Below are 72,089 nucleotides of genomic sequence, written 5' to 3'. Positions count from 1 at the left end.
GAGGCGAGGGGAAGCGTGAGGCTGCGACTGCGACTGACGGCAGCGACGGCCTCGCTGGAATCCATGGGGGAGGGAGAAGCACAGAGATAGGGGAGAGACTGGAGAGGGGGATGAGCTCGAGGGTCTAGGTGGTGGCTGCAGACGGATATGGATGCATGGGTGGCCGCCAGCGCGAAGCAGGAGCTGGCTCGCCCGACGCCGTGCCTCGTCTCGCCTCTGCCTTCTGGCAGTGGTAGACGATGACTGGCAAAGGCCAGTGGGCTGGGCCATCTCCTTCCTGGGCCACGTAAGTTCTTTCTTCTTCTTCTTTTTTTTTGATTTGTTTCTATTTGAAATTTCTAACAGTTATATTATTTTGTTTTGACTTCAAACTTAAGTCAAAAATATTGAAATTGTTTTGAGGGTTTCGTTTGGATTGTTTCCTGGCTCCACAAAAAGATCCATCATATTTGAAAATACTAAAAATATTTATAGCCATTTAGTTATCAATTTCAAAGGCATTATGATTAATTTAAGATGACAAATGAGTTTTTAAAAAGTTTATCACCTCTGGTATGTTGTTTCCAAGATTTACCAAAAAGGGTGAACATTTTTGAAGACCAAATGACTTCATTAAAAAATAATCCTTGTTGAACCTATTTGGATTTTATTTGGTGCCAGGTTTTGGTCATCCCCATTTGTGGATCATCCCCATTGAATTAAATTGATTTGAATGCATGCATGAATGCTCACTGATGCAACTATCTACAAGCTATAATCTAGTGCTGTGACAGTAGGAGAGAATGATTTGGTGGAAAGCAGTTTGGGGAGGCTAGAGATCAAGTTTCAAATGGTTGGATTGGAATATCTTGATCTCAATACATGAGTAGGTGGCTCTCTCTTAGAAAATGGATCTGGCAATGAAGTGTGTGTTCTGAGTGCTTCTCTCACGAATGAGAGATGGGTGGATGGGTATATTTAGGCAGCAACCAAAATCCAACCATTACACCTAAAGTGGCCAACTCGCTGACACCGAAGTCATGAACTTGGTGGTACCGGTTTGCAATAAAGGCATCAACTTTTGAATCTCGGTGGAACCAATATGCACAACTCAGTGGCGCCGAAAAGGTGGCTAACGGTTAGATGACACAACTCGGTAACACCGATACCCAAACTCGAAAATTCTGATTTTGTGTACCGAGGCAACAAAATTTTGGTCACCTAAACTCGGTAGCACCAATATTGTTTCGGTTGCACCGATTTGGTGGCTATGGCTAGGGTTCTGTGTAATTTGGTGGCACCAATTTTGTGTATGAGGCTTTGGACAGAGAGATTGTGTGGGAATATGATTGAGTATTTTTGGTGGCTAACTTTGAGCACTTGAGCAACTAGTTCATTTTAATACCTCACCCCTTTCAATAGTATTGGCTTTCCTATGGACTCAAAAGTTATTTCTCAGAAATATAAAATGGAGAGTCTTCTAGCTTGAAGCTTGAGCCAATCTTATTCCTTCCTTGCATCAAGGGGAAGCTCCACATAAGCCTTTAGACAATGCATATTTTGAGCTTTTCTGAAATATACTTGGATAAACATATTAGTCCAATGATGCATATGTTGTGATCAATTATCAAAAACACCCTAGGGAGCAATTGTGCTTTCAACATTCACATGGCTCACGGAGATGACCTCCACGCCATCAAATACTTATCACTAAAGCTCAAAGGGCCAGCTAGGCACCGGTTGAACAGCCTCCTCACAAACTCCATCGAGAGTTGGGAGGATCTCGAAGATGCCTTTCGGGACAACTTTCAGGGCACTTATGTCTGGCCACTTGGGTATGATGACTTGAGACATATCATCCAGCAACTCGACGAGTCATCCCGACAATTCTGGAACAGATTCCTCACCAAAAAAAATCAGATTGTTGATTGTTCGAACGCCAATGCACTAGCTTCCTTCCGAAACAACATACGAGATGAATGGCTAGCCCATACACTTGGACAGGAAAGGCCGGGGATAATGGCCGCCCTTACCTCTCTCATGACCCGCCATTGCACGGGTGAGTGATACGTCTCCAAGGTATCTATAATTTTTGATTGTTCCATGCTATTATATTATCTGTTTTGGATATTTTATATGCATTAATATGTTGTTTTATATTATTTTTGGGAGTAACCTATTAATCTAGAGCCTAGTGTCAATTTCTGTTTTTTCCAAGTGTTTGACTATTGCAGATAAGGAATATTAAACGGAGTCCAAACGGAATAAAATCTCCGCAATGATTTTTCTTGGACCAGAAGAAACCCACAAGGCTTGGAGTAGGGGGCAGGGCACCTGTCGGGAGGCCACAAGCCTGCAGGGCGCACCCTAGGGGGTGGGCCGCACCCCCTGTCTTGTGGGTCCCTTGCAGGTCTCCTAACCCTATTCTTTGGCATATAAATTCCCAAATATTCACGTATCGCAAAAAAGAGCCAGGAAAATACTTTTCCGCCACCGGGAGCCTCTGTTCCCATGAGATCCAATCTAGGAGCCTTTTCCGGTAATCTGCCGGAGAGGGAATTGATCATGAAGGGCATATACATCAACTACATTGACCCTCCGATGATGCGTGAGTAGTTCACCACAGACCTACGGGTCAATAGCTAGTAGCTAGATGGCTTGTTCTTTGTCTCTGATCTTCAATACCATGTTCTTCATGCATTTCATGGAGATCTATCCTTTGTAATACTCTTTTGCGGTGTGTTTGTCGAGATCCGATGAATTATGAGTTTATGTTCAGATTATCTATGAATATTATTTGAGTCTCTTTTGAATTCTTATATGCATGATTTCATATCTTAGCAAGTCTCTTCGAGTTATTGGTTAGGTTTGGCCAACTAGATTGGTAATTCATGCAATGGGAGAAGTGCTTAGTTTTGGGTTCAATCTTGCGGTGTCCTCACCCAGTGACATAGTAGGGGTAGCGAAGCACGTATTGTATTGTTGCCATAGAGGATAAAAAGATGGGGGTTTCATCATAATGCTTGAGTTTATCCCTCTACATCATGTCATTTTACTTAATGCGTTACTCTATTCTTCATGAACTTAATACTCTAGATGCAGGCAGGAGTAGATTGAAGTGTGGAGTAATAGTAGTAGATACAGAATCGTTTTGGTCTACTTGAAATAGACGTTGTGCCTATAAGCATAATCATTGCCTTGGATATCTTCATAATTATTCGCTTTTCTATGAATTGCTTGACTGTAATTTGTTCACCCACCGTATTATTTTCCTACATGAGAGAAGCCTCTAGTGAACCTATGGCCCCCGGTCTATTTTCCATATTATACTTTTAGATCTATAAACCAAAAATACCAAAAATATCTTGCTCCAATTTATTTACTTTTGTTTCCACAATCTTTTATATCTATCTTTATCATATCTCATCCTTGCAAATTACTCTGAAGGGATTGACAACCCCTTTTTAGCGTTGGGTGCAAGTGTTTGATTGTTTGTGTAGGTACTACTATTGGGGCCTTACTTGTTCCTCCTACTGGATTGATACCTTGGTTCTCAAAAACCCAAGGGAAATACTTATCTACTTTGCTGCATCACCCTTTCCTCTTCAAGGGAAAACCAACGCAAGCTCAAGAGGTAGCAAGAAGGATTTCTGGCGCCATTGTCGGGGAGGATACATAGCAAGATCAAGCCTACCAAGTACCCATCACAAACTCATCTCTTGCATTTACATTATTTGCCTATCATTTTCCTCTCCCCCACTTCACCAATTTGCCGTTTTATTCGCCTTTTTCTCGCCGGATCTCTTTTTGTCTACTTGTGTTACCATGTGCCTTCTATTTGCTTGCATATTTTCTTGCTAAAAATCTATTGATATGGATCCTCGTCCACTTGCTAATCTTTTCAAGAGATCCAATTATGATGATCCAATTGCTTGTGAGTTGAGTGTACTTGATTATCTCCATGAAGTTTTGCTTGAGATTCGTGAATCTGAAAATAGTTATGAAGTGATTCACGATGTTTCCTTGAATGCAAAGCATGATTGCAATGATATTTTTATAAATTCTATTAATATCAGTTGTGGTAACGATATGCAAACCCATAAGCTTGGGTATGCTATATTTGATGAGTTTGCCATGACCACTACTTATTGCAATGATCATGATTGGGTGATAATGCTTCTTGTGATCTTGAAAATTTATTTAATACGCTTGATGAATATGATACCGAAAGTGCGTTTGGAAGAGTGTCAACTTTAGGTAACAAGAATCCCACATATTTGGAGAGTGTTCAATCTTATGATTTTTTTGATAAAAGTGGGTTTGGAGGGGTCATGACTTTAGTTAATGTTAATCCCACTACCTTGGAAGATTGTAAGACTTTTATGTATGTGGATCATGAAAATAATGCTTTATGTGATAGCTATATTGTTGAATTTATTCATGATGCTACTAAAAATTACTATGAGAGAGGAACATATGCTTTTTTGCATATTGCAATAAAATCAAGTTTCTTCTCTATGTGTTGGAAATTTTGAAGTTATACTTGTTTTTCCTTCCTATGCTAATTGATTCTTGTTCTCATAATTTGTTTGCTCACAAAAGACCAATGCATAGGAAGTGGGTCAGATTTAAATATGCTTTCCATGTGATTCATGATGCTTTGTTTATGTTTCAGTTCTTTACCTTTATGCGAGGATCATTGAAATCGTTATGCCTAGCTAGGGGCATTAAACAATACCGCTTGTTGGGAGGCAACCCAATTTTATTTTTATGCTTTTATTTTTTCTTCTGTTTTTGAGTTCTGCACACATTATTACCTGTGTAATAATTGTGTTTTCTTCTTTTAATTAGTGTTTGAGTCAAGTAAGACCTTTGGGATCGTCTACGGTGTTTGCAAGTTGATTTTGCTGAAAAACAGAAATTTCCGCTCTCAGTCCAGAAATTTTTATAAATTAACTGGAGCATGACTTCGATCTGTCTTTTTTTCACAAAATTGACTTACAAATTTCCGAGATTTTACTATTTTTTCAGAAGTTTTGGAGTTACATAAGTATTCGAAGTATACAGATTGGTACAAACTGTTTTGTTTTTGACAAATTTTATTTTCTTTGTGTTGTTTTCTTATTTTGATGAATCTATGGGTTGTATCGGGGGGTATGAACCATGAATATGTTGTAACATAGTAAATTTTACACCAATATAAATAAAGAATGAGTTCACAACAGTACCTAGAGTGGTGATTTATTTTTCTTATACTAACGAATCTCATGAGTTTTCTGTTGAGTTTTGTGTTGTGAAGTGTTCAAGTTTTGGGTAAAGATTTGATGGACTTTGCAACAAGGTGTGGAAAGAGCCTAAGATTGGGGATGCCCAAGGCACCACAAGCCATATTCCAGGATATGAAAGAGCCTTAGCTTGGGGATGCCCCGAAGGCATCCCCTCTTTCGTCTTCAGTCCATCGGTAAATTTACTTGAGGCTATATTTTTATTCACCACATGATATGTGTTTTGCTTGGAGCGTCTTGTATGATATGAGTATTTACTTTTTATTTTGCCACAACCATCCTTTTTGCACACATCTTTTGAGAGAAAGACGCTGAATCGTGAATTTATTCGAATACTCTTTGTGCTTCACTTATATCTTTTGTGCTAGGCAATGTTGCTCTAGTATTTCACTTATATCTTTTAGAGCACGACGGTGTTGTGTTTTATATTAATTATTAAACTCTGGTACCTGACTTATATTATTTTGAGAGTTCTTTAAACAACATGGTAATTGGTTTATGTTATGAATTTTGTCCTAATATAATGGGCATCCAAGAGGGATATAATAAAAACTTTCATTTTAAGTGCATTGAGTATGATGAGAAGTTTGATTCCTTGCATATAGTTTTGAGATATGAAGATAGTAATATGAGAGTCATGCTAGTAAGTAATTGTGAATTAGAAGAAATACTTGTGTTAAATCTTGTGATTCCCGTAGAATGACATATGGTGAACCGTTATGTGATGAAGTCGGAGCATGATTTGTTTAATGATTGTCAATCTTTGTGTGGAGGTCGGGATCGCGTGATGGTTAACTCCTACCAACCCTTCCCCTAGGAGCATGCATCTAATACTTTGCTTTGATAACTAGTAGGCTTTTGCAATAAGTATGTGAGTTCTTTATGACTAATGTTGAGTTCATGGATTATACGCACTCTCACCCTTCCACCTTTGCTAGCCTCTCTAGTACCACACGACTCTCGCCGGTACATTAAACCCACCTTCCTCAAAACAGCCACCATATATTTTCCTCAAAACAGCCACCATACCTACCTATTATGACATTTTCATAGCCATTCCGAGATATATTGCCATGCAACACCACCGTCCCGTTTTTATGACACGCACCATCACTTCCATATTGCTTATAGAGTCATACTTTGTTCTAGATATCGAGTTGTAATGTTTGAGTTGTAAGTAAATAAAAGTGTGACGATTTGCATTATTAGATCATTGTACCGTGTAAGAAAAGGATGATGGAGGCTATGATTCCCTCACAAGTTGGAATGAGTCTCCGGACTTTACAAAAAATAAAAGAGGCCAACATATCCCATAAAAAAATAAAAGAGGCCAAAGAAGCAGACCAAAAATAAGAAAAAAGGAGAAAAAAAAAGAAAAAAAAATGAGAGAAAGAGGGAAGGGACAATGCTACTATCCTTTTCCACCCTCGTGCTTCAAAGTAGCACAGTGTTCTTCATAGAGAGTCTCCTATTTTTTCACTTCCATATAACTAGTGGAATTACATCTCTTGCACAACCACATAGTTTTATTCTTGAGCTTCCATACACTTATAGCTCTAATGTATTCGTTGCATGGCAATCCCTACTCACTCACATTGATATCTATTGATGGGCACCTCCATAGCCCGTTGATATATGCCTAGTTAATGTGAGACTATCTCCTTCTTTTTTGCAACCTCCACCATACTCTATTCTACCAATAGTGCTATATCCATGGCTCACGCCCACGTATTGGGTGAGAGTTGAAAAGGTTTGAGAACATAAAAACTATGAAACAATTTCTTGATTTTCATCAGGGTTGTGCATGATTTAGCATAATATGTGAAGATTGAGCATAGCCATACCATATGATTTTGTGGGAATAACTTTCTAAGACCACGTTATTTCGAAAGGAAGTAATTGCCTTATTAGTATGCTTGACGTAATATTGTTTTTATGTCAATATTAGACTTTTGTTTTGAATCTTATGGATCTAAATATTCATGCCACAATAGAGAATATTAGATGGATGAATATGTTAGGTAGCATTCCACATAAAAAATTCTGTCTTTATCATTTACCTACTCGAGGACGAGCAAGAATTAAGCTTGGGGATGCTTGATACGTCTCCAACGTATCTATAATTTTTGATTGTTCGATGCTATTATATTGCATGTTTTGGATGTTTTATATTATTTTTGGACTAACCTATTAATCTAGAGCCTAGTGCCGGTTTCTGTTTTACCACGTTTTTGGGTATTGCAGACAAGGAATATTAAACGGAGTCCACATGGAATAAAATCTCCGGAATGATTTTTCTTGGACCAGAAGAAACTGAGAAGACTTGGAGTAGGGGGCAGGGCACCTGCCGGGAGGCCACTACCTGCAGGGCGCGCCCTAGGGGGTGGGCCGCTCCCCCTGGCTTGTGGGTCCCTGCAGGTCTCCTAACCCTATTCTTTGGCCTATAAATTCCCAAATATTCCCATATCGCAAAAAAGAGCCATGAAAATACTTTTCCACTGCCGAGAGCCTTTGTTCCTGTGAGATCCAACCTAGGAGCCTTTTCCGGTAATCTGCTGTAGAGGGAATTGATCATGGAGGGCATCTACATCAACTCCATTGCCCCTCCGATGATGCGTGAGTAGTTCACCACAGACCTATGGGTCCATAGCTAGTAGCTAGATGGCTTCTTCTCTCTCTTTGATCTTCAATACCATGTTCTTCATGATCTTCTTGGAGATCTATCAGATGTAGTACTCTTTTGTGGTATGTTTGTCGAGATCCGGTGAATTGTGAGTTTATGTTCAGATTATCAATGAATATTATTCGAGTCTCTTCTGAATTCTTATATGCATGATTTCATATCTTAGCAAGTCTCTTCGATTTATTTGTTTGGTTTGGCCAACTAGATTAGTAATTCTTGCAATGGGAGAAGTGCTTAGTTTTGGGTTCAATCTTTCGGTGTACTCACCCGGTGACATAGTAGGGGTAGCGAGGCACGTATTATATTGTTGCCATCGAGGATAAAAAGATGGGATTTTCGTCATATTGCTTGAGTTTATCCCTCTACATCATGTCATCTGACTTAATGTGTTACTTTGTTCTTCATGACCTTAATATTCTAGATGCAGGCAGGAGTCGGTCGATGTGTGGAGTAATAGTAGTAGATGTAGAATCATTTCGGTCTACTTGACACGGACGTGATGCCTATATGCATAATCATTGCCTTGGATATCTTCATAATTATTCTCTTGTCTATCAATTTCTCGACAGTAATTTGTTCATCCATTGTATTACTTTCCTACATGAGAGAAGCCTCTAGTTAAACCTGTGTCTCCCGGGTCTATTGTCCATATTATACTTTCAGATCTATAAACCAAAAATACCAAAAATATCTTGCTGCAATTTATTTACTTTTGTTTCTGCAATCTTTTATATCTATCTCTATCAGATCTCATCCTTGCAAATAACTCTGAAGGGATTGACAACCCCTTTTAAGCGTTGGGTGCAAGTGTTTCATTGTTTGTGTACGTATTACTATTGGGGCCTTGCTTGTTGCTCCTACTTGATCGATACCTTGGTTCTCAACAAACTGAGGGAAATACTTATCTACTTCGCTGCATCACCCTTCCACTTTAAGGGAAAACCAACACAAGCTCAAGAGGTAGCAGTGAGCAGACTTGGCTAGCCGGTCGGAATGACCCTCCATCTAACCCCAACACCTCCACAGTCTAGGACAACAATGGAAACTCACGACACAACAAGAATAAGCATAGACACATTGATAGTGAAGCTCATGACATGGCAGTCAATGTCTGATTCAACAACTCCAGGCACGAACCCAAAAAGAAGCCTTTCAAAGGAAATCGGGACTGCCCGAACATGTTGGAAAAAATACTCGAGAGGCCTTGTCAGATACATGTCACTTAGAACAAACCTACTACTCACACGAACCGTAACTATTGGGTGATCAAGGGGCGAGCAAGAGCATGGCCGAAGACCAGGCCAAGACCCCACGTAGCAAGGACGACGAAGAACCCGGTCACCCGAACAACGGAGGTCCAAAAGCAGCTTCCCCTGAAATAAAAAATGTGAACATGATCTATGTCACCCACTTACCAAAAAAGGAGAGGAAGCGGGCACTTCGGGATGTATATGCCATAGAGCCAGTAGCCCCGAAGTACAACCCATGGTCGACATGTCCCATCATTTACGATCGTACGGATCACCTTACCAGTATTCGGCACGGGGGATCAGCGGCCTTGGTACTCGAACCCATCATTGATGGGTACCATCTCACACGAGTCCTCATGGATGGAGGTAGCACAATGAATCTAATTTATGAGGATAGAGTGTAAAGAATTGGCATTGATCCATCATGAATCAAACCCAACAAAACCACCTTCAAAGGAGTAGTTCGTGGCATCAAGGCTCATTGTTCAGGCACGATAACCCTAGAGGTAGTGTTCGGTTCACCCGCTAACTTTCGTAGTGAATATCTGATCTTCGAGATTGTCCCCTTCCATAGCTGGTACCATGCCCTTCTCTATCATACGGCGTTCGCTCGTTTCAATGCCGTCTTCCATTATGCATACATCAAGTTGAAGATGTCAGGACCTAAGGGTGTCATTATAGTCAATGTTAACACCGAGCGATCCCTCTGGACTAAGGAACACAAGGCAGCTTTGGCAGTCGAAGTATAGGCCGAAGACATGACTCTCAAGTCAAAGCTAACCGTCAAGGAGCAGAAACGAACTCGCGCCCTGCTCATACGTCTCCAACGTATCTATAATTTTTGATGGTTTCATGCTATTATCTTGTCAAACTTTGGATGTTTTGCATGCCTCTTATTTATTTTTTGGGACTAACTTATTAACTCAGTGCCAAGTGCCAGTTCCTGTTTTTCCATGTTTTTGACCCCTTTCAGAAGAGATTTTGAAACGGAGTCCAAACGGAAGAAAATCCCCGAAAATATTTTTTTTGGAACGGAAGAAGATCGGAGAACTTGGGAGCCAAGGCACGGGAGCCCCAGGGGCCCCACAAGCCGCCACCCCGCGGCCAGGGGGGCGCAACATCCAGGCTTTTGGGCCCCCTGGAGGTCCCCTGACCTAGGTATTTCGCCTATATAATCCCATAAATTCTAAAAAAATCAGGAGATCATCGCAATCACTTTTCCGCCGCCGGAAGCTTCTGTCTCCGCAAGATCAGATCTGGGGCACGTCCTGGTGCCCTGCCGGAGGTGGGATTCGTACATGGAGGGCTTCTCCATCAACACCATGACCTCTCCGATGATGCGTGAGTAGTTCACCATAGACCTACGGGTCCATAGCTAGTAACTAGATGGCTTCTTCTCTCTCTTGGATCTTCAATACAAAGTTCTCCATGATCTTCGAGTTGTGGGTTTTGTCTGGCCAACTAGATCTATGATTCTTGCAATGGGAGAAGTGCTTGGTTTTGGGTTCATACCGTGCGGTGACCTCACCCAATGACAGAAGGGGTAGCGTGGCACGTATCGTGTTGTTGCCATCAAGGGTAAAAAGCTGGGGTTTTCATCATTGGTTTGAGATTATCCCTCTACATCATGTCATCTTGCTTAAAGCGTTACTCTGTTCGTCACGAACTCAATACACTAGATGCATGCTGGATAGCGGTCGATGTGTGGAGTAATAGTAGTAGATGCAGAAAGTATCGGTCTACTTGTCTCGGACGTGATGCCTATATGCATGATCATTGCCTTAGATATCATCATGACTTTGCGCAGTTCTATCAATTGCTCGACAGTAATTTGTTCACCCACCGTAATACTTGCTATTTTGAGAGAAACCTCTAGTGAACACTATGTCCCCCAGGGTCTACTCCACACCATATTTTCAGCCTTACACTTTTTACTTTGTTGCACTTTCCTCCTTCAGATCTCACTTTGCAAACAATCTTGAAGGGATTGACAACCCCTTTGAAGCGTTGGGTGCAAGCTTGTTTGTGTTTGTGCAGGTACTCTGGACTTGACGAGACCCTCCTTCTGGATCGATACCTTGGTTCTCAAACTGAGTGAAATACTTACTGCTCCTGTGCTGCATCACCCTTTCCTCTTCAAGGGAAGAACCAACGCAAGCCCAACCTCTATCAACGTGTCAACTTCTGGCGCTGTTGTCTATGGGATAGCAGAAGAATTTCTGGCGCCGTTGCCGGGGAGGAAGATCATGTCAAGAACTCATCCAAGTAGGTGTCGCAAACTCATCTCTTGCATTTAGTTTGTTTGCCAGTTGCCTCTTGTTTTCCTCTCCCCCACTTCACCAATTTGCCTTTTTCGTTTGCCTTTTTCGTTCGCCCTTTTTCTTGCTTGCTCTTTGCCCTCTTGCTTACCTTCTAAAACTCGAATGGCTCCACTAAGAGATTTTGATGCTCACTATGCGAAGTTAGAAGAAATTGAAACTAGTGTTAAAGGCTTCATGTCTACACAGTTTGAATATAATGGTTACTTTCGTAGAGAGCTGAAGGAGCAAAATTCTTTTCTGGCTTTTATGAGTAGAGAAGTTGATGATATGGCCAAAGAATTCCTTGCGCAGAATTCTCAGTTTGCTCGTCTTGAAAAGCTAGTGGGCCAGATTTCTAATAAGCAAGCTACTTTAGTCAATAAAATGGCTGCTAAACCTGAAACTCGTGATGAGAATCACAAAGATCTTAAAGTGCTTGGTGTGACTCCCATTGAATCTTTGTTTTCTTGTGTCAAACATAATGATTATGGGGCTGGATATGAATCCACTTTGGTTGAAAAGTGCCCCAATGATTCGGAGTCCATCTATCTTGATGCTAAAAGCATTAAAAGTGGAGTAGAAGACGTTAAAACTTTGAGTAGTAATGAAATTACTACCGTGGATTTCAAGGAATTCAATTATGATAGTTGCTCCTTGATTGAATGCATTTCTTTTATGTAATCCATGTTAAACTCTCCACACGCTTATAGCCAAAACAAAGCCTTTACCGATCATATCGTCGAAGCTATGATAAAAGCTCTTGAAGAGAAACTTGAATTGGAAGTCTCTATCCCTAGAAAGCTTCATGTTGAATGGGAACCTACCATCAAAATGAAAATCAAAAACTATGAGTGCAATGCTTTGTGTGATTTGGGTGCTAGTGTTTCTGCGATTCCAAAGTCTTTATGTGATGTTCTGGGTTTTAATGAGATTGAAGAGTGTTCTCTTAATTGGCATCTTGCTGATTCTACTGTCAAGAAACCCATGGGAAGGATCAATGATGTTATTATTGTTGCAAATAGGAACTATGTACCCGTGGATTTCATTGTGCTTGACATTGATTGCAATCCTACATGCCCTATTATTTTTGGTAGACCTTTCCTAAGGACTATCGGTGCTATCATCGATATGAAGGAAGGGAATATTAGATTTCAATTTCCTTTCAGGAAGGGCATGAAACACTTTCCTAGAAATAAAATAAGAGTGCCTTATGAATCCATGATGAGGGCCACTTATGGTTTGAGCACCAAAGACGACGATACGTGATTCTGTCGCTTCTATGCCTAGCTAAGGGCGTTAAACAATAGTGCTTGTTGGGTGGCAACCCAATGAATTTATCTTTTTATTTCTGTTTTGTTGCGTCCACACCATCACAATTCTGTTGTGATTGTGTTTTTTGTGTTTGAGCCAAGCAAAGCCTTTATGACTAGTCTTGGTAATGGTTGTTGGATCTTGCTAGAAAAAGACAGAAACTTTTCGCTCACAAAATGATTTTTAATTTTTATTCAGAAAGAGCTTATGAGTTGATTTGTTTTTCTGCTGATTGTTATGCTTTTTTCCTAGGCCGTCGTAATGTTTCAGATTTTTTGAGGTATCAGAAGTATACGAAGTATACAGATTGCTACAGACTGGTCTGTTTTTGACAGATTCTGTTTTTTGTTGAGTTGGTTGCTTGTTTTGATGAAACTATGGTTAGTATCGGGGGGTACTAGCCATGGGAAAGTGAGAATACAGTAGCCCATAATCAATATAGATGGAATTCAAGTTTTCTACAGTACCAAAAGAAGTGGTAGTTTCTTTTCTTGTACTAATGTTATCACAAGTTTCTATTTAAGGTTTGTGTTGTGATGTTTTCAAGTCTTGGGTAATGTTCTCATGGACAAAGAGAGAAGGAGTGGAAAGAGCTCAAGCTTGGGGATGCCCAAGGCATCCCAAGCCAAATTCAAGGACACCAAAAAGCCTAAGCTTGGGGATGCCCCGGGAAGGCATCCCCTCTTTCGTCTTCAATCCATCGGTAACATTACTTGGAGCTATATTTTTATTCACCACATGATATGTGTTTTTCTTGGAGCGTTTTGTATCTTAGGATTCTTTTCTTTTTATTGTGTCACAATCATCCTTGTTGCACACCTTTTCGAGAGAGACAGACATGCACTCATTGTGATTTTGCTAGAATGCTGATAGTGCTTCACTTATATCTTTTGAGCTAGATACTTTTGCTCTAGTGCTTCACTTATATCTTTTGAGCTAGATACTTTTGCTCTTGTGCTTCACTTATATCTTTTGAGCACGGCGGTGTATGATTTGGTAGTTGGCTTATGCTATGAAAGTAGTCCCAAATGTGCTAGGTACCCAAAGAGGATACAAAAACCTCCATCTTCATGTACATTGAGTAGAAAGAGAAGTTTCGATTCCTCTCAATTAGTTTTGAGACGTGGATACGGTAATATTGAGAGTTATGTTAGTAGGGTGTTGTCAATCTAGAAATACTTGTGTTGAAGTTAGTGATTCCCGTAGCATGCACGTACGGTGAACCGCTATGTTAGGAAGTCGGAGCATAATTGATCTATTGATTGTCATCCTTTATGTTGAGGTCGGGATCGCGCGATGGTTTACACCTACCAACCCTTCCCCTCGGAGTATGCGTTTAGCACTTTGTTTTGATTACTAATAAAAACTTTCGCAATAAGTATGTGAGTTCTTCATGACTAATGTGAGCCCATGGTATAGATGCACTTTCACCTTCCACCATTGCTAGCCTCTCAAGTGCCGTGCAATTCTCGCCGGTGCACAAACCCACCAAATTTCTGACTCAAAACAGTCACCATACCTACCTACTATGACATTTTCATAGCCATTCTGAGATATATTCCATGCAACTCCCACCGTTCCGTCTCATGACTTGTGCCGTCGCTCTCATACTGCTATTGCATGATCATAAGATAGCTAGTGAGGTGTTTCAACGTCATACGCCATGCTAGATCGTTACACATCCCGGTACACTGCCGGAGGCATTTCCTATGTAGTCATCATCATTGTCATCTTTGAGCTGTGAGTAAATAAAAGTGTGATGATCATCATTATTAGAGCATTGTCCCATGTGAGAAAAAAAAGGAGGCCAAAGAGCCCAAAAACAAAAAAAAGAGAAAAGAAAAAAGAGAGGCCTAAGAGCCCAAATAAAAAAAAGAGAGAAAAAGAGAGAAGGGACAATGCTACTATCTTTTTCCACACTTGTGCTTCATGTTAGCACCATGTTCTTCATGATTGAGAGCTTCTTGCTTTGTCACTACCATATGCTAGTGGGAATCTTCATTATATAACTTGGCTTGTATATTCCAATGATGGGCTTCCTCAAAATTGCCCTAGGTCTTCGTGAGCAAGCAAGTTGGATGCACACCCACTAGTTTTCCTCTTGAGCTTTCACATACTTATAGCTCTAGTGCATCTCTTGTATGGCAATCCCTACTCATTCACATTGATATCTATTAACGGGCATCTACATAGCCTATTGATACGCCGAGTCAATGTGACCATCTCCTCCTTTTTGTCTCACAACCACCACCACACTCTATTCCACCTATAGTGCTATATCCATGGCTTGCGCTCCTGTATTGCGTGATAGTTATAAAAGGTTTAAGAAAGTAAGAGTGCGGAAACAATTACTTGGCCAATTCCGGGGTTGTGCATGATTTACATTCATTGTGTGAGGATGATGGAGCATAGCCAGACTATATGATTTTGTAGGGATAACTTTCTTTGGCCTATTTTTTTGAAAGTTCATGATTACTTTGCTAGTTTGCTTGAAGTATTACTATTTTCATGCCAATAGCAAACTATTGTTTTGAATCTTACGGATCTGAACATTCATGTCACGTGAAAGAAGTTGCAAAGGACAACTATGCTAGGTAGCATTCCACATCAAAAATTCATTCTTTATCACTTCCTTACTCGAGGACGAGCAGGAGTTAAGCTTGGAGATGTTTGATACGTCTCCAACTTATCTATAATTTTTGATGGTTTCATGCTATTATCTTGTGAAACTTTGGATGTTTTGCATGCCTTTTATTTATTTTTTGGGACTAACTTATTAACTCAGTGCCAAGTGCCAGTTCCAGTTTTTTTCCATGTTTTTGACCCCTTTCATAGGAGATTTTGAAACTCAGTCAAAATGGAAGAAAATCCCCGAAAAGATTTTTTTTGGAACGGAAGAAGATCGGAGAACTTGGGAGCCAAGGCAGGGGAGCCCCAGGGGCCCCACAAGCCCCAGGGGCCCCACAAGCCCCCACCCCGCGGCCAGGGGGGCCACGCTATCCAGGCTTGTGGGCCCCTGGAGGTCCCCTGACCTAGGTCTTTCCCCTATATAATCCCACAAATTCCAGAAGAAATCACGAGATCATCGCAATCACTTTTTCGCGGCCGCAAGCTTCTGTCTCCGCAAGATCCCATCTGGGGCACGTCCTGGTGCCCTGCTGGAGGGGGGATTCGGACACAGAGGGCTTCTCCATCAACACCATGACCTCTCCGATGATGCGTGAGTAGTTCACCATAGACCTACGGGTCCATAGCTAGTAACTAGATGGCTTCTTCTCTCTCTTGGATCTTCAATACAAAGTTCTCCATGATCTTCATGGAGATCTATCCGATGTAATCTTCTTTTGCGGTGTGTTTGTCGAGATCCGATGATTTGTGGATTTATGATCAGATTATCTGTGAATCTTATTTGAGTTTCTTCTGATCTCTCGTATGCATGATTTCATATCCTTGTAATTCTCTTAGAGTTGTGGGTTTTGTATGGCCAACTAGATCTATGATTCTAGCAATGGGAGAAGTGCTTGGTTTTTGGTTCATACCGTGCGGTGACCTCACCCAGTGACAAAAGGGGTAGCGGGGCAGGTATCGTGTTGTTGCCATCAAGGGTAAAAAGATGGGGTTTTCATCATTGGTTTGAGATTATCCCTCTACATCATGTCATCTTGCTTAAAGCGTTACTCTGTTCGTCATGAACTCAGTACACTAGATGCATGCTGGATAGCGATCGATGTGTGGAGTAATAGTAGTAGATGCAGAAAGTATTGGTCTACTTGTCTCGAACGTGATGCCTATATGCATGATCATTGCCTTAGATATCGTCATGACTTTGTGCGGTTCTATCAATTGGTCGACAGTAATTAGTTCACCCACCGTGATACTTGCTATTTTGAGAGAAGCCTCTAGTGAACACTATGGCCCCCAGGGTCTACTCCATACCATATTTTCAGCCTTACACTTTTTACTTCCTTGCACTTTCCGCCTTCAGATCTCACTTTGCAAACAATCTTGAAGGGATTGACAACCCCTTTGAAGCATTGGGTGCAAGCTTGTTTGTGTTTGCGTAGGTACTCTGGACTTGACGAGACCCTCCTTCTGGATCGATACCTTGGTTCTCAAACTGAGGGAAATACTTACTGCTCCTATGCTGCATCACCCTTTCCTCTTCAAGGGAAGAACCAACGCAAGCCCAACCTCTGTCAACGTGTCAACTTCTGGCGTTGTTGTCTGTGGGATAGCACCCGCCATAGTTACATATCACTCTAGCTAAATAGGGATACACTCCCCATAGCAGGACCTCGCCTCTAGCAAAGTATTTGCCTCGAAGGCACAATTTTGCACTTAAGATGCCATGGGAATCTATGGGGATTAATAATATACATCATAGTGTTTTGGTAAATCGAACCATGGCCAGTATAGTCTTCGGACACATATAGGTACCGTTAAGGATAGATCTCCGCGTTCAGCAAACCCATACATTGGCATCTTCTCAAGACCGCCATTGTTTAAAGAAATGTTCATTAAAGTTCTCACTACTAGAAAAAGGCTATTAGTGGCGCACCTATTTTGTCTATCAATGGCGCACTATAGGTGCACCACTATTATAACGCCACTACTAATAAATAGTAATGGCGCACTGCTGGTGGGCCACTGTTAATCTACATAACAGTGGCGCACCACCTGGTGAGCCATTACTAGGCCCAGAAGTGCGCCACTGCTGTGGGTTACTAATGGCGCACTTTTAGGTGGTGCGCCACTACTATGAATATTAGGAATTTTTTCCCCGCTTTTCTGATATTTGCACAGGTTACAAAATACATTACAACATAGAATATAAGTGATGTAGAAGTAAGTGATACATATTCTATACAATAGTTTCATAAAATATCATCACATCATCTCGAAAATAGCGATACATAGTGATGTAAAAGTAATCATCATAGTCAATGAGACATCATATAACAAAAGTTGATCACTAGTCATAATCACAACTGCTCCTCATCATCATCGTCAACTCTAACAGATTGTAGCACATCATCGCATCATCTCGGAAATAGCTAATAATCATCATAGTCATTACCCCAATACTATTTAATACATTGTAGCACATCATCACATTAACACATTGTAGCACATCATCACATTGTAGCACATAATAACACATTGTACCTAGGACCTACTCCTATGCTTCGGTAGAATATTGATACGTCTCCGTCGTATCTACTTTTCCGAACTCTTTTGCCCTTGTTTTGGACTCTAATTTGCATGATTTGAATGGAACAAACCCGGACTGACGCTGTTTTCAGCAGAATCGCCATGGTGTTGTTTTTGTGCAGAAATGAAAGTTCTCGGAACGTCCTGAAAATTTACGGATATTTTTTCCAGAATAAAAGAAAAATACGTGCGCAAAGATCCACCGGAGCGGGTGTGCCAGTGGGCCACAAGCCCACACGGCGCGGCAACCCCCTAGGACACGCCATGCAGGCTTGTGGGGCCCACGTGGCACCACCGCCCCCAATCTCAGTCCTATATCTTCCTTTTCGCCTGGAAAAAAAATCAGAGAGAAGGTTTCATCACGTTTTGCGATACGGAGGCGCCGCCACATCCTGTTATCATTTGGAGGGCAGCTCTGGAGTCCGTTTCGGGCTTCGGAGAGGGGAAATCGTCGCCATCGTCATCATCAACCTTTCTCCATCGACAATTCCATGATGCTCTTCATCGTTCTTGAGTAATATCATCATAGGCTTGCTGGACGGTGATGAGTTGGATGAGATCTATCATGTAATTTAGTTCTTGACGGGGATTGATCCCTAGTATCCATTATGTTCTAGATTGATGTTGCTACTACTTGGCTATGCTTAATGCTTGTCACTAGGGCCCGAGTGCCATGATTTCAGATCTGAACCTATTATGTTGTCGCCAATATATGTGTGTTTCAGATCCTATCTTGCAAGTTGTAGTCACCTACTATGTGTTATGACCTGGCAACCCTGGAGTGACAATAGCCGGAACCACTCCCGGAGATGACCATAGTATGAGGAGTTCATGTATTCACCGCGTGTTAATGCATTGGCCCGGTTCTTTATTAAAAGGAGAACCTTAATATCTCGTAGTTTCCATTAGGACTCCACTGCCACGGGAGGGATGGACAATAGATGTCATGCAAGTTCTTTTCCCTAAGCACGTATGACGACATACGAAATACATGCCTACATTAGATTGACGAACGGGAGCTAGTTACATATCTCTCCGTGTTATAGCTGTTATATGATGAATCACATCCGTCACACTCATCCATCACCGATCCACTGCCTACGAGTCTTTTACTACTGGTCCTCGCTATGTTACTTTGCCTAGGCTTGTCCCTTGGTACAAGAGGGATTGGGCCACTTTGCTGCTACTGTTGCTACTGCTATTACTTTCCTGCTGCTCCTACTATTGTTCCTTGCTACTCCATTGTTACTTGTTGCAAGACTTCGTTGGCTCTAACATCCCGTCAACAAGGCCTTTTCTAGCGCCATTGCTGGGAATTGCCAAAGCTTTTTCTGGTGTCGTTGCTATCGTACTACCTTGCTACTGATACTTTGCTTGCAGATACTAATCTTTCAGGTGTGGTTGAATTGACAACTCAGCTCCTAATACTTGAGAATATCCTTTAGCTTCCCCTTGTGAGCGAATCAATAAATTCGGGTTGAATACTCTACCCTCGAAAACTGCTGCAATCCCATACGCTTGTGGGACATCAAGGCTTTTTCTGGCGCTGTTGCCGGGGAAGCACAACTATATTCTGTGAGTCACTTGGGATTGACGTCTGCTGATCACTATGAGGAATCCGAAAGATCCAAGAACCAAAATCTTGCCTTCCACTACGAGGAGAGGTAAGGAATTGCCATCTAGCTCTGCACTTGATTCACCTTCAGTTCTGAGTAAGTTTGCGACTTCACCTCCTGCTAGAAATCTTGTTATGTCGCCTGTGCTTGATGATGCTACTTCTGCTGCCCATGATTCTTATGATGCTATGCTAGATACTATGCCTGATGATGGTATGCTTGATACTATGCCTGATGATGCTATGCTAGATACTTGCCTGATGATGCTATGCTTGATACTATGCCTGCTATGCCTGATACTGCTTTGCCACTAGGTGCTCTTGATGCACAAATTGCTAGAGCTGCTGCTAGATGTGATGATACTTCTGAAACTGTTGATACTATTGAAGTAGAACCTGCTACTATGCCTGAATTGCCTGTTATGCCTGATACGCGCTATGTTATGGAGGGAGAGATAGCTGAGTATTTTCTTGCATGTAAGGATAGCTATGATGTTGAGAAACTTCTGCGCAAGTGGAAAGAAAAATCTCTGAACGCTAGGATGAAATACGACCCGAAGTTTGCCACCTCACCTATCTTCATGACCGATAAGGATTATGAATTCTCTGTCAACCCCGAGTGAATCACTCTGGTCGAATCTGATCCTTTTCACGGTTATGAGTCCGAAACGGTTGTAGCCCATCTTACCAAACTGCACGATATAGCCACCCTATTCACTAGTGAGGAAAAGATCCGCCACTACTATATGCTCAAGCTATTTCCTTTCTCGCTAAAGGATGATGCTAAGACTTGGTTCACTTCTCTTACTCCTGGTTGTGTGCGTAGTCCCCAGGATATGGTCTACTACTTCTTTGAAAAATATTTCCCTGCCCATAAGAAGCAAGCTGCCTTGCAGGAAATATACAACTTTGCTCAAGCTGAAGAAGAGAGTCTCCCACAAGATTGGGGGAGGCTTATCCAGCTACTGAATGCTTTGCCTGATCACCCTCTTGAGAAGAATGAGATACTTGATATCTTCTATAATGGACTTACCGATGCTTCCAAAGACCACCTAGATAGTTGTACCGGTGGTTTTTTTAGGGAACGAACCGTAGAACAAGCTGAGATTCTGTTGAACAACATCTTGTGCAATGAGAATGCTTGGACTATTCCCGAACCACCTCCTAAGCCAACTCCAAAGAAAATAGGTATTCTATTCCTCAGTCCTGAAGATATGCAAGAAGCCAAGAAATCTATGCGAGAGAAAGGCATCAAATCTGAAGATGTCAAAAATCTACCACCTATCGAAGAGATCCATGGTCTCGATAACCCGATACAGGTAGTAGAAGTAAATTCTCTGCGTAGGTTTGATGAGAGTGATATTCCTTTTGCTAAACCTGCTAGCTTATGCATGGATGAATTTGATAACTTCGTTGCCAAACAACAAAGTTTGAATGATTATGTTAGCAGACAATTGTAAAAGAATGCTCGTATGCTCAGTCATTTAAGTGCTTGTGTGGACAGAAATGTCAATGATCTTAAGCTTCTGAGTAAGCATGCCTCTATGGTTACTACTCAGGTAGAACAAGTACTTAGAACTCAAAATGACTTGCTCAACGAGTTGAATGACAATTCTATCAGAGTCGTTACTAGAGGCGGTAGAATGACCCAGGAACCTCTGCATCCTGAGGGTCATCCGAAGAGAGTTGAACAAGAGTCTCAAGGAGTTAGCACTGATGCACCTAGTCATCCTAGAAAGAAGAAGAAAGATGATAGGAACATGCACGCTAGCAACCCTGTTGCTGCTACCCCTGAGAGTCCAAACAATACCTCTATCTCTGATGCTGAGACACAATCTGGTGATGAACATGAGCCTAATGATAATATCAATAGTGATGTTTATGATGATGCTCAACCTAGCAATGAAAAGGATGTGGAGATTGAACCTGATCTTGAGAACCCACAGCCTAAGAATACAAGATACGATCAGAATGACTTCACTGCTAGGAAGCATGGTAAAGAAAGGGAACCATGGGTTCAGAAACCTATGCCCTTTCCTCCCAAACCATCCAAGAAAAAGGATGATGAAGATTTTGAGCGCTTCATTGAAATGATCAGACCTGTCTTTCTGCAGATGCGTCTGATGGATATGCTCAAGATGTCTCCATATGCTAAGTACATGAAAGATATTGTGACCAATAAGAGGAGGATACCTGATCTTGAGATCTCCTCCATGCTTGCTAATTACACTTTCAAGGGTGGAACTCCGAAGAAACTAGGTGATCCCGGTGTGCCCACTATACCTTGCTCCATTAAAGGCAACTATGTTAGAACTGCGTTATGTGACCTTGGAGCCGGTGTTAGTGTTATGCCTCTCTCTCTTTATCGTAGATTTGAACTGGATAAGTTGACACCCACTGAAATCTCTCTGCGAATGGACGACAAATCAATTGCTTTCCCTATTGGCATTTGCGAGGACGTGCCTGTTGTGGTTGCTAACACCACTATCTTAATAGACTTTGTTATCTTGGATATTCCCGAGGACGATGCCATGGCTATCATCCTCGGAAGACCCTTTTTGAACACTGCAGGGGCTGTTATAGAGTGCAACAAAGGCAATGTCACTTTCCATGTCAACGGTAATGAGCATACGGTGCACTTTCTGAAGAAACAATATCGAGTACATTGCATCAATGCTATCGAAAAGACTTCATCGATTCTTATTGGGAGCTTTGAATGCCCTATTCCTCATTTCAAGATAAAGTATGATTTTCTTGTTGGGGAGATACACATCCCCATTGAGGTGACTTCGTGACTATTCAAAAATTCTCCGTCTTCTTTTGTGATTCGAAAAAGTTTTGTCGAGGGGATTTGATCAACCCCATTGACGGATTTCTTGCGATGACCATGAGATGGATGAATCGAGGAGTCACAAACCTCTGTTCCAAGCTTTCACCTTCGGTTGCTTAGAAGAAAAATGATATATTTAGTTTAGTTTTCCCTGTTTCGTGTCTTGGCGTCCGGTGGAAAAATACCCCGAAAGTAAAAGTTCTCCGAACGCTGTGAAAATATAGTATGATTTTTTCTGGATTTTTTGAAAAATACTGGGACAAAGAGTCTGTCTGAGGGCCACACCAGTGGGCCACAAGCCCTAGGGGCGCGGGCACCCCCTGGCCGCGCCACCTAGGCATGTGGGGCCCACAGGCACCCCCTCCACTCATTCTTGCTCTTATCTCCTTCTCCTACCTCAAGAAAAAATTGTTTCGCAGCTCAAACCCGTCTTCTTGCTCCTCTTGCTGGGATTTTCGATGTCTTTACTCAAATCACCGTTCCCCGAACTGTTTTGGGGAAATTACTCCTTGGTAAGTGACTCCTCCATTGGTCCAATTAGTTTTTGCTCTAGTGCCTTATACTCCGCGTATTTTTGCTGCCTTGGTGACCATGTTCTTGAGCTTTGCATGCTGATTCTAGCTGGTCCCAAGTAGTTTTGATGCGTAATATGGTCTCTAGGCACTTGTGGGAGTAGATGCTACAAGTTTAGTTGAACCTTGTTCACCTTTCCTTTGGGTCACTGAAAATTTCAGAAAAAGAAGATGTTTAGGAGAAACTTTCATGGTGGTTCCTCAAGCAAGAGAGGCCCCCGTCTTGCGATTCGGGAGCCTGATCCTTACCAACCTAGGGGCGCGCAGGTACAACCATGTGAATGGCCTTCTGATGAATTTATGATTGAGGCAGGTTTCAAAGATGAGTTTGATGCATTTGTTCGCAACGTCGGACTCGAAGAATTCATCTCCGATAAATGTGAACAATATGTTGCTCTCACCGCCTCTTTTGTTCGTGGGTTCAAATTTTCAGCTGGCCGTGAGCCATCGGTACTGTTTGATCTCTATGATAAATCGTATACCATGGATTTAGAGGATTTCAGTAGAATTTACAAAATACCTATTTGGGGTAACCTCAATGATCCTCCTAAATCTTTGGTTAGAGAATTTTGCGCTGGTATTACTGTTTGAGAAACTAGAGACATTACACAAGCTACTATGGGGAGTATTCATTTTCCTGCCTTGCATTACTTTGCCCTCTTCATAGGCAGATGCATTAATGGCAGGATTGAGCATTGTCACCTCTACACACCCGACCTTAGTATCCTTAAGAGCGTAGTGACGGGTGACAAAAGCTTCAACATGGGAGCTATTATAGCAAGGAGGCTGAATAAGAATGCTATTGATGGGGATTTCTTTGGTGGGATCTATGCCACCCGCATAGCAAATTTTCTTGGAGTACCCATCCACGCAGGAGATCCCCCGCTCCATACAACTTTCCTTGACCGCGTCGCTATGACACGCTACCAGTTCCTTTAGAGGGATGATGAATCCCTCCTATACCGATTGATATTTAACCGACAGCGTGTTTTCCATATTACCCTTCCTGCTCCTACTTTCTTTGACTTTCAGGTAAAACAGAGATATTACATAACCAGAGGAGAGGCAGAGGAGTATGAGAGGGAGGCGACGGCTGCTCGTCTCGGTGAGGCAGCTATTCAGGCAGTGGCTGCATCGCTCCCGTATAACCCCGACTATGATTTTGGGTTTCACCAGGACCATCCTTGGGAGTAGACCAAGCTAGGACAATAGCCTAAGCTTGGGGGAGTATGTGTTCTCACCGACTTTACATTCTTGCTTATGCTTTCACTTTGTTAGCCGGTGTTCACACTTTGCCACTGTATCATCCATGATAGTTTATTTTCTTTTTCTCGTTTTCTTTTCATGTATCTGTCTAGTTTGAGAAAACCCAAAAAGATTTTTTTTTCTTCTTTTGCTTGTTGGGAGCTTTCCCGTGTAGATAGTTTTCTTTTTCTTTGGGTCAAGGTAGAAGACTATGGTTACAATGTTTAGTGGCTCTTGCATGCATACCTGTTTAGCTTTCAAAGAGCCATATTACTTTGTCTTCTCCTTTGTGTTTGCCTGCAGATTCCAGCTTTAGTCCAATGCACGAGCACTCTTATTATTGTTCACATCATTCGGTCGTGCAAGTGAAAGGCAATAATGACGATATATGATGAAGTGACTGAGCCTGGAAAAGCTGGTATGAAATCGATCTATTTTGTTTTTGTAAATATGACTAGCTCATCATGCCTGATTCAGCTTTGTTGTGAGAGAAACATGTTTGCAATGAAAACTTAGAGATCATAGTTGCTTATGCCATGCTTACTTAGCTAGGAGCTTATAATGGTTTGTTTTGGTTGCCAACATGAATGTTGAGATGACTATGATGTAGTATGATAGGATGGTATCCTCCTTTGAATGTTTCAAGTGGCTTGACTTGGCGCATGTTCACGCATGTAGTTGAAACAAAATCAACATAACCTCTATGATGTTCATGTTCATGGTGATTTATATCCTACTCATGCTTGCACTCAATGTTAGTTAATCTCAATGCATTTTGATGACTGTTGTCGCTCTCTAGTTGGTCGCTTCCCAGTCTTTTGCTAGCCTTCACTTGTAGTAAGCGGGAATAGTGCTTGTGCATCCACTCCCATAAACCCAAAGTTGTGCCATATGAGTCCACCATACCTACCTATGTGCGGTATCTACCTGCCGTTCCAAGTAAATTTGCATGTGCCACTCTCTAAATCTTCAAGAAATAATCTGTTTTGCATGCCCAAACCGCTCATGTGGTGACATGGGGCTATTGGTATCTTCCATGCTAGGCGTGTTATCCTCGAGATGTGTTTATTCACTATCATTCATGAGAAAGGGGCCGGTAATTGAAATTCCCAATTCCATGCTCAAATCGAAAAGATAATTGCAAACAAAACTCCCCCTGGATTGACGTTGGTTTGGACGGTACCCGAGGATTCGGCTAGTCGTGGAGTGTGATTGATTGGTGGTGGAGGAGTCAAAACTTTACTTTTCTGTTTGGGAACCGCCTATAGCATGAGTAGCGTGGAAGATATTGAGAACTCTTAGTCATTGCGTTGACAATGAAAGCATGCCACCCGAAATTATTATCTCGGTTTTCAAAGCTTGAGCTCTGGCACCTCTGCAAATCAATGCTTCCCTCTGCGAAGGGCCTGTCTATTTATGTTCGTCTTGAGTCATCCTCCTCTTACAAAAGCACCAATTAGAGAGCACCTCTGTCATTTTTATGCTTTTCTTTTAACTGTGTTGAGTGTGACTATGACTGGATCTTCATTGCCTTGAATTACAATGTTTAGTCTGCCCTTGGTCTTTTAAGGTGCTCTGCATTTATGTTTTGCGGTCTCAGAAAGAGCTAGCGAGATACCATCTATTCGTGCTGCTTCATGTTGTTTTGATTGAAGTGTTGACGTTTGAGACTTATTATTATTTGCTCGCTAGTTGATTATGCCATTGATATGAGTTTACCGTGAGACCTAGATGTCATTTGCTTATGTGGTTTGCTTGTGATGTTGCTGAAATTCTGGTTGTAAGTTAGACATAGTTGCAACAACAAGATCAAACAGAGTTCGTCAAAGTTTTTCTTTTTTCTCTCTCAGTTTGTCAACTGAGTTGCTTCAGGACAAGCAAGGCTTTAAGCTTGGGGGAGTTGATACGTCTCCATCGTATCTACTTTTCCGAACTCTTTTGCCCTTGTTTTGGACTCTAATTTGCATGATTTGAATGGAACTAACCCGGATTGACGCTGTTTTCAGCAGAATTGCCATGGTGTTGTTTTTGTGCAGAAATGAAAGTTCTCAGAACGTCCTGAAAATTTACGGAGATTTTTTCTGGAATAAAAGAAAAATACATGCGCAAAGATCCACCGGAGGGGGTGTGCCAGTGGGCCACAAGCCCACACGACGCGGCCACCCCCCTAGGTCGCGCCATGTAGGCTTGTGGGGCCCACGTGGCACCACCGCCCCCAATCTCAATACCATATCTTCCGTTTTGCCTGGAAAAAAAATCAGAGAGAAGGTTTCATCGCGTTTTGCGATACGGAGGCGCCGCCACATCCTGTCCTTCATCTGGAGGGCAGATCTGGAGTCCGTTTCGGGCTCCAGAGAGGGGAGATCGTCGCCATCGTCATCATGAACCTTTCTCCATCGACAATTCCATGATGCTCTTCATCGTTCGTGAGTAATCTCATCATAGGCTTGCTGGACGGTGATGAGTTGGATAAGATCTATCATGTAATGGAGTTAGTTCTTGACGGGGACTGATCCCTAGTATCCACTATGTTCTAGATTGATGTTGCTACTACTTGGCTATGCTTAATGCTTGTCACTAGGTCCCGAGTGCCATGATTTCAGATCTGAACCTATTATGTTGTCGCCAATATATGTGTGTCTTAGATCCTATCTTGCAAGTTGTAGTCACCTACTATGTGTTATGACCCGGCAACCCCGGAGTGACAATAGCCGGAACCACTCACGGAGATGACCATAGTGTGAGGAGTTCATGTATTCACCGCATGTTAATGCGTTGGTCCGGTTCTTTATTAAAAGGAGAACCTTAATATCCCGTAGTTTCCATTAGGACCCCGCTTCCACTGGAGGGATGGACAATAGATCTCATGCAAGTTCTTGTCCCTAAGCATGTATGACTACATACGGAATACATGCCTACATTAGATTGACGAACGGGAGCTAGTTACATATCACTCCATGTTATAGCTGTTACATGATGAATCACATTCGTCACACTCATCCATCACCGATCCACTGCCTACGAGTCTTTTACTACTGGTCCTCACTACGTTACTTTGCCTAGGCTTGTCCCTTGCTACAAGAGGGATTGGGCTATTTTGCTGCTACTGTTGCTACTGTTGTTACTTTGCTGCTGCTGCTACTACTGTTCCTTGCTACTCCGCTGTTACTTGTTGCAAGACTTCGTTGGCACTAACATCCCATCAACAAGGCCTTTTCTAGCGCCGTTGCTGGGAATTGCCAAAGTTGTTTCTGGTGCCGTTGCTATCGTACTACCTTGCTACTGATACTTTGCTTGCAGACACTAATCTTTCAGGTGTGGTTGAATTGACAACTCAGCTGCTAATACTTGAGAATATCCTTTAACTTCCCCTTGTGAGCGAATCAATAAATTTGGGTTGAATACTCTACCCTCGAAAACTGCTGCGATCCCATACGCTTGTGGGACATCAAATATCATAAAACAAGATAGGCCCTGACTCTCCATTATGGAGAATGGAGATCATCTTGTCTCCAATTCTTGGCCTACGCACAATGTTGCTTCCAAGTAGATCTCTAGGATAGACCATACATTTTTCCAATCTTTGATTGTCATGACTTCATCGGTTTTAGAAATCCGGTATGGATAGGAGTAAATCAGATACCTAGGCTGACCTGGCCGTGCTGGTCGTATCATCATAACATCAACACGACCTCTTGGTAACATTAGATGAGGCACACAATCTTCCGGAATTTTCTGTTGAAAAACATAGTATTAGCTTTGTAGCTAGCAATGTAGTTTCGTTTTACAAGAATTTATGCAAAAGATGCATGGATGTCGTAATAGTAGAAAATCTTACCATGCAATCTCCATGCATGTTACCGTAGTTCACCACGTGCACTAGTGGCACATATTGACCATAATGTCGGGGAGTTTGCTGATAGGTATTGTAATTCTCAAGATCATTGATAAATTGGACAAGATGATGTTTCTCCTTACAAGTTGATTCTGCTTCATCATTGTAGTAATAGGTTCTGTCTACCATTTTCCGTACATTCTTTGAAGAATGAAAATAAGCTGTCAATGGAAATAAGTTGTCAACTATTTTTAAATAAACAATATAAATTACTTAATAAATGTGGTTGACAAACTCACATAATGGTAGAACTAGAGGCGTCTACACATCGACCCAGATGTCGATATTACCTTAAATTTCATCTTCCGGACGAATATCAAAGGTGATAAGCATATTAGGCTCAAATGCATAAGCCTTGCATAGTGCTACCCAAGTTTTGCATTCAAAAAAGGAGTAGGTGTCTGCATTGTACAATTTAACGACAAAAGTATAACCATGCTTGGTCCTCAAGTGAACTATCTTTACCTCCATATTTATTTCAGTACTGAAACCAATCTTATCCAACACATAATGTCTTGCATGGCAGGGGATACGCTAGTAGAATAGTAAAAAATAAAAATTATAAGTTGAAGCAAAAGAAGTCATGCTTAATTACTAAAAAAGACTTGTCGTTGTGACTTACTATATCTGCTTCGAAGTCCTCATCCAGCATGATGCTGAAGCGCCTATCATCAACTAGGAAAGGCGTGTCGCAAAGGCCGCACTTGTCTTGGTAGTATGCGCACATAACGAATTCGTCGTGAGACGACATTTCCTAAAACAGAGAAAATTTGGGCATGACATTTACTAAAAAGTGGACATATGGAGCGCCTGAAATTTGCCAGAACGGAAATGAATCAACATTCCGGCAAAACAAGCAAAACTACCAAACATGAAGAGTGCTCTTACGGTGCAAGGGAAGTATCAAAAAGGAAAAGCATGAATGAAAAAGAATAAAAAACATCAGTATTCTACTTTCATCTTTGTCAGATACAAACGTATATAATGTACAACGAATCTCAAAAGCTCAATAAAAACAAATTACAAGTGAATCAATAAGGCATGATTGGCTGTGTATCTTGACAACCATGTGTTTGAGTTTATGCCAACAATAACTTTTCGGCTTCCATTTTAATACAGTTTTGTAAGTGCTACACCGATTTAAAAATATCTGCATTGCTTTTAATATTTCAAATCATATACAGGTAATAGTGTGCTATGTTCCACTATAACATGACAAAATTAGTACTGGTGGGAGCATCAACATTTTTTATAGACCAAACTATGTCGAATTGGCACAAAAGGAAGTTAATTTTGGACTATTCTTTTGGCAGGAATGAAGGTGTGCCATGTTTTCACTATTATGTCTTAGGTTTTGTTAGCAGACTAATGCATGATTTTAGAATGCATCGATTTGCTGGATTAAATAATATATCCATGGGCATATTCAGTTAATTAGCATGAGCATATCCATCTTCTAAGGTATACATCGGAGAGGGAGGATTCTTACTATAGCATTGCCACCTATTTACATGTATCTTCCCTTGCTACCCTGTTTTTTTACCCATGACAGTTTTGGTACACAAGTATATGTCCATATCTATGATTTGTAGCTGTAATAAGATCAGAAGTTTATAGGACCATGGGCAATGTAGTTTACGGCCAAACACTATATAGAGTAACACCAAATAACAACTTTAATAATTATGGAAGCTAAATGATGTGCTGAAGTAGGCATAGAAAATCTTCTACAAAAATGACGTGATTGAAACTTGCTTCACAGGGATGCCATTTATATGTACTGAGGGGAAACCAGAGTAGTTGATCATGTCCATCCATTTGTGTGCAAAGCCTCTAACCTCCAGAATTTCTCTTATAGTTTGATGTTCAATCATATGAAAAGTTTCTTCAAAGTCCAGTTTCAAAATAACCAATTCTTTCTTGGATTGCTAACACTGGTGTATATATATTCATAAACCCATGCTATACAATATTAAATTGATATTTTCTTTATAAATCCATATCTATTGCTGCGAACAAGTTTGAAAATGAAATTTTAAAATCTGGGCGGTTCAACTGATAGATATACCTAAAATCCCTAGCTTTGACAAGATAATCATTCTTGAGGATGAGGGTGATAAAAAAGGAACTAATACTCCATGTGTTTATCCTCTCATGATAAAAATCCTCAGCCAGATTATAGAAATTAGGGGCAGTAATAGCCCAGTATTAAATACATCAAGCCCGGGAGCTTTGTCAGAGCAGAGATCCTTGATAACAACGTCTATTTCCTCTTTGGTGAAAGGAACTTCAAGAAGATTTGCTGCAGGGGGAACGGACTCTTGCAGGTTCAACGGGTTGAAAGTAGGAACAGTAGGTCCCAATATCTATTTTAAGTCCCTATAAAAATCTATTGCCTTAGCAGCATGGTCTTGAAACTCATCCCGCCTTGTTCATCTTGCAAACTATTTGTTGGGGAACATCGCATGGGAAACAAAAATTTTCCTACGCGCACGAAGACCTATCATGGTGATGTCCATCTATGAGAGGGGATGTGTGATCTACGTACCCTTGTAGACCGTACAGCAGAAGCGTTAGTGAACACGGTTGATGTAGTGGAACGTCCTCACGTCCCTCGATCCGCCCCGCGAACCGTCCCGCGATCAGTCCCACGATCTAGTGCCGAACGGACGGCACCTCCGCGTTCAGCACACGTACAACTCGACGATGATCTCGGCCTTCTTGATCCAGCAAGAGAGACGGAGAGGTAGAAGAGTTCTCCGGCAGCGTGACGGCGCTCCGGAGGTTGGTGGTGATCTTATCTCAGCAGGGCTATGCCCGAGCTCCGCAGAAACGCGATCTAGAGGAAAAACCGTGGAGGTATGTGGTCGGGCTGCCGTGGAAAAGTCGTCTCAAATCAGCCCTAAAACCTCCGTATATATAGGTGGGAGAGGGGGGGCCTTGCCTTGGGGCTCAAGAGGCCCCAAGGGGGTCGGCCGAGCCAAGGGGGGAAGGTCTCCCCTTCCAAACCGAATCCAACTTGGTTTGGAAGGTGGAGTCCTTCTTCCCTTTCCCACCTCCCTTTTTTTTCCTTTTCTCTTTGATTTTCTTCCTATGGCGCATAGGGCCTTCTTGGGCTGTCCCACCAGCCCACTAAGGGCTGGTGTGCCACCCCCAAGGTCTATGGGCTTCCCCGGGGTGGGTTGCCCCCCCCGGTGAACTCCCGGAACCCATTCGTCATTCCCAGTACATTCCCGGTAACTCCGAAAACCATCCGGTAATCAAATGAGGTCATCCTATATATCAATCTTCATTTCCGGACCATTCCGGAAACACTCGTGACGTCTGTGATCTCATCCGGGACTCCGAACAACATTCGGTAACCAACCATATAACTCAAATACGCATAAAACAACGTCGAACCTTAAGTGTGCAGACCCTGCGGGTTCGAGAACTATGTAGACATGACCCGAGAGACTCCTCGGTCAATATCCAATAGCGGGACCTGGATGCCCATATTGGATCCTACATATTCTACGAAGATCTTATCGTTTGAACCTCGGTGCCAAGGATTCATATAATCCCGTATGTCATTCCCTTTGTCCTTCGGTATGTTACCCCGAGATTCGATCGTCATTATCTGTATACCTATTTCAATCTCGTTTACCGGCAAGTCTCTTTACTCGTTCCGTAATACAAGATCCCGCAACTTACACTAAGTCACATTGCTTGCAAGGCTTGTGTGTGATGTTGTATTACCGAGTGGGCCCCGAGATACCTCTCCGTCACACGGAGTGATAAATCCCAGTCTCGATCCATACTAACTCAACTAACACCTTCGGAGATACCTGTAGAGCATCTTTATAGTCACCCAGTTATATTGTGACGTTTGATACACACAAAGCATTCTTCCGGTGTCAGTGAGTTATATGATCTCATGGTCATAGGAACAAATACTTGACACACAGAAAACAGTAGCAACAAAATGACACGATCAACATCCTAGGTCTATTAGTTTGGGTCTAGTCCATCACATGATTCTCCTAATGATGTGATCCCGTTATCAAGTGACAACACTTGCCTATGGTCAGGAAACCTTGACCATCTTTGATCAACGAGCTAGTCAACTAGAGGCTTACTAGGGACAGTGTTTTGTCTATGTATCCACACATGCACTGTGTTTCCAATCAATACAATTATAGCATGGATAATAAACGATTATCATGAACTAAGAAATATAATAATAACTAATTTATTATTGCCTCTAGGGCATATTTCCAACAGTCTCCCACTTGCACTAGAGTCAATAATCTAGTTCACATCACCATGTGATTCCAACGAATCCAACACCCATATAGTTATGGGGTTTGATCACGTCTTGCTCATGAGAGAGGTTTTAGTCAACGGTTCTGAAATTTTCAGATCCGTGTGTTCTTTACAAATCTTTATGTCATCTTATAGATGCTGCTACTATGTGCTATTCGGAAATACTCCAAATATCTACTCTACTATACGAATCTGTTTCACTACTCATAGTTATTCGGATTAGTGTCAAAGCTTACATTGACGTAACCCTTTACGACGAACTCTTTAACCACCTCCATAATCGAGAAAAATTCCTTAGTCCATCAGTTACTAAGGATAAATTTTGACCGCTGCTAGTGATTCAATCATGGATTACTCTCTGTACCACAATATGTCAACCACATATACTTATCAGAAATTCTATAGTGCTCCCACTCACTTCTTTGGAAATACAAGTTTCTCATAAACCTTGTACAAACCCAAAATCTTTGATCATCTCATCGAAGTATATATTCCAACTCCGAGATGCTTGCACCAGTCCATTGAAGGATCACTGGAGCTTGCACAATTGCTAGTATCTTTAGGATTGACAAAACCTCTTGTTTGTATCACATACAATGTTTGCTCAAGGAAACCGTCGAGGAAACAATGTTTTGACATCCTACATGCAATATTTCATAAATAATGCATCAACTACTAACATAATTCTAACAGACTTTTAGCATCGCTATGAGTGAGAAAGTCTCATCATAGTCAACTGTTTGATCTTGTCGGAAACATCTTTGCGACAAGTCGAGCTTTTCTTAATAGTGACTTATCACTATCATCGTCTGTCTTCCTTTTAAAGATCCATCTTTACTCAATAGTCCTATGACCATCAAGTAGTTCTTCCAAAGTCTACACTTTGTTTTCATACATGGATCCTCTCTCGGATTTCATGGCTTCCAGCCATTTGTCGGAATCTGGGCCCACCATTGCTTTCTCCATAACTCGTAGGTTCACTGTTGCTCAACAACATGACCTCCATGACAGGGTTACCGTACCACTCTGTAGTAGTACGCGACCTTGTCAACCTACGAGGCTTGTAGTAACTTGATCCGATGCTCGATGATCACCATCATCAGCTTTCACTTCAATTGGTGTAGGCGCCACAGGAACAACTTCCTGCGCCCTGCTACACACTGGTCAAAGTGATGGTTCAATAACCTCATCAAGTTCTACCACCCTCCCACTCAATTCTTTCGAGAGAAACCTTTCCTCGAGAAAGGATCCGTTTCTAGAAACAAACAGTTTGCTTTCGGATCTGAGATAGGAGATGTACCCAACTCTTTTGGATATCCTATGAAGATGCATTTATCCGCTTTGGGTTTGAGCTTATCAGACTGAAACTTTTTCACATAAGTGTCAAAACCCCAAACTTTGAAGAAAAGACAGTTTAGATTTCTCTAAACCTCAGTCTATACTGTGTCATCTCAACGGAAATACGTGGTGCCCTATTTAAAGTGAATGCGGTTGTCTCTAATGCTTAACCCATAAACAATAGTGGTAATTCGATAAGAGACATCATAGCATGCACCATACCAAATAGTGTGTGGCTATGACATTCAGACACATCATCACACTATGATGTTCTAGGTGGCATGAACCGCGAAACAATTTCCACATTGTCTTAACTGCGTACCAAAACTCGTAACTCAGATATTCATTTCTATGATCATATCGTAGACAGTTTATCCTCTTGTTACGACGAACTTCACTCCGAAACAGAATTGAACTTTTCAATATTTCAGACTTGTGATTCATTAAGAAAATACTCTAGTATCTACTCAAATCGTCATTGAAGTAATAACATAATGATATCCACTGCATGCCTCAGCACCCATTGGACTGCATACATCAAAATGTATCACTTCCAACAAGTTACTATCTTATTTCATCTCAATGAAAACAAGGCCTTGCTCATGTGGTATGATTTGCATGTCACTAGTGATTCAAAATCAAGTGAGTATAAAGATCCATCAGCATGGAGCTTCTTCATGCAATTTATACCAACATGACTCAAGCGGCAGTGCCACAAGTAAGTGGTACTATCATCATTACCTCGTATCTTTTGGCACCAATATCATGAACATGTGTAGCACTACGATCGAGATTCAATAAACCATTGAGGGTGATTATTCAAGAAAATAGATTAACCATTATTCTCTTTAAATAAATAATCGTATTGCAATAAACACGATCCAATCATGTTCATGCTTAACGCAAGCACCAAATAACAATTATTTAGGTTTAACACCAATCCCGATGGTAGAGGGAGCGTGCGACGTTTGATCATATCAACCTTGGAGACACTTCCAACACGTATCGTCACCTCGCCTTTAGCTAGTCTCCGTTTATGCCGTAGCTTTCATTTCGTGTTACTAATCACTTAGCAACCGAACCGGTATCCAATACCCTCATGCTACTAGGAGTACTAGTAAAGTATACATCAACATCATGTATATCAAATATACTTCTTTTGACTTTTGCCAGCCTTCTTATCTACCAAGTATCTAGAGCTGCTCTGCCTCAGTGACTGTTCCCCTCATTACAGAAGCACTTAGTCTCGGGTTTGGGTTTAATCTTGGTTCTCTTCATTAGTGCAGCAACTGTTTTGCCGTTTCACGAAGTATCCCTTCTAGCCCTTGCCTTTGTTGAAACTTAGTGGTTTTACAAACCATCAACTATTGATGCTCCTTCTTGATTTCTACTTTCGCAGTGTCAAACATCGCAAATCGCTCAAGGATCATTGTATCTATCCTTGATATGTTATAGTTCATCATGAAGCTGTCACAGCTTGGTGGCAGTGACTTTGGAGAACCATCACTATCTCATTTGGAAGATTAACTCCCACTTGATTCAAGTGATTGTCGTACTAAGACAATCTGAGCACATGCTCAATGATTGAGCTTTTCTCCTTTACTTTGTGGACAAAGAATCTTGTCGGAGGTCTCGTATCTCTCAACAAGGGCACGAGCATGAAATCACAATTTCATCTCTTTAGAACATCACTTATGTTCCGTGACGTTTCAAAACATCTTCGGTGCCTTGCTTCTAAGCCATTAAGTATTTTGCACTGAACTATCGTGTAGTCATCAGAAACGTGTATGTCGGATGTTCACAACATCCACAGACGACGCTCGAGGTGCAGCACACCGAGTGGTGCATTAAGGACATAAGCCTTCTGCGCAGCAACGAGGACAATCCTCTTCAAAGTTTGCTACTATCAACTTTCAACTAAATTTTCTCTAGGAACATATAAAAACAGTAGAGCTATAGCGCAAGCTACATCGTAATTCGCAAAGACCATTAGACTATGTTCATGACAATTAGTTCAATTAATCATATTACTTAAGAACTCCCACTCAAAAAGTACATCTCTCTAGTCATTTGAGTGGTACATGATCCAAATCCACTATCTCAAGTCCGATCATCACGTGAGTCGAGAATAGTTTCAGTGGTAAGCATCTCTATGCTAATCATATCAACTATACGATTCATGCTCGACCTTTCGGTCTCATGTGTTCCGAGGCCATGTCTGCACATGCTAGGCTCGTCAAGCTTAACCCGAGTGTTCTGCGTGTGCAACTGTTTTGCACCCGTTGTATGTGAACGTTGAGTCTATCACACCCGATCATCACGTGGTGTCTCGAAACGAAGAACTGTCGCAACGGTGCACAGTCGGCGAGAACACAATTTCGTCTTGAAATTTTAGTGAGAGATCACCTCATAATGCTACCGTCGTTCTAAGCAAGATAAGGTGCAAAAAAGGATTAACATCACATGCAATTCATAAGTGACATGATATGGCCATCATCATGCGCTTCTTGATCTCCATCACCAAAGCACCGGCACGATCTTCTTGTCACCGACGTCACACCATGATCTCCATCATCATGATCTCCATCAACGTGTCGCCATCGGGGTTGTCGTGCTACTCATGCTATTACTACTAAAGCTACGTCCTAGCAATATAGTAAACGCATCTGCAAGCACAAACGTTAGTTTAAAGACAACCCTATGGCTCCTGCCGGTTGCCGTACCATCGACGTGCAAGTCGATATTAACTATTACAACATGATCATCTCATACATCCAATATATCACATCACATCGTTGGCCATATCACGTCACAAGCATACCCTGCAAAAACAAGTTAGACGTCCTCTAATTTTGTTGTTGCATGTTTTACGTGTTGACCATGGGTATCTAGTAGGATCGCATCTTACTTACGTAAACACCACAACGGAGATATATGAATTGCTATTTAACCTCATCCAAGGACCTCCTCGGTCAATTCTGATTCAACTAAAGTTGGAGAAACTGACACCCGCCAGTCATCTTTGAGCAACGGAGTTACTCGTAGCGATGAAACCAGTCTCTCGTAAGCGTACGAGTAATGTCGGTCCGAGCCGCTTCGATCCAACAATACCGCGGAATCAAGAAAAGACTAAGGAGGGCAGCAAAACGCACATCACCGCCCACAAAAACTTTTGTGTTGTACTCGAGAAGACATCTACGCATGAACCTAGCTGTGATACAACTGTTGGGGAACGTCGCATGGGAAACAAAAAATTTCCTACGCGCACGAAGACCTATCATGGTGATGTCCATCTACGAGAGGGGATGTGTGATCTACGTACCCTTGTAGACCGTACAGCAGAAGCGTTAGTGAACACGGTTGATGTAGTGGAACGTCCTCACGTCCCTCGATCCGCCCCGCGAACCGTCCCGCGATCAGTCCCACGATCTAGTGCCGAACGGACGGCACCTCCGGGTTCAGCACATGTACAGCTCGACGATGATCTAGGCCTTCTTGATCCAGCAAGAGAGACGGAGAGGTAGAAGAGTTCTCCGGCAGCATGACGCCGCTCCGGAGGTTGGTGGTGATCTTATCTCAGCAAGGCTCCGCCCGAGCTCCGCAGAAACGTGATCTAGAGGAAAAACCGTGGAGGTATGTGGTCGGGCTGCCGTGGAAAAATCGTCTCAAATCAGCCCTAAAACCTCCGTATATATAGGTGGGAGAGGGGGGGGGCCTTGCCTTGGGGCTCAAGAGGCCCCAAGGGGGTTGGCCGAGCCAAGGGGTGAAGGTCTGCCCTTCCAAACCGAATCCAACTTGGTTTGGAAGGTCGAGTCCTTCTTCCCTTTCCCACCTCCCCTTTTTTTTCCTTTTCTCTTTGATTTTCTTCCTATGGTGCATAGGGCCTTCTTGGGCTGTCCCACCAGCCTACTAAGGGCTGGTGTGCCACCCCCAAGGCCTATGGGCTTCCCCGGGGTGGGTTGCCCCCCCGGTGAACTCCCGGAACCCATTCGTCATTCCCGGTACATTCCCGGTAACTCCGAAAACCTTCCGGTAATCAAATGAGGTCATCCTATATATCAATCTTCGTTTTCGGACCATTCCAGAAACCCTCGTGATGTCCATGATCTCATCCGGGACTCCGAACAACATTCGGTAACCAACCATATAACACAAATACGCATAAAACAACGTCGAACCTTAAGTGTGCAGACCCTGCGGGTTCGAGAACTATGTAGACATGACCCGAGAGACTCCTCGGTCAATATCCAATAGCGGGACCTGGATGCCTATATTGGATCCTACATATTCTACGAAGATCTTATCGTTCGAACCTCAGTGCCAAGGATTCATATAATCCCGTATGTCATTCCCTTTGTCCTTCGGTATGTTACTTCCCCGAGATTCGATCGTCATTATCCGTATACCTATTTCAATCTCGTTTACCGGCAAGTCTCTTTACTCGTTCCGTAATACAAGATCCCGCAACTTACACTAAGTCAAATTGCTTGCAAGGCTTGTGTGTGATGTTGTAGTACCGAGTGGGCCCCGAGATACCTCTCCGTCACACGGAGTGACAAATCCCAGTCTCGATCCATACTAACTCAACTAACACCTTCGGAGATACCTGTAGAGCATCTTTATAGTCACCCAGTTACGTTGCGACGTTTGATACACACAAAGCATTCTTCCGGTGTCAGTGAGTTATATGATCTCATGGTCATAGGAACAAATACTTGACACACAGAAAACAGTAGCAACAAAATGACACGATCAACATGCTACGTCTATTAGTTTGGGTCTAGTCCATCACATGATTCTCCTAAGGATGTGATCCCGTTATCAAGTGACAACACTTGCCTATGGTCAGGAAACCTTGACCATCTTTGATCAACGAGCTAGTCAACTAGAGGCTTACTAGGGACAGTGTTTTGTCTATGTATCCACACATGCACTGTGTTTCCAATCAATACAATTATAGCATGGATAATAAACGATTATCATGAACTAAGAAATATAATAATAACTAATTTATTATTGCCTCTAGGGCATATTTCCAACACTATTGCCTTAGCAACATGGGAGGGGGGCGAGAGGGGCGAACCTTGTCGTCGGAGGTGGAGGGGGAGGCGGCGGCCTTGTCTTCGCCCATCATCGGGTGTCGGTCCGCGTGCGGTGGCCGGCGCGGGTCGGTGGGAGGAGGAGGCCCTCGCTTGTCGGATGGAGGAGGCAAGGACCGGGCGGCGGGGGGAGGAACCCTAGCGGCGGCGCTCGGTCAATCGGCAGGGGAGGACCGGGCGGCGGCGGGAGGTGGTTAGGGCCGGCCTTCGTGGGAGGAGACAGGGGAGGGAAGAGTTCGTATAGTGGGGCAGGGTTACCAATGATGCACCTCCTAAGAATGCGCCATTGGTAACTAGGGTTATTAATGGTGCACCAGGTGTGTGGTGCGCCATTACTAGTTTTGAAAAAAAAATTGAAAAAAATTTGTTAGTAGTGGCGCACCGTGGGTATTGTGCACCATTACTGGTCAAAACTAGTAATGGCGCACTTTCCCCTGGTGCGCCACTGCTAAGTCTGGGAAGGGTGTGGGGCCAGGACAAAAACTAGTAATGGCGCACCACGCACCAGGTGCGCCATTAGTAATATGGTCAATAATGGCGCACCAGTTTCTGGTGCGCCACTGCTATATAGCAGTGGCGCACCACATACATGGTGCACCATTAATGTCCATATTAGCTATAGCCTTTTTTCTAGTAGTGCTCTCCCCTTCCAAGGAATATTTCCTCAAGAGTGAAGGCACAGACATGCAGCAGGGCATTTAAGGAATATCAAGCAGTGATGTAGTTTGGTTAGGTCATGAGTGCTGAACATGTTTTTGTTTATCTCAAAATAATGTGTTTCACTTGCGATAATGTGGTTCAGTTCTGATTGTGTTGTGGTTCAGTTTCGAGTGTGTTGCGGTTCACTTACGCCAAAATGTGAAATGCGAAAATGTTAAGGAAATAAAAAAAAGTAATATTGTTCACTTAACCTTTTGACACGGTTCACTTAAACTTGTGTCGAGGTTCACTTTTTATTTTATTTGCACTGCACTCACCACGTATAAATATAGTAAATAGAAAAACATGTGTAATGAGGTTCACTTCTCTATAGCGTTGCGGTTCACTTATGCCCAATGTGAAGTGCACTCCACTTCCTCATCTTGAAAAATTCACGTTGGGCAAAAGAAAATCATGTTGTGCACTTGTCCGACGGATGAAGTGTGGTTTTCCATCAGAAGCAGTGCGTTCTTCTGTCTCATGCGGTTCACGCGTCAATTTTGGTGTCGCAAAAAACAGAGTGTCCCCATTTGAGTAAAATAAAAATTGCTCTTAAACCATAAGGAGTTAGATAGAGTGATCTACATGAAAAAGTTGCGCCTCATTGATATATTTACGATGATGTATCATTTGCATCGTTCCTCCGAGTTGTTTAGAAAAAATACAAAAATACGCTCGCTACCACTCATAGGCAGCCACGGTTTTCAAAATTCCTTTAAAACTGCGAGGAATCTCAATAAATGACCAACAAATGAAAGTTGTGCCTATTCCACAGATTTCCAACGCCGTATCACAAACCTAATTCCTATGAATGGTTAAAAAACTGCAGCAAAAACCGTACCCGAAAAATCCAAAAATTTGAAAAACTAAATTCCACATTTCAGTAAATTTGAAACTGCTCTCAAAGTGTAAGGAATTAGAGAGTACAATCGACATGAAAAAGTTGAGCCTTGATGATACATTTCTAACGCCTTAATGTTTGCTTCATTCTGATGAGTGGTTTAGAAAAATCGTGAAAATACGCTACCTGCCACCCGTTAAGCGCCCGCCATCTTCGAAACTGCTCTTAACCCGCTAGTAATCTCGAAAAATGTTCATCATGACAAAGTGCGCATTTTCCATAGCTATCCAGCAGTATATTATTCGCCTTATTTCGACAAATGGTCTAGAGACTAGAGCGACGCGTTAGCCATGCAGCTCGGAAGTGATGTCAGAATAGTTATTCTACACCCAATTCAGAGTAGATGGTCTATATACATACATACATACATACATACATATATACATACATACATACATACACACACACACACACACACACACACACACATATATATATATAGACACACACACACACATACATACAACCATTTGCTGAGTTCAAACTGTACGATTAAGTTTTTCGGAAATAAGGAACGCCCTTTGTGGTTCACGAGCTTAGCAATGTCTTTTGCCTCCTTTTTCTAAACTGTTTTTCGAACACCAACACAAGCCTATTTTCATGCACATCTTAGATATTGGCTAAATTTATGGGGAGCTTGGATGTCATGACCACCCTTCAAATCATTACAATACTATTTGGCATTCACATGTGCAGAGTCTTGGATTCACGTTATATGCATCGGTTCTGAATTATGTCTTTGGTCAAAAGTTGGGTTGCCCCTCTCCTGTGCTTACCCCTTTATGTTCTGCCAGTTTGGTTAAAAGGGTAGAGGGAGAACCATTGTGATTGTACTTACAGCTAGTCTGGTTAAGTACCTCAGTGGAGAAAGCCAAAAACGGATCGACACAATATGCGAGAACTGGTGTGCGATCCGAAGACAAAGTGTTAAACTAAAAAACCGCTGGGGGTTCATCACATTCTGCAAAAGGTTTGAAATCATTCAAGCCAAAGTCATTATAGGTTCTTAGACCACGATATAAGCCGAATGTCACAATTTACAAAGGGGCTCTAATTGGCACCCGCAGTTAGGCTCCTATGGTTAAATGAAAGATGTAAAGCCACATAGTGTGATTGCCTGGTTTACCCCCGTATTACCGTCTTAGGGCGCCAATACGTTGTCTAAGGGTAATAATCTGGAGGCCGAAAACAACCCCGATAATATGTGGCACGGGGCTGAAGCCAACGACTGGAAACTTTGAGTATTAAAACAACCACACATGAGTTGCAATTAAAAAGACATGGTCTACCATGCAAAAAATTAAAAGGCATCGTATCATACAACTTCTTTTACAAGATAAGATTTTCAATCAAAGATCAAATCTTTGGAGCATTGCGCTTCTATAGCCCAATCATCTTCCATGGCAGAGGAGAAATACAGCTACATGCATCTATGCTCCTTTTTTGGCGGTGGAGGTGCGATGGCTATCTTCAAAGGCTCCACCTTTGGCCAGTGCATCATCGTCCTTGCAAAGGCCACCCAAGCTCCCTCGATGTTGACAGAGCGCTTCAAGATGTCAATTTGGGGCGCATTAACAATCTTCTTTTGCACCAGGCCAAAAGAGCTGTTGGGCAGCGACTCTGTTGGCCAAAGCCTGATGCACACGTATTTCATGGTCGGTTCTGTCATCTTGTGCAACTCCATCATCTTGTGCAGCTCCATTAGTTGTTTCAGCTGATCAGACACAAGCAAGGGTTGCTCTTGGGCTTGAAATTGTGCCCAGAAAAGCCTTTGCTGGGCAGCGTCCTCCTCGGATGCATAGTGCTTCACAACTTCCGCCGCACTCTCTAGGAGATCTGCAATTGCAATTGTAGAACTCCACACTTGAGTAAGCAATGCAAATATTCGTTCGCTGAGTGTACATTGTACTAAATATCTCTTACCATCTAAAATTTGCTCGATCTGATGGATCTCTTTCCTGTATATCGGGTGCCTCCTTCCGCCATTCTTGGAGTGGGATGGTTACCGAGGTCATCTCAGAAGAGTTTTCTTTGTTTTTCTACTCAAGGGCCTCATTTTTCTTAATGGTTTCCTTGAGATCTTGCTGGACCTCACTAACGCTCGCCTCGTGCTTCTCGCTAGCAGCCTTGGACTGTTTGGCACTGCTCTTTGTTCGTACGCCTGCTGATAACCCACAAGTGTAGGGGATCGCAACAGGCTTCATGGGTAAGTTAACCCAATTTATTGATTCGACATAAGGGGAGCCAAAGAATATTTATAAGCTTTAACAGTTGAGTTGTCAATTCAATCGCACCTGGAAGATACTTGCTTGGGAACTAAATATTAGTAGCAATGGTGGTATGGAAGTGATGGTGGCAATGGAAATAATAGTGGCAAAGCAACGAAAGTAAAACAACGAAAGTAAAGCTACTTGTGACCAGCAGGATTAAAACACTGTAGGCTAAGGAGATGGATGGTTGGTCATGGATGAGAGATATCATTTATTTAACTTGGGGCAAGGCACACAGAAAAGTAATGATCATCTAGGCATATATCAAACATTAGGCATGTATCCCGAGGTAGTCGTATGTGCTTGCAATAAGAACTGGCACGACATCTTTTGTCCTACCATCCTGCTACCAACGGGGCCAAATGGAACTTATGGATATTAAGGTGCTCCTGTCAAAGAGCACCTGAATAAAGCATTAACAATCAATGGATACATGGAATCCTCAAATTATAGCCCATCCCCTTTGGTGTCCGAAGCTATCACCATTGGGATCGCCAATTCCGGACTATAATAGGTGCATACTACTCATAGATAGGATGTAGAACACAAATATATTCATGAAAACACAAGTTATTCAGATCTGAAATCATGACACTCAGGACCAAAGTGACAAGCATTAAGAGTAACAAGTAGTAGCAAAGATGATAAACACCATAGTAGATGATAGGCAACATGCCCCCAACAATCCGACAAACTATTACATGATCTAACTCATCAATCTCTCCCATCCCCTTCACCTACAGCAGGGAATTACTCACACATGATGGGAGAAGCCATGGAAGGATGATGGAGTGGTGATGGTGATGACGATGGCGATGATTTCCCCTCTCCGGAAGCCAAAACGGCCTCCAGATTAGCTTTCCCGAAGAAGAACCGAGGGTAGCGGCGGCTCCGCGTCGAGAACTTGCAAAAAGACTTATGTTCTGGAATTTCCTCATCACGGGTAAAAATAGGAGCCAGAGTAGGGCACCAGAGGGTGTGGGCCCCACCCAGGCGGCCTCCCGGCGCAGCCAGGGGGCAGGCCGCGCCAGCAGGTCGCCTCGGGGCAGTGTGGGTCCCCTTTGGCCCATATTCTGGCCCATGGTCCCTCCCGGTGCGTGGATTTTCTCTATTTTTTCTGGGAATTTTACGGGACCTCTAAATATCCATTTTCCTACACACAAGAAAACCATACACGCAGCTCTGCTAAAAACAGCATCAGTCGGGGTTAGTTTCATTCAGATCGTGCAATAATGAGGCCAAAACAATAACACAAGTGTTTGGAAAAGTCGATACGTTTGGGACGTATCACCTCCTGCTTGGCCTTGTCGAGTTCAACTTTAAGCCGCTCGACATCAGCGACCATAGCTATGATGATGATTCAAACAAATAAGAACTTAGAAACAAAAATATCAAACACCTTATTCTTATGATAGAGCTAAGGCTTGAACACTCACCTTGTGCGTCCTCAAACCGCTTGTTGATGAGGTCTAACTCCTCCTTGGATACCTTCACTTTCTGGTTGATTTCCACGAACACCAGGGAGTTGGGGCCTGCGGGTGAAGTAGAGGCCTACAGATTAGCATTTTTCATACTTTTACAGTTCTCAGATTTTTTTGAAATCCTCTACTAGGGTACTTCTTATCATAGTCTTCGGGGCTACATGCAACTTTTTTACGAACTACTCTGACCCCCTCTTGAGTTTTTCTAACTCATGTAGGGCTCGGGGCTACTAAGCATGAGAATAATTACACATAATACACACAACAGAATCACTTTGTAAATCAAAAAAGTGCGGGGATTATCTTGATGCGTGCCAGCAGTGCATCGAAAGATTCCTTCAGACCATTATCAACGGATTGAATGCTTTTCAATACCGCACTCAGATGAGTACTTTAATCTTCGGGAATGGAAGATTCATTGAGACCCTCCTCCCTCAGGGTCGTTCATCCAGTTCAGAATTACTCCATCGTGGGTTGCTACGGATGCGTCGTAGAAGTCTCCCTTCGCGGAGAAACTGCTGTTGACGGCGTCAGAGAGGGAGGAGTCTCCGGAGTTGTCTTCGAAGGAGACCTAGAAGGTCCAGACCCTCATTCCTTTCTTCCCAAGAGGGATTCATCCTCCTCGTACTTTGTAGCCGAGGTGTCAGCCTCACCCATAATACTGTATCCCCGAGCCTTGGTTTCTGGTGTAGGGGGACCTCTCGAGATACCACCTCCTCGATCTGCTCGGTGACAGGGGATGTGTGTTGGGTGAGCCAGTCCCACTCTCAGCCAGATTGGTTGGCAAGGAATCTCCCTCCCAAATTTTATCGGTGGGGAGGTCACGCTGCGGGATGCAATATGGAAGATGGGCCAGGTTGTTAGAACCACGACACTTAAAAATGGAGTGTTCGGATTTTTGAGAAGTACCTTCGTGCTTGGGGTTTCATCCTGAGGGTCGTCGGAGAGACCGGTGCTTCATCCTTGGACCCCTCGTCCGAATCCGGAATATCTTCAAATAGGGCCATGGGGACTTTATGTTGCTTCTTAGGAGCAACGGGAGTTGGATCTCCCTCGGCATTTTCGGATGCCGCTCTTTTCTTCGTATGAGAGGAGTCACTCACCTACTCCTCCACATCTCATTCTTCTCCCTCCAGGTTGGATGGAGCCAGCGTATCTTCGGACCTAGTGTCCGGTGGACCCTTTGACCGAAGACCCTCCCGAATCTCCTTCTTCACCTTCTTATGCTCTTCCTTCTCCCTCAGAGCCGTGTACGTCTTCTCGACCAACATGGCCGCCAACAGTAGCGTCATATTGTCTTTGGGCAAAGGCACCGGACAGTTGATCTTCTTGGACCTTTTTAGCCGCACCTTCAAGCATGGCAGAAGGAAGAAATGAGTACCATGTCAAAAGGAAAAGATGAAAACTAAAGATATGATAAAAACCTTACCGGATGGGAAGGGTTAAGGATGGAAAGGCCTATGTCTTCTTCCTTGGCGGGCCAAGCCTTTTGTGGCTTGAAAAGCGCCTTCCATAGCTTCTCGTAAGTAATGCGGAAAAACTTCCGCATAGTGCGTGCCGCACTATCCGGATCCTCCGGATTCTGATCCCACATTGGGATGGACCGGTGCTGGTAGGGGAGAAGGTGCCGTGCAACATTACCTGGATTACATTGGTAAGCTCGATCTTCTTCCCCAATAGATTGGAGATATTCTTAGTGAGCTCCTTCACCTCCAAGACCTCCCCCCAATCCAGGGTATTTTCCGTCTAGGACAGAAGACGGGTGGGAGGACTAGATCTTAACACTGGAGGATGTGTCTCACGTGTGTTGTGCGGCTCGGTGATGTAGAACCACTCTTTCTGTTACACCTTAACAGTATCTATGAATGTGCCCTTTGGCCATTTGACCCCAGCAAGCTTGCTGATATCGCCCATACGCACTCAGCCTGCTTGCGTTGACGACCTTGGGCTGGACATTGCGAACCTTTAGTTGTATGCTGAAGTGTGGTTGGACCCGCAAAAATGCCCCAAAGACTATGATGAAGGCTGAGAGGTGGGTAATGGACTTTAGAAGGAGATCATGGAAGTCAAGCCCAAAGTAGAACATGATGCCCCAAACAAAGAGGTGGATGGGAAAGCCTAAACCCCGCATAAAATGAGGAATACAAACTACTCTCTCCCCATCTTTTGGTGTGGGGATAACCTGACCCTTCTTCGGAGCATGATGGACTATCTTCTCCTGCACGTGACTCATACTCGTGATCTGCGTTGGGTTTTCCGTGAAGAGGAACATGTTATCGCAACACAAAGTGGGTAAGTATTTCCTTCAGTTATGTAAGCAAGTTTTATCGAACCAATAAGAATATCAATCCACAACAGTCTTCAGCAGGTGCACACAAAAGAACAAACATCTTGCATCCAACGCGGGCAAGAGAGTTGTCAATCCCCTTGGTATTGCTATTTGCAAGCTAATGAGGTGTGTAGATGATTATAGATAATTATAAAATGCAAAATAAAAGAAAATAAAATAAATTTCATGAAGGTATTGGAGGTTTTAGCAATATGTTGTGAATAGACCTGAGGACCATAGCTTTCCCTAATGGCATCTCTCATGAAAATAGCACACGGTGGGTAAACAAATTACTGTTGGGCAATTGATAGAAGAGCCGATAGTTATACGATTTTCACGAGAATGATCACGTAAATATAGGTATCATGTCCATGAACAAATAGGCCGACTTCCGCCTGCACCTATTACTATTACTTCACTTGAAGAGCGCTTCTATGTTTCCCTCTCTATGTATTAAGTTCATGGCAAACGAAGTAATTCTTGGAGTAAGATGACATGATGTAGACAAAGTAAACTCAACCAATATGAATGAACCCCATTGTTTTACCCATAGTAGAAGCAACACAAAGATGCAACTTGTACCCTTCTATCACTTGGTTATAGAAACTCACCAGGTTGAACCTACTACAATGCTTCTATCTCACCGAAGAAATATCAATTTAGTTGGCCAAACTATTTCAATAGATCGGAGAGAATTACGAAGCTATCATAATCATGCACATAACAATCATATTATATATCAGAGGAGACTCAAATATTTATCATGAATAATCTGAACATAAACCCGCAATTCAGCGGACCCCAACAAACGCACCGTACAAAAGAGTTACATCATATGGATCAAAGCGAAGATGCGATGATCATTGTATTGAATATCAAAGAGAGAGAGATATGCCATCTAGGTACTGCTATGGACACGTAGGCCTATGGTGAACTACACACACATCATCATGTGAGGGCAGCAAGGTTGATGAAGAAGCCCTCCGTGATCGATCCCTACTCCGAAAGAGTGCCGGAACAAAGCTCTAGATGGTCTCCCATTGAAATGGAGACTTGCGACAGTGTAAAAAGTGTTTTGGGACCACCTATGACGGTTTTAGGGTAAAAATGAATTTATAAGCCAGAGAACGGGTTCGGGAGAGCCACGAGGCAGCCACAAGCCATTAGCCTGCGCTCGGATAGCTTGTGGGGGCCTCATGTGCCTCCCGACCTTCTTCCGATTCTCCACGGTACTGTGTTGGTCCGGAAAAAAATCACAAAAAGTTTTAGGTCAATTGGGCTTCGTTTGGTAATGGAACTTGAAAAGTGGAAAAACATGAGAAAACAACAACTAGCACTGGGCATTGAGTCAATAGGTTAGTGCTCAAATATAATATAAATTGGTATATAAGTTCATAAAAAGTGTTCTAAAATGATAACTTTATAGCATGCAACAATAAAAAAATATTGATATTTCATAGACGTATCAAGCATCCCCAAGCTTAATTCCTGCTCGTCCTCAAGGAGGTAAATGATAAAAGTAGAATTTTGATGTGACATGGTATCCATGATGTATTCTTATGCATGCATGCTCATTGAGAAACGATGAACTAACAAATATTAACACAACAATATTCATAAGTATAAGTAGCAAAACAATTATTCTTTGAAAGTGTACGACCCTAAAAGATTGTTTCAACCCTTTCCATCTCTATTATATTAGCAATGCATGGATCCATTTTCACCACATAACTACAAATGTCAAGAACCACGGTGCGCAAGTCAAGCAATTGGATTGAACTTTTCAATATGCAATAACTTTTTATTCTTGACGGAATACATGAGCGTGAACCATTGGACATAGCATATAGGTGGCGTAGAGTAAGGTGGTAGGCTTCAAAAGGGTTGAAAGGTGGAGAAGGTAGTTTTGTATCAACTAGGCGTACCAATGGGTTATCGAGATACCCATTGATAGATATTGACACAAGGAGTAGGGGTTGCCATGGAAATGATGCACTAAAGCTATAAGTGTATGAAAGCTCCACTGAAGCTACGTGGGGTGTGCATCTAATTTGCTTGCTCATTGTAGCGACCCGACTCAAAAAGAGTCAAGCCTCTATGTATCTGTGCCATCCCTGGACGAGTATGCCGGCACACACAGTACATCAATGTATATATCAGAGTGCAATCACATGTAAATAACGTAAAACTGATATATATATATATACCTCAAAATCTCAACGGAAACAGTCAACGGGAGTGGAGTCCAATAAACACCAACGACAGGTTGAGTGCAGACCATAACCCTGAATCGTACTCTTACTCGTCGAAGAAAGAATCTGCAACATAAGATGCTGCAGCCGTGTAGGTCAACATATCGAATATGTCGGCAAGTCACAAAAGAGAGGGTGAAAATATCATCTATTCTATATGCATATATGGCAGGTGGGGCTGTAGTTTAAGGTTTGCGTAAAGCTATTTTTTCCTACAACAAGAGAGAGTAAAAGCAAAATTTACTACATTGTTGGTTGTTAATGAGATGGTTCCACCAACCATTTCTCATACCCAAGTTATCAATATTACCCACATGAATAAGTTAATGGTGTTGAGAATTCCTGATAGTTTCAGTTCCTTTGGCTCAAGTTGTCCATGACCGTGGACACGGATAATCGATTAGTTTTGAGTACTCTACAGAGTTTGCACACGTTCCCCACAAGATTTGATCGCCCCCGTTGAAGTCCTCGCACTTCAGGGTGTTTGAGAACCGGATGATCAAAACATGGTCTTTCAACGGGTTCCTCTGAAACTCTGACGGTGCCCATCCAATCCTACCGTTCTTCTACATCTCGTAGCACCTCCTGTCCAGAGTCACAACGTTGTCCAACCAAACCAGAGCCCATAATGACTTGTGGCTGTGCAGGTAAGCCTTGGGTCTTGAAGTATCCATCCATCTCTTTGTGCCTCGATGAAGCTTTCCGCAAGATGTCATGGCGCTTCTCCATGCATCACGGGTCGTCCACAGGTTTCCCCAGGGAGCCCATCTAAACCATCCTTCACCCAGAGGTATATTTTGTTCTGAGGTCTTGCAAGTCTTTGAGTCTTCAGGTCTTGATTATTAAGTTCTCCCAACTCTCATGATAAACACTCAACCAAACCCCGTCTACTAGGAGCATAGCACAATAATGTCCCGGCCAAAGTAACAAGGGTGATGGGTGCCTACCACATGATACTGCATGAAGATCCAAATTTCCAAGTACCTACTTTGCATGCAATTGGGTGAAGAAGGTAGAACTACTATGCATATAAAACATAGGTAGAATATGATCAACGTGACTTGCCTGGTATTACTTGATGAAGATAGTCGCTCGCATAATCCTGATAATTATATTCGTCACATTTCGAGCAATCTATCATAAATGAATATCATTCAATAAACATTCATGCCAAAAGGAAGAACCAAAAGAACATAAGAACAGAACATGTCTTGGTGAAAAATAACAACATACCAAGTTTTAATAAGAAAAGATAGGGCCTTATGGTGTTGTAAAATGAAAGGTGAAAGGGGTCAACTCAAAAGAGTCAAAGGATGATCAACTATCACTATATAAGCTCAACTTGCATACACTATGGGAGATGATAAAAAATATTGGGAGAACAACATGAATGTTGTTTGACAAATATTATAAGACATAAGAATTTATTTATAGAAAGAATTTCTTGAGATGGAGCACTACAACTACAACACAAGTTATAGTGAATTGAAGTATGAATTGATTTTGCATTCAAAAGGTCAAAAGAAGTTGAACTGAAGTACGATGGTTATGTACAAAAATATATGACATGAGTATTTAGGGGTAAAAGGAATCAATTGAAAAGGTGTTACGATTTACAAGATAAGATCGAATTTGTAACGTTCAAAGGTCGAAACTAATGATGATACTGGATATAGGAGATCAATATGAACATGTAGAAAAAAGGAATTACTAGATTCAAAATAGCGGATCAAAAGATACAAATACTTCTATTATGAATGGTGGCTTTGCCACAAACACTATGTCAACTCTATATGATCATGCAAAGCAATATGATGATGAACGAACTAGTCATGTGAAGTGACGATGGAATTTGCATGGAAATATATCTCGGAATGGCTATAGAAATGCCATAATAGTTACGTATGGTGGCTATTTTGAGGAGGATATAACAAGGCCTATGTACAATAGAGCGTATCATGTCATGGGATTTGGATGCACCGGCGAATGTTGCACCAATTCTCGAGCTGAGAATGGGGTATGTGCGGTACTAGAGAGGCTAGCAAATATGAGGAGGTGAGATTATGTATTTCTATGGTATCACATTAGTCATAAAGAACTCATAACCTTATTGCAAAGTTTTATTATTATTATCACATATGAAAGTATGACTCAAATGCCCCGAGGGACAGGGTTGGTAGGAATTGACCAACGCGCGACTCCGACTCGATTGGATTTATCTAAAACGGAGCTACGAAAAAAAAGATATGCTCAAAAGAAGTTTGAATATGAGTGTGAAAAAATTTCGAAATTTGAAAATTTCAAAAAGCTGATATGTTAGGTTCACCGCATAGGCGCTGGTTTCATCTAATTTGGATAAACGAGTAAAAAGTTATGGCTATTTGAAAAATCGGGGCCAAGTTGTTTTACGGAAGAAAAATGTTATGTCAAAAAGAATTCTAGGACTGATGTGTAAATACAGAGACTAATTGATAAATCTAATTACTGTACCGTATACTAGTGTAGGAATACTAGTCTAGAAATAATAAACTACGGGAGTATAAAAGAAAAAAATACGAAGAAAAATACCTTTAGAATGCAGAGTAAGAATTAATTCCAATGAGGAGACGACTTCGTGAAATCCCGCCAAAGAGAAGAGAATATTTTTAGTTAATAAACCTAGTCAAACAAAAAGATTAATTTAACCCGAAATAGATGATTTTTGGATGCTTCTCTGAGTCTATATTTATAGGTGGAAAGAAGATCTAAAGGTCAACAGCTAGGCAATGTGGGACTAAACATATACGTAATGTAGGGAAACTAGAAAAAGGAGGAAGAGAAGTGCCGCATGGGCCAACTGAATTCGGCCGGCCGCATTGGCAATTCCGGCCAGCCGTGGCCTTTGCTCTTTTTTTTAACAGTGTTTTTTCTGAAAAAAAAACAGTGAAGAAAACCGTATAAACGAAATAGAGAAAACATTTTATATAGGCATATTATATATCAAAAATTTCAGAATAAAATTTCCTATAACATGAAAATATTTTCAAGACCAAATAAAATACTCTTTAAAAAATTATTTTTTTTGCAATAACTTTAAAATGAAAAAGAATTTGAATTTCAAATAAATTGCAAATACTTAAAATTTGAATCGAGGCATTGTCTCTGATTTTGGAGTGTCATTTTCCTCCTCTCGTTTGATTTTTTTTCAGAGGGTTTTGTAAATACTCAAACTCAAAATTGAAAAGGTATTCAAAATAGAAAATTTTGGGAAAGTCATTTTATTTCCTCTCATTAAATGTTTTTTAAAAAGTTTCAAATTCCACTCAATTTCAAACAATCAATCACACATCATTCAAGCAAAAAAATCCTAATTATTTATTTGTTATAACATTCCAAAATTTATAATTTTCGGATGTTACAAACTACCACACTTAAAATGAATCTCGTCGTCGAGATACGAAGAGGCTAGAAATAAAAGGTTTAGGTTTTCGGAGGTCTTCTAACAAATCCAATCTCGTGCAAAGTGGGGTGCTACCACACTTAAAATGAGAGTTACCGGTCCCTCAAATTTTGAACAATCCTCTAGGGTCTTGGCATCTGGCTTGTCACATTCTTCTTCGTAACTCCTTTGGTGATGATCTTCCATTATACTCATAATGTTTTCCATCAAAATTGAGTGCTCTTCCGTTGATATAATCTTCTTCCTGCATTGGGTCTTCTTAACTCACAAGTCTCGTGACCATTCTAAATAACCTATCGATGATTCTCATGGTGGACTACCATTTGTGGTTATCCCACAGAGAGAAGGGTCTTGGCTTCACCCTCATCGTAAAAAAAAATCCTACGCGTTACAACAAATGCCATGTACATGGGCTTTCATCATACCATTCTAAGGATTAAACAAAAGCTTCAAAGAACGTCATCTCTCTCTATGGGTAAGTCTCTCAGGTTTACCATTCCGAATAGCAAGATAATGATAAGAGTAAGTCGTCATGGTGATCAATCCATTCCGCACCCAAATCATTACTTCGTATAAGGTTTAGTGAATCTCGTATTCTAACACTTGGGCATCCTCACCAGCGTTGCAGAATTTCTCTTGTCCACGAACGAAGTTCGGATAATCCATTGGATCTGCAAGCCGAACAAAACATCTATCATATCTTCACAACTCTCGGTGTTACGCATGCTCCTACGAAAATGTTTGCCAATCCATCATAGTTTCTTCCAAGTTTCTTTCTTCATAAAGATAGTGCTTGATCCTTATTAGTCCCGGGGTCTGTGGGTTGCAGGCCCACTTTAACTAATACTTGGAATTACTTTGCCTTTAAATCCTTTAGTGTTTCATTCCATCATACTCTTGGGGTAACTATCATATAATAATAATCCTCAGACTTATTTTCGGTACACACTCCACTCTGTGGGATACTCTTTTTTTTCCATTGGTGTGTTTACCATTAAAAGGTATTGGTTCATCCAAAAATCATATTCATTTCATATTCAATCTTTGGTACATCCTTAATTTCTTCTCAAAACTCCAATTCAAAAGTACTTTATTACAAATGCTGCCATCCACATTGTTCGGTATGGTCAAGCATTTCTACCAACTTTATTCATTTGTCTCCCTTGGAGATACTTTAGTCCCACTGGAACTTTCCGAGGTGCTCCTTGAAATCATCCATCTTTTTCTTTCTCATGGTGGCCATGAGCTTCGTCTCCATCATCTCCGCATGCACTTCACTCAGGTATTCCTGGGTATGACAGAGTCTTGCTTCAAGTATTTCTCCAATCTGACGTATGGCTTGCATGGCGGCTTCATGAACAACATCAAAGAAGGTTTCTCGTGGTACACGTGAAATGAAAAAGTATTGCCCCATAGTCTTTGGACAAACTCCTTTCACATGGTGGAGGTGTACTTCCACATACCAAAGTTCCACTCCATTTTCCATGAATGGGTAGCCTTTGTAGACTGCATCTCCTTCAAGATGAATGTGCTTCATCATGTCCTTCAGGATGTTTGGGTAATCATGATCACTAGTCAGGGTCATGATCGTTTCTGCCCCCTTAAGGAAGGACTCATAGAGGGTTGTCATCTGCACGTGTCAGAAAATGGGTATTCAGAGGAATGTATGTGTCTCCTTGGTATGCATGGTACGTTCCTACTCATTGGATCTTGTGGGTTTACCGATTACTACCACACTAAAAATGAAATATACTCATGCGTGCATAGACCATATTTTCTCATATTCTCATAAATGTCCAGAGATCTTTGTTCATAGAGAAACAATGCACACAGTTTCAACATAGGCAATCATGACACAAAAGTTATTACAATCTCAAAGACTTCTGTTACAAACTTTAACTCCATAAGCTCCTGATAACAAGAGGACTTCAAGTTACACTTAACTACTCCATTTTAGCTTTCTTCCCCTGTGGACAATTACTAGCATAATGTCCTGCTTCCTTGTAATGAAAAAAAATGAGTTCCGACAAGTCTTGGGGCTTCTTGGAGTTTGCTATTGCTCCTTCGTTTTCCTGCTTCCTTTTTGGGCACATATTTTTGTAGTGGCCAAATTCCATACACTAGAAACATCTGATATGACTCAGGTCTTTATCTGCAGAGATTTGGCTTTTCCGAGGGTACTTTCTCTTCTTTTCGGACTGCTTTGTTCTGGCCAGTACTTCCATTTCATGTGGATCAAACTCTACTTTTTCCGTCGGGAAGTTTCCCAGATATTGATGGCTTTCCTTCATGCAATCCATTGAGAAATGTTCTTCTTCTCCACATGAGTAACAAGCATTGGAGAAAAATCTGGTTAGGCCTTGTCCATCAGGGCCTTCTATATTTTCCTTAATCATAGGTTCTTCTAAAATCTTCTTCTTGAGTGTTTCCTTCATTGCTTCTTTCTGCTGCTTGACAACTTGTTACACCTTGGGGTAAATTTAACACTGGGCTGGGTAGTGGGTGGTTCCTTCACACAAGAAACAAGTCACCTGACTAGTTGGGCATTCCTCTGATGAGTGATTTTCTTCACAATGAGGGCGTCCATCATTGTGTTCTTCCTGGGTGTGTCCTAGTTCTCCACAGATCTTGCATGCACAAGGCTTCTTCATCGGATTATCATAGCTCTTCTGAATGAGACGTGATCTTAACAGAGTCTTCTTGAATTTGTCCCAAGTTTCTGCTCCACTAAATCCTTGTATGGCATGATGCATTTTCCACCAAATAGCAGCACCTTGGGTAAAGTACTGAAGAGTGTGTGACACTTCATATTTCCTTGAAATCAAATTGTTCCCGAAGTGGTTCTCCATGTTCTGAATCCATATATCAGCCTCCAGCTGGGTCATTGGTCCAGAGATTACAAGTCCAGCTTCATACTCCATATGGTAGGGTTGAGGTTTTGGGGATGAGATGGGTAAGAGAGAGAGGGAGATACACACAATACAAACAATATTTTTGAGAATAGGTTTTATTTGTGGCTGTCGGAAAACACACACCAATGACGGCTCACAAATCATCGTATCTAACATGGGTATATAACAGGGGTTTGACTTCTAATGGTCATACAAATATTCGAATGCTCCAGGGTCTTCGAATTCTTCGAGTCTTGAGAGTCTTCAATTGGTGCAGCTTCAATTCTTCAAATGCATGATGAAATCCTCTTTACTTTGAAGTGGGACTCAGTTGATCCTTCATGTGGTCAAAGGGGTAAGGGTATTGTCTAACTATTTGAGGTGAGAGAGAACATTTGATGAAATCAGAAAGGATGAGAAGTAAAGGATGTTCTTGGAAATAAATTTTTAGAGAGATCCTATCCTAAGAAATTTCCAGTTTCTAGGGTCACGTCCTACAGTCAACATGTGCTCTAATGCCATATCTGTAGCGACCCGACTCAAAAAGAGTCAAGCCTCTGTGTATCTGTGCCATCCCTGGATCAGTATGCTGGCACACACAATACATCAATGTATATATCAAAGTGCAATCACATGTAAATAACATAAAACTGATATATATACCTCAAAATCTGAGCGGAAATAGTCAAAGGGAGTGGAGTCCCAATAAACACCAACGGCAGGTTGAGTGCAGACCGTAACCCTGAATCATACTCTTACTCGTCGAAGAAAGTATCTGCAACATAAGACGTTGCAGCCGTGTAGGTCAGCATATCGAATATGCCGGCAAGTCACAAAAGAGAGGGTGAAAATATCATCTATTATATATGCATATATGGCAGGTGGGGCTGTAGTTTAAATTTTGCGTAAAGAATTTTTTTCCTACAACAAGAGAGAGTAAAAGAAAATTTTACTACATTGTTGGTTGTTAGTGAGATGGTTCCACCAACCATTTCTCATACCCAAGTTATCAATATTACCCACATCAATAAGTTAATGGTGTTGAGAATTCCTGATAGTTTCAGTTCCTTTGGCTCAAGTTGTCCATGACCGTGGACATGGCTAATTGATTAGGTTTGAGTACTCTACAGAGTTTTGCACATGTTCCCCACAAGATTTGATCTCCTCCGTTGAAGTCCTCGCACTTCAGGGTGTTTGAGAACCGGATGATCAAAACATGGTCTTTCAACGGGTTCCTCTGAGACTCTTACGGTGCCCATCCAATCCTACCATTCTTCTACATCTGGTAGCACCGCCTGTCTACAGTCACCACGTTGTCCAACCAAGCCAGAGCCCATAATGACTTGTGGCTGTGCAGGTAAGCCTTGGGTCTTGAAGTATCCATCCATCTCTTTGTGCCTGGGTGAAGCTTTCCGCAAGATGTCATGGCGCTTCAACATGCATCCCGGGTCGTCCACTGGTTTCCCCACGGAGCCCATCTAAACCATCCTTCACCCAGAGGTATATTTTGTTTTGAGGTCTTGCAAGTCTTTGAGTCTTCAGGTCTTGATTATTAAGTTCTCGCAACTCTCATGATAAACACTCAACCAAACCCCGTCTACTAGGAGCATAGCACAATAACGTCCCGGCGAAAGTAACAAGGGTGATGGGTGCCTACCACATGATACTGCATCAAGATCCAAATTTCCAAGTACCTACTTTGCATGCAATTGGGTGAAGAAGGTAGAACTACTATGCATATAAAAATAGGTAGAATATGATCAACGTGACTTGCCTGGTATTACTTGATGAAGATAGTCGCTCTCATAATCCTGATAATTCTATTCGTCACACTCCGAGCAATCTATCGTAAATGAATAGCATTCAATAAACATTCATGCCAAAAGGAAGAACCAAAATAACATAAGAACAAAACATGTCTTGGTGCAAAATAACAACATAACAAGATTTAATAAGAAAAGATAGGGCCTTATGATGTTGTAAAACGAAAGGTGAAAGGGGTCAACTCAAAAGAGTCAAAGGATGATCAACTATCGCTATATAAGCTCGACTTGCATACACTATGGGAGATGATAAAAAATATTGGGAGAACAACATGAATGTTGTTTGAAAAATAGTATAAGACATAAGAATTTATTTGTAGAAAGAATTTCTTGAAATGGAGCACTACAACTACAACACAAGTTATAGCGAATTGAAGTATGAATTGATTTTGCATTCAAAAGGTCAAAAGAAGTCGAACTGAAGTACGATGGTTATGTACAAAAATATATGACATGAGTATTTAGGGGTAAAAGGAATCAATTGAAAAGGTGTTACGATTTGCAAGATAAGATCGAATTTGTAAGGTTCAAAGGTCGAAACTAATGATGATACTGGATATAGGAGATCAATATGAACATGTAGAAAAAAGGAATTACTATATTCGAAATAGCGGATCAAAAGATACAAACACTTCTATTATGAATGGTGGCTTTGCCACAAACACTATGTCAACTCTATATGATCATGCAAAGCAATATGATGATGAACAAACTAGTCATGTGAAGTGACGATGGAATTTGCATGGAAATATATCTCCGAATGGCTATAGGAATGCCATAATAGTTACGTATGGTGGCTATTTTGAGGAGGATATAACAAGGCCTATGTACAACAGAGCGTATCATGTCATGGGATTTGGATGCACCGGTGAATGTTGCACCAATTCTCGAGCTGAGGAGGTGAGATTATGTATTTCTATGGTATCACCTTAGTCATAAAGAACTCATAACCTTATTTGAAAGTTTTATTATTATTATCACATATGAAAGTATGACTCAAATGCCCCGAGGGACGGGGTTGGTAGGAATTGACCAACTCGCGACTCCGACTCGAAGCAACACTAGGTTTTCAACGAGGAATAGAAATGGTCACCCATCATCACCATGCCCTTTTAATTTTTTCAGATGTTCAAGAAGTTTAAACATCTCTTAATATCAAAACCTCCGTGAATTAATAGTTATGGATGCACACCTTTTCATATCACCACATCAATATCATTAACCACAATTTCTATCTATGTGCTACATGGTGGTTTTAATTATCACTTGTTGAACACTCTGTCGGTGTTGTGGGAATGGGGGTACCCAGACCTGCCTGCGTGCGGCCCAGGGTTGGCCCACTTCATCGACCAAAAGCCAACAGGCCCGACACCACTCAAATCAAGGCCCTCGCAAGGGGCCAAGCCTCGCGAGGAGGGATGACATCAAGACCTGCAGGGGGCCTCCTCAGGACCCCTCCGGAGCGGCGGATATTCTGAGGCAAGATCGACCTCATGAGTCGAGGATGACGTGGGGGAAGGACAGGCGAGCATCGGACAGCAGGACGGTGCAGTTTCCCCTTTAGTGCAAAGGGGGGGTGAGGACACACGTAGGTCTTGAAGGCATCTCTGAAAGGTTTCCTTTCAGTTGCAACTAGGCCACCACCGCCCGCCAGTAGGACGGACATCATTCCTGGACCCGTCCCTGCAGCGCTGGCAGCCAGTTTGCAGGCGAAGACCACCTTTCGGACAAGGGAAGCACGTTCCCGTGTCCCCCTTCAAAATTGGCCATTGTGGGATCCCTTCGCGCCCAAGCAATAAGGGAAGAGGACCGGGGACGCCACTATATATAGAGGGTAGGCTACTTCTTAGGGGACCCCGATTGATTCATTCGCCCACCTGCACACCACAAAGGCCACCTAGACTTCGGAGGCCTTCGAACATTGTACGAGTTCATCTACCAGCCTCCATGAGAGGCAATCCGCCAAAGCAGGAGTAGGGTATTACGCTTCCCAATGGCTTGAACCTGGGTAAACTGCCATGTTCTGTGTCTTCCTCACCGTCGAGTGAGTTCTCTGCCATTCCCTGTGAGTAGCGAGTTAGGCGAGGCGAGCCAGTGAGAGATCTTGTACACGCCCCTGAGTTCGAAGCTTTAGGATTTGTGGAGCCCAAAATCCAACATTTGGTGCGCCAGGTAGGGGTGTGTCAAGGTCTCTCTGGAGCTCGGCCCGCTGAAGCTGGTCACACTCATGGTAGGGAGATGGCGAATCCGTGCGGAGAGGCGGGCCGCCCGCGTGACGCGGACGGCGCAGGCGGGCCGAGACGCCTCGCGACACCCCTCCACCCCGTTAGCCGGCGTCCACGCTGGACAGGCTTCCCGCGAGCGTCGGGGGCTGCCGCCTTCACCAACCACATAGCGTCCCCCCGTCGCCCCGACCCTTCCACACGTCCATGCTGTTTCTCCCCCTTCCGAGCATGCCAGCACCCGACACGCATACATGTCGTGCTCCTGGTGGCACATGAGCTCAGGCGCCGACATGCCGCCCGCCGACGCTGCATCGGCAAGCACAGGCGCGCTCTTGGGCATGAAGTCACCGACGAGACCCAAGCACGCCACGTTGGGAACCACACTCGTCAACCCGCATCGCCAGGGACTACAACGGGGGAGCCACGCGGGCGCAACCTGTCGTGGTTTTGTCACGGCACATGTCCTCGTGAAAGGACTTAGTATCAGAGCCATCGCACTTTGGTGGCGACTCAAAGGGGTTGAACGGGAGTGAGACGGCGATTTACCCAGGTTCGGCCCCTCGTGAGGAGGTAAAAGCCTACGTCCTGCTTTGTGTTGTATTGATGGAGTTTCCATTACAAGGAGGGCGTAACTCGCCAGACCTAGCACTCGATGATTTCTAACCTACCCTCTTCTTCCCTGGGACTCGCCTTTATATATAGGTCAAGTCCCTAGGGTTTACAAGGGTCCTTTCCTTTATACAAATCATGACTCTTACAATCTCTAAGTTGCCACCTTTACAAAGCTTGGAGACCTTCCCTACTATGGACTCTTTCCGGAAGTCGTAAACTGCCATACAACCCTTGGACTTACCAGGCCAAGGCCCGAAACACATTTTAGATGGATCGCCAGCTTTGGTGACCCGGCCCAACTAGGGCGGGTTCTCAACAGATAATATCCCCAACATTAGGCCCCAGACTGACTTGAATTTCCTTCATGCCAATATCCTTACTCAATTAGGGGCGATTCATCTTCACTCCTCTTATACACCATGCACTTAAACCGCCATCTGTTGTGGAAAAATTTGAGTCGCCAAACCATTTCTTGTTGGCGCATCCTTATCCCTTGAATCCCGGAAAGGATAATGACGTAATCCCCAACGGATCCTTTGGTATCGTTATCCCAAAAATTTCGGGACGTCATCATGGCGAATCTTTATCTTTTGGTAGCTCCTGCTCGTGGCGCCTCGATCCTAGTGCCCGACCTGATAAATAGGCAGGAGGAAGGGACTGGGCGCATTCCACCTACCAGTCTTGTCGCCCTTCTCTTCCCCACTATTGCAGCGAAGAAAAACCCTCACCGTCTCCCGAGAGCTCCGCCGCCACCGGAAGACCTCGTCGCCATCCGAAAGCTTTGGTGCCGCCCGAAGACTTCGTCGCCGTCGAGCACCTCGTCACGGCCGAGCAGTTCGTCACCATCGACCGTCTCGCCGCCGTCGAGCACCTTGTCACCGTCGAATACCTCGTCGCCACCCGAGGTTTTCGCATCCGTCCGAGACCTCCATGGTCGTTCGCGCATCTCGTCTTGGCCGAGCAATTCATCGCCGTCGACCGTCTCCAGCCGTATCCACCAGGTTAGATTTCTGCCCTTTAAGAACAGATCGAAGTTTCTTTTCGAAGTCCATCCTTACTGTGTTCTTGGTGCCCCCCGAATGGCTTTATCTGTTCCTGATTAGTTGGCGGCGATGATAACGAGAACAACGATGTCTTTCATACCTTTATTTGTTCGGCCTCTACTTGCATACTCAGAATAGGGCTTCACCAAATCAATATTACTGTCCCCACCTTAGCCGCAGGTTGTTATATCCAGTCCTTTTCCGCATTCATTTCCGTCTGCCTAGTAGATCCATAATTTATTGCTTGTCAAGTGAAATCTGTTTGTGGCCTCATACTTCACCATTTTTACAAATACCATTGATGCTTTGATACATCGCTCCTTTAAGTAGCAAGAATTTCATAAGTCGCCCCTGGCAACCTGACCCGGACAAATTATTTGGCGAGTCAAATGAAATTGTTTCACCATTTTCAGTAGATGTTTGGCGTGTCAATTCACCCGTAATTTTATCCCTTTGTAGCATGGGCGCCGTTTTCAAAAGCGACTGGCTCTCCACCAAGGTTAATGCTGCTATACTAGATGGTTATGTGAAAACGGGAAACTTGGACCCTCAGGAGGTTATCGGTTGGCGCACCGGGTTAGGAGAAGAAATCCCCAATCCCAAGGAAGGGGAAATAGTTGTTTTTGTTGAACACCTTGAGTGGGGCTTTAAGCCGCTTGGATAAAAATTCCTTAGAGACGCCATGGCTTTTATGAATGTCCGCCTCCAAGATCTAGGGCCCAACTCGATAAGCAATCTATGCCAGTTCCAGGTGTTTTGTGAGGCTTACTTGCGGATGGAACCCTCAGTTCCCTGATTCTGGTACTTCTTCCACTTAAATCGCCAAACAGAATTTCACAATGGTCCCAGCCTGGAGCTTGGTGGTGTCAATGTTCAGCACCGCTGGGATAGCCCATTTCCGTCACTCGCCATGCCAAGCCACCCCAAAGGCTGGGGCGAGTCTTGGTTCTATTGTCAGGAGACTTCGCCTGAGGGCGAAAACAAACTTCTGGGTTATAGGGAAGATCGCCTTCCAATGAATTTCAAACTCCCAAACAAGCTCACCAAAGAGGAGGAGTCAGACTTTATCCCAGTATTGTCCGAGTTAAGATCTTTGACAAACAACGGCCTTACTAGAGTTGACTTGATCCGCTGCTGGGTCGAATGGCGTATCCTCCCTTTAAGTCGCCAGGACGGGTTAATGTGTGAATTCGACGGCACCCTAGATCATCCTCAGTGCTACTTCCACATGGCTCTGACAGAAAATGACATTGTAACCATCATCAAGAAGCTGACCGGCGAGCCTGCGGCAAAATGCGGCCAAATAGGTCTTAAACCTTTCTGCAAGATTAACCCGACACCAAAGGTAAATAACTTTAACCCGCCTTTTGTCTTTTATTCCTTACGTCTTATTTGCCTACGACCTCTTATAAAATATGCCATTTCAGTAAGGTGATAAATTTTGGTACAAGAGGCCAAAAAAGTCAGCCATGAAGCAAGCTAGGCCGCCTCCAAAGAAGAAATCCAAGGGCAAGGGCAAAGCTGCTCTTACTGAGCCATCTGAAGCTGATGAATCCCAAGTCGGCGACGCACCTTCGGAGGTAAAAAATCTATCCTCTTTTAACTTGCCATCCATTACTGATAACTTTGTATTTACACCTCTATATCTCTTGCGTAGAATGAAGACAACGAAAGCCAGGAGGATTCTGTAGAGGTAATTTCTGTTTCTTCCGATTCATCTCCTTCTCCACCTAAGCCAGCCAGGCGAATTTGTGGGAAAGTTCCTTTCTCACACCCAAATGCTTGTTTGGATCCAAATTTTCTTCTGAAGAAAGCACAACACACTTCAAATATGAAAACTCGAAGTCATTCTGGCGATCTGGTGTCCGGTTTACCAACAAGAAACAAGAAAAGGCCAAATGAGGTATCTTTTAATAACACTTCTTCAGGTCTTTTTGGATCGCATTTGTAACTCGCTTATATCTTCGAAGTATAACTTTTTGTAGAGTTCTCCTCCTACATCTGGCGACTCAGTAATGTCGGCACTTCCACCGATGATCCATGTGCCTGGGTAAACCTTTGATAATATTTACTTGTAGTCTGATGGTGATAAATTTTCAGTCCTTTAAACGCACCCCCTTCTCCTTTCAGGGCACAGGCGAAGAAAAGAAAAACTGGCGGGTCAACTCCCATCATAACTTCGGTGCCTATCAAAAAGTCGGCGACGACCTAGGATAACCCGGACCAAGACAAACCTGAAGATCAAGTGGATCTCCCCAGCTCTCCCAAGGAAACTATGGATGCACCTAACCCGCCAAGTCCATTGACAACAGCAGAAGACCCAGACGCTGTAGTTATCACCGGTACTCGCTTCTCTAAACCGGCCACAACGGTTTTATCGAAGCATGTATCATCATCAGCTCAACTTATTCTTGAGCATGAACTTTCCAAGGCTAAGCTCTCCCAATATGAAAATATGGAATTCAAAGAACTTTGCTCTGGCTTTGCAAGTCCCCTAGAGGCGAGTTATGAGATGGAGAAGAGCCTGCTTCGGATGCTGAAGAACAAACATGAGGTACATTTTGTTGTACACTATATTATCCTCATTAAGCCCCAAGGGCCGGGTTATTAGTAAAAAGATGAGCCGGGTCTTGATGATTTGAAAAACTTTCGACATGTAACCCCTATGGCCGGGTCATCAGTACAAAGATGAGCCGAGTCTTGATGATTTGAAAAACTTTCGACCTGTAACCCCAAGGGCCGGGTCATCAGTAAAAAGATGAGACGGGTCTTGATGATTTGAAAAACTTTCGACCTGTAACCCCCAAGGGCCGGGTCATCAGTAAAAAGATGAGCCGGGTCTTGATGATTCAAAAAGCTTTCGGCCTGTAACCCCGAAGGGCCGGGTCATCAGTAAAAAGATGAGCCGGGTCTTGATACTGTATAATTTTGTCTAAAAAATTATACATTAGCCCCCAAGTGTCAGGGGTGTTGCTTGCAATATTTCTGAGACTTGCCCCTTAACCATATGCTTCATCAGGAATCACTTATCCAAACTGAATCAGCACTTGGCGACTTGAAGAAAAGTTTATCCGATCAGCAGGATGCCCGGACCAAATCAGAAGAGAAGTACCAACTGATCTTAACTGAGATGGAGAAGCTAAAAGCCGACTTAAAAAGGGCTCAAGCTGATCAAGATGCTTTAACAAAGCAAGCAGAAAGAGCTGAAGCCAAGTTGGATACTGTGCAACAGGAGCTGTCCGGCTTAAAGCGACATATCTCAAGCATGGCGCAAGCCGTCTTCGGTAAAAACCAACTCTTGACCTTTGTAAACAAATAGCTTTATATAAATCGCTGACTATCATTACCTCTTATACAGGTCCGAGAGCTGCCAACCTTCAGGATGATTGCGTCCTGATGTTGAAGGTGATTTACACGTTGACGGAGCAGCTATATACCGGGAGTGTGCTGACTGTGAAAGCAGTGATGGGCGCCAAGGAACCTACAACAACAATAAAGAAGATGCTTGGCTGCTTATCCACTCTTCCTCCCCAAATTGGCGAGTTAACTCGGTCAGCCGCCCGGAAAGGAGCGCTGACTACACTGAGTCGGTGCTTAGCATATGCTCCAGAGATAAACCCATAAGAAGTAGCGGCGGGCTTTCCTCAACTCAAGGATGATGGGTTAAAATTCGCTGAAGAGGACTATCAACGTGTTGTCAAGGACTCCCGTTTGGCGGCGACTCAGCTTGCTGCAAGCCTAGATTTATCAAAATACCAAGCCGCCTACGACAAAAAAAACAAGAAGGTTAAACCGCCAACCTTTGTGACGACCAGCTTAACTCCGCGTCGACCCAAGAAATCTTTTGACTTGGACGCAGATCTCTCATCAGTGCTGACCGATGAAGATGAGTTCGCCGTGTTATCCAAGTGTAACTGGGTATTGGGCGACTTGCAAATTGAAGTTGGCCAAAGCTCGCAGCAGGCTGATCCAAGGGCATCAGTAGAATAACACCTCATTGATTTGGCCATGAGAGCCATGTAATAGGTCTCTTTAGGAATCAAAACTACTTTCATGATATCTTAAAAAAACCTTATGTCGCCCTTAAGGCGTTTTGAAATGCTTGATCCGCCGTTTGAGGCTTTTATCATAATACTTGACCCGCCATTGAGGCGTTTTTATGATGCTTAATCCGCCATGGCTAGAGTGATTTTGATCATCAACCTGTTCTAAACTTGAAAACATATATCAAACCATCTTAGTGAGTAATAGGTGATAACAAATAGCAATCGCCCCAAGATATTTTGAGGCGAGTCAGAAAAAAGTTTGAAAAACCTTGTGGCAGTGCCAGGGAGGTAAAAAATAGCAATTTTGTCGGCTCATAAGGTCGCGACAGGATAGGGCGAGTCAAACAAGCTCAAGCGCCACCCAAGGGAGACTTTTGTATCAAAGCTCAAGTATTTAGACCGGCTGATCAGGCACAAGTCAAGCTTCAATGAAGCGGGTTCAATGAACCAATGGTTTCTCTATTTTCCATGCGAGGCGCTTGCTGGTACCAGACATGTTTTAACCAAGGCAAGTTCAGGGTCCATGAGCGGAATAACTCGCCAAGAGTTCATGGGTCCATAGGGCGATTAGGCCATCACACAGTCCAGTATAACCATTTGTAATGCGGTAATTTTTCGCAGGCCAAATGGGTAGTAAGGCTGATCTCAGTGAGAGGAAGCCCCCAAGTGACCTATGATTAAGGGAAAGACCGTCATAGGATTGTAGAACCGTATACGCTATTACCACAAAACGACTTGGGAATACACTGTCCTCAAGTAAGTCGGTCTAATCCATAGAATCATATAAGACGCCTATGTTTGAATCGCGCGCTTGTGGCGACCTCGATCCTCTTTGGCTTATCAACACCCAGTTTTGTAATAAGCGCATCGTGGAGACTTAAGCTCTTCGGTATGGATAGCATCCATGTTTGGGATTCTTGTTGATAAAAGAATAACGATCCATACCAAGATGAATTAGCAGGAAAGCCCCCAAGTCGGGAAGTATTTAATTTTATTGCTTTATAAGAAATGAAAAACTTACAAAACGTAAAGCTTAATAGCTCAAGTGTAATAAGGCCGCAAGTGGGCAATATTCCAGGGGCGAGTCGACTCAGCCTCCGTGGTTGGCCGATCAGGTCGTAGATCCACCAGATAGTAAGACCCGTTGCAAAGGTTTTTGCTGATGATGAACGGTCCTTCCCATGGTGGCGATAACTTATGCACGCCAGTGCGATCTTGTATCAGTTGAAGCACTAAGTCACCTTCCTGAAAGGTTCGGCTCTTGACCCGGCGGCTGTGATAACGCCGTAAGTCCTGCTGATAAATGGCTGATCGGGCTGCAGCCAAATCACGCGCTTCCTCTAAGGCGTCCAAAGAGTCTTGACGCGCCAGTTCATTGTTCTGTTCCACATAAGCGGCGACTCTAGGCGAGTCATGCCTTATGTCAGTGGGAAGAACGGCTTCTGCTCCATAGACCATAAAGAAAGGGGTAAAAGCCGTAGACCGGTTTGGGGTGGTTCGGATGCTCCACAGTACAGAAGGCAGCTCCTCAACCCAACACCCCGGGGTTCGTTCCAAGGGAACCATGAGTCGGGGCTTGATCCCTCGTAAAACTTCCTGGTTCGCCCGCTCCGCCTGTCCATTGGACTGTGGGTGAGCAACTGCAGAAACGTCAAGTCGGATGTGTTCACGACGGCAAAACTCCTGCATCGCCCCTTGAGACAGATTAGTGCCATTATCAGTAATGATACTGTGCGGATATCCGAACCAGAAGATCAACTTTTTCAAGAATTTGACCGCCGTCTCCGCATTGCAAGCTCCAACAGGCTCTGCCTCAACCCACTTGGTGAATTTATCAACCGCCACCAGCAAATGGGTTTTCTTGTTGGACGACATCTTAAAGGGGCCAGCCATGTCTAACCCCCAGACCGTAAAAGGCCAAGTGATGGGAATCATCCTTAGTTCTTGAGCCGGGACATGAGCCTGTCGCCCATAACGCTGGCATCCATCGCATCGACGAACTATTTCCTCTGCATCTGCATGAGCCGTCAACCAAAAGAAACCATGACAGAACGCTTTTGAAACCAAGGAACGTGACCCGGCATGATGCCCACAATCTCCGGAATGAATGTCATTTAGAATTATGCACCCTTCTTCGGAGGAAACACATCTTTGAAAAACCCCGGAGGTACTTCGCTTATATAATTCGTCGTTGATGATCACCATGGATTTGCTTCGCCGAACAATTTAGCGGGTCAACACTTCATCTGTAGGTAACTTGCCTTGGGCGAGATAGGCCAGATACGGAAGAACCCAGTCCGGCGTAACGTGGAGAGCCGCCACGAACTGGGACTCAGGATCTGGTATCGCCAACTCCTCCTCTGATGGCAAACTTACGGAAGGATTATGCAAAGTATCCAGAAAAACATTAGGGGGAACCGGCTTTCGCTGGGAACCGGGATGTGAAAGGGCAGCAGCCGCCTCATTAAGGCGCCGGTCAATGTGATCAACCTGATAGCCATGGAAATGACCCGCCACATCGGACACAGCCCTCCTGTAAGCCGCCATCACAGGGTCTCGAGAATCCCAAGTGCCTGAAACTTGCTGAGCCACCAGATCAGAGTCGCCAAAACATCAGACCCACGTAAGGTTCATATCCTTGGCAAGTCGCAAGCCGTGAAGTAAAGCTTCGTATTCCGCAGCATTGTTGGTGCATGGAAACATGAGTCTAACAGAATTTGTCTCCTTGAGGAGATACCAGTACCACGCCAGCCCCCGAGCCTTCCAACTGTCTGGATCCGTCAAAATAAATAGTCCAGTATGTAAGATCAGGCCTGTCTTCCGAGGCCTGTAACTCGGTCCAATCATTGACGAAATCAACCAAGGCATGAGATTTGATGGCCGTGCGAGGGGCGTACCGTACGTGATGCGGCCCAAGTTCAATCGCCCACTTGGCAATCTGCCCCGTTGTCTCCCGATTCTGGATGATGTCCCCGAGGGGAGCGGAACTAACCACCATGATGGGATGTTCTTGAAATAATGTTTAAGCTTCCGGCTCGCCATAAACACCCCATACACTAATTTCTGCCAGTGTGGGTATCGTTGCTTGGAAAGAGTCAGCACTTCCCTGATAAAATACACCGGGCGCTGCATAGGGTATTCCTTTCCTTCCTCCTTCCTTTCAACGACCACCGCCACACTTACTGCTTTGGAGTTTGCCGCAGTATATAAAAGCATGGGCTCTTTCTTAGTCGGGGCAGTCAAGACCGACAGGTTGACCAGTTGCCATTTTAAGGCTTCGAAAGCTTCATCAGCTTTATTTTTCCAAACAAAATGGTCAGATTTCTTTAGCAATTGATAAAGGGGAATCACCTTTTCTCCCAGGCGACTTATGAAGCGACTTAAGGCCGCAATGCGACCCGCCATCTGTTGGACTTGGTTAACATTAGCTGGCTTCCCAAGGGAAGTAACCGCTTCGATCTTGTCCGGGTTAGCTTCGATGCGGCGCTCAGACACTAGGAAGCCCAACAATTTCCCTGCAGGAACGCCAAAGACACACTTGGTGGGATTTAGCTTCATTTGATATACCCATAGATTATCAAAAGTTTCCTTGAGATCTTCCAATAGCGTCTCCCCCTGGCGGGTTTTAACCACAATGTCATCGACCTAGGTGTGGACGTTGCATCCGATTTGGCCACGGAGACAATTCTGGATGCAGCGTTGATAAGTCCCCCCTGCACTCTTGAGTCCAAATGGCATGGACACATAGCAAAAAGCCCCAAAGGGGGTTATAAAAGTTGTTTTCTCTTGATCTTCCACGACCATCTTGATTTGGTGATATCCAGAATAAGCGTCCAAGAAGCACAAACGTTCGCATCCCGCCACCGAATCAGTAATCTGGTCGATGCGGGGAAGAGCGAAAGGATCCTTTGGACAAGCTCTATTGAGGTCCGTGTAATCAATGCACATACGGAAGATACCATTCTTCTTGAGTACCAAAACCGGGTTAGCCAACCATTTGGGGTGGAAAACCTCCACGATGAATCCGGCGGCCAAGAGACGGGCAACCTCCTCCCCGATTGCCTTGCGTCGTTCCTCGTTGAACCTACATAGATATTGCTGGATAGGTTTTGCCTTTGGGTCAACATTAAGATGGTGCTCAGCGAATTCTCTCGGCACACCAGGCATGTCAGAAGGTTTCCATGCGAAGATGTCCCGATTCTCACGGATGAATTCGATGAGCGCGCTTTCCTATTTGGGATCTAGACCTGTCCCAATAGTGAACTGCTTGGTTGAATCGCCAGGGACGAAATCCACCGTTTTAGTGTCATCTGTTGGTTTGAACTTGAGGGGCGACTCACCATCTGTCGTTGGCTTTTTTAGGGGTGACATATCGGCCGGATCAACATTGGCCTGGTGGTATTTGAGCTCCTCTGCAGCACAAGCGACTTCTGCGTAAGCCGCATCCCCTTCTTCACATTCTCTTGCAATCCTCCTATCACCATCAACCGTGATGGGTCCTTTAGGACCAGGCATCTTGAGCTTAAGGTAAACATAGCATGGGCGAGCCATGAAACGGGCGTAAGCCGGCCGCCCAAACAGCGCATGATAGGGGCTTTTTAACTTGACAACCTCAAACATCAGCGACTCACTCCTGTAATTAGATGCTGTTCCGAATGCGACTGTGAGCCTGACTCGGCCTATGGGGTACGCCGATTTTCCTGGGACGATTCCGTGGAATACCGTGGTTGAAGGCATCAAATCTTTTTCCAATAGGTTCATCCTTTGAAAAGGGTCGAAGTACAAAATGTTGATGCTGCTGCCACCATCCATCAGTACTTTTGACAAGGTATATCCCCCAACTTGGGGAGCCACGACCAACGCTAAGTCGCCAGGATTGTCAACTCTTGGCGGGTGATCCTCCCTACTCCATGATATGGTCTGCTCGGACTAGTGCAGGTATATAGGGAGTGCCGGCTCAGACACACTATACGCTCGGTGACTCACCTTTTTATCACGCCTGCAAGCATTGGTGGTGAAAACGTGGTACTGCCCATTGCTTAACTGCTTGGGGTTGTTGCGGAAGCCGCCATTATCATCCTGGCCCTGCGAAGCCCCCTGTGGGAGTGGTTGCTGAAAACTCCGGGCGGGTTATACCGTCGCTGGTGATGCACCGGATACTGGCCGCTGCTCGGCTGCGAGCCACCCTGAGCCCCCGGTTCGGGGAAACCACCGGGGTTCTGACATTGGTTGGGCACGCCAAACTGTTCCTGCCGTTGGTCCGGGTCACCGCTTTGCCCTTTTTTGATCGCCTCTGCCCGAAACTCCCGCATCACGTAGCAGTCCTCCCAGGAATGAGTCACCGGGCCGTCTGCCATGGCGTGGTGCGGGCAGGGGCCTTTGAGTAACTCATTATAGTTGCGCGGCGTTTTGCCACTGTAACCCCTACTTTTCTTCAGGCGTTGGTTGCCATTATTGGTGTTGGTGTTGGCGACTAAGTCTGAAGACTCTTCCTGCTACCTTCTCTTGCTATTTGCTCCCTGATTGTGGCGGGCCCGTCCCAGGAACCGGGTATGATTTTTGGATGACTCGCCCTTTCTTGGTGAGTTAGTCTTGCCGCCATCCTCGCCGGGATCTTTGGTGTCGTCCGCCTCAGCGTACCTAGTTAGGGTATCCATTAGCTCCCCCATGTCTTGGACCTTTCGTTTGCGTCGCCCCAACTTCTGCACCAAAGGTTCGTAGTGGCAATTCGTCTCGAGGATCAGTACAGCCTGAGCCGCCGTAATACCGTCCGACGAGTGAATGATTTCCGCGACCCGCCGTGACCAGTGGTGGGCCGACTCATCGGGGCGTTGAACGCGGTGCTGTAGATCGACAATTGTCATTGGACGCTTGCAGGTTCCTCGGAAGTTTTTGATGAAGCGCTCTTTTAATTCAGCCCAAGTCTGGATGGAGTTGGGAGGTAAGTTTTTTAACCAAGGACGCGTCGACCCTTCGAGCATCATTGTGAAGTATCTGGCGCAAACTGCTTCATTTACGTCGAGCATGTCCATGGTGATTTCATAACTCTTGACCCACGATGCCGGCTCAAGGTCCGGGTGTAGTTAGGCACCTTTCTTGGCCCTTTAAAATCCTTGGGCATTTGCTTGTTGCGAAGGGCGGGAGCCAAGAGGGGCAACTTGGATGTTCGGATGATCCCGGCCTGGCAGGTCTTGATGATCAGGCGAGTTGTCTTGGGGGATGAGCCGCGGTCCGCTGTTTACAGCGGACTGGTCCTCCGGCCGACTCCTGGTGCGGCTTTCCTGGGGAGTGGAATGTAGCCTATCTAGGCTATGTGAGAACTGGGCATTTTGAACCACCACCGTCTTCAACATCTCAATGGCGTTCCTTGCCTCTATCTCGGCAGTAGTGTTGCCGTGAATCGGAAGGGATTCCAAATGGCGAGTTGCGGCAAGGACGTTGTCCACCGGGTTGGAAAAGTGACCTTGAGGTGTTTGGAATCTGGGGACGCGATCCGCAACTGGCTGGAACGGCGTGTTAGGCGGCTGGCCCGGCCCTCCCCCCGGGGCGGCTCCCGTCCCGTGAGTTCGCGGAGTGTCGAACAGGCGGGTCGGGTTGAGATCGGGGGGCAGGCGACCCTGGTGTCTCCACTGATGGACGGCGTCAGATGCGCGCTGGTGCCTTTCGAGCCGCCAGTTGTCAGTATTTAAGCGAGCTATCTCAGCGGTAATTTGAGCTTGCCGGGTCTCGATCCTGGCGGACTCCACCTCGGCATCCCGCTAATCCTTTGCCACTGCTTCTCTTAGTTTCGTCAATTCTGTGTTTACTGCCTCCTGGTTTTCTGGTGTGATGGGGGTCGCCATCAGCCTTTTAATTTCCGCTGCTAATTCCAGCAAGATAGCAGCCGGGCTTCTAGACGTCTCGCCAGTTCCACCTCCGCCTGCCGGGTTTGGCGAGGGTTGAGTCGCCCCAGCCATGTAAACGGCGATCTGACGGCGAGTTCCGTCAAGAACTTCGGCGTCCATGGCCAGCGACAAGCCCCCAAGACAGTCCCCATGTAGAAACTGGATTGAATCAGAATCGCCCATGGACGATTCTTCGTTAGTATTGACCGGCGTGGTTTCATGGGTCGTTGAGTGTTCTGGTTCCTCATATCCCTGCATGAATCCAACAAAGACCGG

This window comes from Hordeum vulgare, chromosome 5H (genome assembly GCF_904849725.1).
Source record: "Hordeum vulgare subsp. vulgare chromosome 5H, MorexV3_pseudomolecules_assembly, whole genome shotgun sequence".
Classification (NCBI taxonomy): Eukaryota; Viridiplantae; Streptophyta; class Magnoliopsida; order Poales; family Poaceae; genus Hordeum; species Hordeum vulgare.
The sequence above is the reverse complement of the archived record's forward strand: the minus strand, read 5'-3'. Positions refer to the sequence as shown.